We start from the raw sequence: 72,089 nt of genomic DNA on the forward strand, positions 1-72,089 counted from the left end.
AAACTGGTTCAGCTGACTGCCTGGGAATTGTGAGAAATGAAACACCAAATGCAGGCTGACTCACAGCTAGATCTTAGTATCTCCAAAAAGTGGACAGGGTCATCATCTCCTGGGATTAGTGAAAATATCATGCAGTGGATACCTGAATGAAAGCAATGAAGCTTGCACTTGGCTGACTTTATTCATCCAGGCAAGACTTTGATGGTCATCCGCTTTGCTCCAGCTTTCCATAGGACCCCAAGCTACCGTGAATGTGGAGGAGTGCGAAAGGTGGCCAAGTACCGGTTTGTTTGGGATCAGAGAGGAAAGGAGCAATGGAATGAAACCCGAATCGCTGGCCTGTCCCGTGGGGTTCCTTTATAAGGGTGTCCAGAACAAAGGTTCTCTGTCTAGTGACAGAAGTGCCTGGCACAAACTAGGGCATCAGTAAACATCTGGGGAGTCCATGAACATTAAGTCCTTCTCATCTGTGTCGTCCCAAAGCTTCCTCATATAACTTGATGCATTCCATGCTGTGACAGGGGCACCATCAACCCCACTGCATGACCACGTCTTAAGCACGCTCGCCCACATGCACCCCCTCCCGCGCTCCACGCCAAGTTGGAGACAGGGTACAACCGCGGCCTCCTGCTCCGTCCAGGCCCCAACTCGACACAACTACTGCCCGCTCCAGGCCCGGGACGATGAGGTGCAGCCTCTGCACCCCGTGCCGCCGCTACCCCTCGCTCCTGACCTTCTTGTCCCAGATCTGCAGAGGTTTGCTGCCGATGCTGTAGAGGATGGAGAGGAAGCCGCTCTGGAACGTGTTTTTGAACATTTCGCCGGCGGCCTGCTCCGCAGCCGACCCGGAGCCGGCCTAGGCCCGGGAGATGTGAGTAAGTGGCGAAAGCAAAGCAGGGGCCAGCCCAGGACAAGACAGGGACGCTGAATTTCGATCTCCGGACCTGCAGCCACCGATGGCCCAATTCGGACGCGGGACTCTAGATCTGCTAGTGTCAGCTCCCAGAAGGCCACCTGGAGCCAGAAACCACAGCAACTGCCGCCCGCCGCCTCTTTCCCAGCCTTAAATGGAGGCGGAGGGCCGCCCTCAGCTTGGAATGGATCCCTCCGCCCACTTGAGCCCGCCCCCCGGGAGCTCAAGGCCCAGTCCCGCCACGGAGAAAGCAACTTCCGGTTCCTTTCACTCGTAAGCCCCGCCCCGGTTCCGCCCCTCGTGAGAAGAACTCTGTTGCTAAGGAACTATTTTCCCCATCGAAGTCCCGGATTTGCTACCAGGTAGCGGAAGGAGACAGACGATTACGGCACGTGTTGTTAGTACGTACGTGGTGTCAAGGGAACAAGGCGGGAGTGAAGCGAGGGGGCGTGACGGCCAGGCTCCGCCCCCTAGAGAGTAAGGTGGAGTGACAGGGACCAAAGGAAAGGAGCGAGGCTAAAAGGTTTTCTAACCATACTGATCCGTGTCCTATGAGTGCCAAATAAATGCTTGTTGGCGAGTTCAGGATAAAGTTAAAGCGAGCTACCTGACATGAACGCTAGCTGTCATAGGCGCTTTATACACATTATGGCCTTAAATTATGAACAGGGTCACTCTGAATGGGATGTAGTCAAAGCAATACTCTGAGGAAAATGTATTGCCTTAAAATGCATTGATTAAAACCCCCAAAGGCCTGAACGTTAAGATAGCAGCAGATATTAATAAAATTAATCAAAATAAAGTTGAATTGATTAAGTAGAATCTACTGCTGATTTTTTTTAAAGCCTCAATGTCTAGAACATAAAATAAGTTATGATAGTTCACGGTGTGGAAGGAAATTCCAAATGTTTGAGACAACAATCAGTCACTGAGAATCTACTAAATGTCATATTGTATGCTTAGGCCTGTACTGGGTATTATGGCTGACAGATGTTAGCAAAAAGATTTTAATTGCTAAAAAGATTTTAGCAATTTTTTATTGTTATAGCAGTAAATTGAGCATTTACTATATGTTAGGCACTTTTTAAATGCACTGACTTGTACTAACCCATTTAATCCTCACATCAATCCCTTGAATAACTCAGCCAGAATTTTTAGACACAAGGGGGAAAATATGAATTTTTTTGTATGGGGATTGAACCCAGGAGTGCTTTATCACTGAGCCACACCTCCAGCCCCTTTTATTTTTTATTGTGAGGCAGGGTCTCACTAAGTTGCTTAGAGCCTTGATAAATTTCTGAGGTTGGCCTCAAGTTTGTAATTCTCCTGACTCAGCCTCCTGAATGACTGGGATTAGAGGCATGCATCACTGTGCCCAGATAAAGTATGAATCTTTTGGGGGGCAGGGGGATGGGTACTGGGATTTAACTCAGGGACACTCAACCTCTGAGCCACATCCCAAACCCTATTTTTGTATTTTATCTTGAGACAGGGTCTCACTGAGTTGCTGAACATCTCACTGTTACTGAGGCTGGCTTCGAACCCCTGATTGTCCTGTCTCAGCCTCCCCAGCCGCTGGGATTATAGGCATGCACCATGGGGGCTGCTGAAGTATAAATCTTATTACAGTATAATGGTAAAACTTTTAATATTGAAGCTATTATTTTTCAATAATTTCTGGAGCCTGTATACTTTAGGGTACTGGGATTTAACTTGATTGTTTTTTAAGAAGTTATTGAAAATGCATGTTATTGTAAAGTTATTCATGAAAATGAATTGATGGCAAGTCTGTCCCCCTTGAATAACTCAGGGTTATTTCACAGAGTCCCATGTCAGAATAAACCATGGCCCCAAACCATTGCCTGGTTTCTGCCCATAGGTTGCTGGCACCAAAGTGGGTTATACAATGCAGGGGGCGGGGAGTTGGAGGGGAGTTTTTCAAAATTCCTTCAGGGGAAAATCCAATTAAGAAACATTAAGAAATAGAAAGAAGTATAGATGAGTGTTGATGTGATGGTGATGGTGATTCAAATACTGCATACAACTTGACCTCTTTGAAAATCTATATGCAATAAATTATTTTTTTCCAGCACTGGGAATTGAACCCAGGGCCTCACATATGCTAACCAAGTGTCTATCACTGAGCTGCATCCTCAGTTATTTTTATTTTACTTTGAAACAGGGTCTCTCTGGCCTTGAATTTGGGCTTTTCTTGCTTTGGTTTCCCAAATATTTGGGTTTACAGGAATGCACCTGGTGAAATAAATTACTTTCTAGGAAAAATTACTAGTACTAGGTCTAGAAGTAGAAAACCAAATAGCCAATAATCATAGAAGAAAATTAAGGTAGTCATTGTACTTCAGAAGTTTCTGAATCTGATTATTTTATGTGAGTTTATTTTTTTCTGATTAAAAAAGGTGATATGGGTTTATTGAGGAACTATGAAAAATAACTTTACAATAACTCGGTATCTCACCATTCAGAAAAAAATGTACGCATCTGTATGTGGTCCATTCATGTCTTCCTGCTCTGCCTTCTCTACCTGTCCCCTTAAATGAATCAATTCTCTTTCCTTACCTAATCATGTATAAATATATACAGATACCCATAAGACTTTTGTCTTCAAAAAGACCCTTAAAACACATTATTCAGCACTACAGTTTTTAAGATCCATCCATTGGACCAGTGCATATCAAATCTACTGCTTAATTGCTCTAAAGTCCAAATGCATCTACCATGTTTTATCTGTCCACTCCTTCACTAATGGACATACTTATACATGTCCCCTTAAGGACCTATGTCAGAATTTCTGTTGCACACACATCCAGTACCAGAACCTCCAGGTCATAATATGTGCATGCATTTAAGATGACTAAGTGCTAAATGGCTTTCTAAATCAGCATAGCTACTTACACTCTCATCGACAATGCAAGAGGGTCTCTGTAGTCACACCCACATCCCGTCACTCAGCATTATTCTACTTTTTAAATTTTGTAAGTTCAAAATACATATAAAATGACTTTTAGTTATCATTTTTCTGACTACTAATACGCTGGCTCATCTTTTCATAGGAATTTAAGTTTATTTACTTTTTTTTTTTTTTTTTGCACTGGGGATTGGGCTTAGGGGCACTCATCCACTGAGCCACATCCCCAGCCCTATTTTGTATTTTATTTAGTGACAGGGTCTCACTGAGTTGCTTAGCGCTTCGCCATTGATGAGGCTGGTTTTGAACTCGCCATCCTCCTGTCTCAGCCTCCTGAGCGGCTGAGATTACAGGAGTGTGCCACTGCGCCTTTCTATAACTGACTTACTTTAAAGAGAAAAATAAAACAAATTCCCTACCTAACACCATTTATCAGGAGGAGTGAAGCACAGATATGGGGCTGGAGTTGTGGCTCAGTGTTAGAGCACTCGCCTGGCACGTGTGAGGCCCTGGGTTCTATCCTCAGCACCACATAAAAAAATAAATAAATAAAGGTTTAAAAAAGGCATGGATATGAGATAAATCTGTAGTTAATAAAAATATAGGGATGACTTAGGGATGGTTAATGAAAGTTCTAAGCACAAGCCATATAGCAAAGAGATAATTTATCTGTGTCTGCCACTGCACCTGGTGCTACTCCATTTCTTAGACGGTGGAGTAGTGGCCGGGAGGCCTGATGGGCATCCTGAGCTTAATATTTCCAAAATAGGATTTACATCTCTCTGCCCCACCATCCCTTACCCAAACCTGCTCCACCCCTCGTTTTGCCTATTTCAGTAAATGCCAACTTGATCCTTGGAGTCAGCCAGAGCTCTTTTTCTCGGTGGATCCTGTAGCTCTACCTTCTAAGTACCTTCTGGTCTGGTCATGGCACTACCTGTGGCAAGGCCCTGGTCAGCCACCAGCTGCTCTTGCCTGTGCTCCTACGGCAGCCACCTCCGTTCTCTCACTTACACCTTTGCCACCTCACAGTCCAGTCCACTGGTGGCAGCCAGTGGGATCCTCTTAGTGGCTCTTTGTTCCAATGGCCACCCATTTGTTAGATTCAAACCCAAATCCTTGCTATTTCCTCCTTCATCTTTTTCCTGAAGCCCACACTTTCCTCATGTTCCCCCTGTGCTGGTGTCACCCCACTTGCCTTTGCTTTTGCCTGAGCTGGTCCTGCCTGGCTGGCTGGCTCCTTTCCGAGTTCAGTTCGGATGCCACTTGCATTACTACTGTCCTGGGGCTGCCATAACAGATTCTCACACCTGCATGACTCAAGACGGCAGTAATTTCTTCTCTTACGGTCCTTGATGCTGATGTCCACAGAGTGTCAGCAGGGCCACGCTCCCTCTGAAGATGCTAGAGAAGAATCCTTTCTGGCTTCTTCTAGCTGCTGGTGGCCCCAGTCATTCCTTGGCTTGCGGCAACATCACTCCAAACTCCGCCTCCATCTCCATGTGGCTGTTTTCTCTCCGTGTCCTCTCTTCTTCCTAGAAGGATGTCAGTCACTGGACTTAGGGCCCACCCCACATTCAGTGTATTTTTGAGGTCTTTTCGCTACTTGCTTTTGCAAAAATCCTTTCCAAATAAGGTTGCATTAGAGGTTCTAGGTGAACATGAATTTTTTTGGGAGGAGCATAACTCAACCCACTACACTACCTTATAGAGGGCTTTTCTGACAACTTAATCTGAACCAGCACCCCCCCTCAACACATGCTACCTACTCTTCTCCCCCTAGTCCGCTTTATGATTTTTAAAATAGCACTCATCACCACTTCACAGTCTAATTATTTGCTTATTGTCCATCTCCCCCTACTGCTCAGTTGTGAGTTTCTAGGAGAAAAAATTTGGTCTGTGTTGCTCAGAGATATATCTTGGTGCCCAAACCAAATGCTTGCATTTTTTTTTTTAAGAGAGAGACAGAGAGAGAGAAATTTTAATATTTATCTCTTAGTTATCGGCGGACACAGCATCTTTGTTTGTATGTGGTGCTGAGGATTGAACCCGGGCCGCACGCATGCCAGGCGAGCACGCTACCGCTTGAGCCACATCCCCAGCCCCAAATGCTTGCATTTGTAAGTGGGTATGCAGTATGTGTTGATTCTATGAATCAGAGTCATGGACTTGGGGCTCCTGGCTCTGTCTCTCCTGGTCTCCAGGTCCAAGCCCACCCAGCTGAAAGAGATGCTCTTCTGCTCAGAATCAGGGCAGCTATATCCCAGTCATTGACCAACAAAAGCTCTGTGAAGTCTCTTATTGTACTTGTTTGTTCTCATGATGCTCTCTCATTAATTGTTCCTCTTAAAATGAAAACCTGACCCTGACCCTAAATAAACACACTGACCAAGGAAATGAAAGTAAGGAAGTAGCTTGCTTCTCCCGGCTACTCATCAGCATAAACTGTGTTCCATTCTCCCTCATGTCAAAGTTTGAGGTGTATTGTGATCACAACCTTGGTCACAGTAAAGATTATTCCATCAGGGCTGGGGATGTGGCTCAAGCGGTAGCGCGCTCGCCTGGAATGCGTGTGGCCCAGGTTCGATCCTCAGCACCACATACAAACAAAGATGTTGTGCCTGCCGATAACTAAAAAAAATAAATAAATATTAAAATTCTCTCTCTCTACCTCTCTCTTTTTTTTAAAAAAAAGATTATTCCATCAAAGGTAGGGAAAACATAAATTAACGGGTCTGCTCCTCTGGCTTAGTTTGTGCATGCTCCCTCCAGATGTGGACTGTGTCTTTCTCTGTGCATTGTATCCTAGGACTTAGCACACTACCCACCATCATGATAGGCAGTCAATGAATAAATGGATGGAGAGCAAAAGTTCATCTCAGACATCAGTGTTCATTTCAAAGGTCATGTAGACCAAATTAACCTAAAATCATGTCTCCCACAGACATATGCATCAAACACTACAGTTCTTGTGTTTTGCATCTTCAACACAAAGATATATAAGAACAAAATATGAGAAACCATGCTAATAAGTGGCTGTGGTCAGATTTTTTAAAAAGGTAATCAGTTAAAAGGAGGAAGATTTCAAGGAGGCAGTAGAGGAACTGCAGTGGGTACACAAGTTCAATTCGTGCAAATCAGGCAATTAAAACTTGTACAAAAGGGCTGGTGATGTGGCTCAGCTGTAGAGCACTTGCCATCCCGTTATGGATGGGGGACGGGGAATCTGACCACGAATATAGTGAAGTTCTAGGCTGAGGCATAGTATGTTCCCCTTGGTGGGGTGTCAAAAAATACAGATATGCCAGGCACAGTGGTGCACTCCTGTAATCCCAGTGGCTCGGGAGGCTGAGGCAGGAAGATCACGAGTTCAAAGCCAGACTCAGCAAAAAGCGATGTGCAAAGCAACTCAGTGAGACCCTGTTCCTAAATAAAATACAAAATAGGGCTGGGATGTGGCTCAGTAGTTGAGTGCCCAAGTTCAATCCCTGATACCCCCCAAAAAAATAAAAACAAAAACAAACAAAAACCTCCACACAGACATTATGGCAAGTAAACTAAACCATGATCTCAATAATCTGTATCAAATTGGGTAATAAGTTTCCGATTGTGGTGATCATATTTTTAGATATTTGAAATATTAAAGAGGACCTAATGTATTAAGAGGATCTGATGTTTTGAACTTAAATCAAAATTCTTAAAGGAATTTAAAATTAGATATGATTTTAATTTTATCATGTCCAAGAAAATTTAATGTTTACAACATTTCATTTAAGAAATTTCAATTTATTAAATTTATAAGTTTAGACTTAGACTTATTAGTTTTCAAGTGCTTAGGAAGGTTTCATCAGATTTTAGATTTTTCATATTCGCAAATCAAACAGATCGAGAATGTGATTGAGTCTGAACTGTTTAAGGTAACTAGATTAAGCATGTAAACAACATTTACTGTTAACCCATTAAGTTCGGAATTAGTTGACCATCAACCAAAAGTTAAGCAAGTATTCACATTTATATACAAAATCAATTAGTTTGCAGCCATGAATACAAGATTTGTAAATTGATCTTTAAGACACAAATGAGATTTTTAAATGTACAATTTTAATAATGAAGACATTATTTGAAACATAAGTAGTTATAAGCATTCCTTTCAGTGCATAAAAACCCTGGTCAGATGCTAACACCCAGGGGACAGCAACCCTTCCTGTCAGTCCAAGTCTAGAAACACAGAGAACCTTCCCTTGGGACACACAAGGGACAGACATGCCATGCACTGTAAGGCAGAACTTATTTTTCACCTCTCCCCGCTGATATGGGGGTAGGAGGGAGAGGCATAGCAACGAGGTGGAGTTTGTCCCTCAGCCCAGAGCAAAGACGGAAGCGTGCCCTGAATGCCTGGAGTCTTCAGCTGGCCAAGGGCAAATGAAGCGGGTCCCAGCAGTTCTATCCAAGGAAGACCATCAGTCCTGACTATCAGGAAAAGTCAGAGGCGGGCAGACGAGGTTCCTGCTAATCTGAGCCTGAAGTCCAAAGGGACGCTGTTAGGCACCCCCTGCACATTATTGTTATTTTTTAAAATGAATTTTTAAGTTTACAAACAATAAAATGTACTTTTTTTTTGGTGTACAGTTTTGACAAAGGCACCAAGTCATACAACCATCACATTTAGGCCACAGAATGATTGCAGCACCCCCCAAAATGACCTCATACTAACCCTCTGTAGCCATCGTTAATCCTAGGCAACCGCAGACCTGCTCTCATCCCTGGTTTGCCTTTTCCAGAATGTCCCATAAATGGAATCACTCAGTGTGCAGCTTTTTGAGTCTGGCTTCTTCACCTAGCACAATCATTTGAGAGGCACATTATTTCAACAGCCTGAAGAATAATATTCTGGAAATGTTGCTCATCCATTCCACCTGGCCCCCTCTAGCCAGGGCTATTTTAAAACATTTGCTGGCTCTCTGCACGCTTACTTTTGAAGGTTTTTCCATAGCATTCCAAATACATTAAAATGAAACTATTTTTCATATTTAAGATAATTTCTTCCTGTAATTAAAAAAAATCTTTAGAATTTGCTTGTGGAATCATTGGATTTTATGATGGTAACTCACTGGAATGAGAAAAGTATGTTTTAAAGTAAATATTGACTTTAACAACAATAAATCTCACAGGATTATCCATTTTAAAACATTTAATTCCACTTAATTTTTATTTTCAACTTTCTTAATGTAGAGTAATCACTTGTTTTTCAGATTTGAACATTTCTGTAGGTCCCCAGAAAGCTCACAGGCACTGGGCACCAGGCCCCAAGTGCCTAAACCCCCCAAGAACCCCATGACTAAAGTCATGGCAGGTCTAATCTGTACTAGTGTGGAAGGGGCAGAACACTGCTTTCTCAGAATCATAACATTTTTTTAAAAATCATATGGCATAGTAACTCTTTAAGATTTTATTTACATATAACCAATTCAAAAAAACTTATGTGCAGACTTGCCCACTGCGGCAATACTGAAAATAGAAACAACCCAGAGTCTATCAAGAAGGAATTGTTTCAGTTGTGATATATCACACAATGGAATACCATGCCACCATGATAAAGGGGTGAGGTAGATCTACACACATACACAATAAGATTTTCAGTTAAGTGAAAATGCCAAGTTTCTGGAAAATAACAGAGTTCAATTACATTTCTATTACATTCCTATTACCATGAGAATCAATGTTAGTAAATGCATAGGAAAAAATGGGAGCATACACACCAATTTTAACAGTGGTTACCTCCAACGGAAGAAAGGGCGTGCATGTGTGCACCTGCGTGCATAGTGGTGGGGCTTCATCAACTTTTCTGTTGATAAAGATAAAATTCATTTGCATTTATTTCCCACAAGCATGGATTATTTCAATCTTCAGGCAAATGCAATAAATATTAATCCACCAAAATACAAACAGGACTGTTGGAAGATGTGATTCTGAAACTCCAAGTCTGCTGTGGATGAACTACAGATGATCCTTGGGTCAGCAGGCTCCCTTCTCTCAAAATCAAAACCACCTAAGCAAAAACTTCTCCTTCTGCTTCCTTCTACAACCACTCTCCTCCCCAACCATAACCATCCACAAAACCCGAACTTATTTAATATCCTTCAGAAGTTTCTGGAAATCGAGACTTCCATACTGGAAAGTTAAGGAGAGCCAGGGTTGAAGACAGGAGGAGAAATTGAGGGCAAAGCGAACATTCCAAGCCCCAAGCCCACCACTTGTGGACCTCCACATCTGGAAAGGGCCTTAAACACCAGCAGGTCCACATGGGGATAACACATACATGCTGTGTAGGTAAAACACACACATTCAAATGAGGTATTTTGATGCCATCCCAGAGATTTGGAAGACCAATAAGAATTTGTAGAGCCTTGAGGCAAAAAGGGCCCCACAAAAGATTCAGCTTAAACAAATTAGGTCAGTGATGGGGCCAGGAAGTACCAAGTCTGTTTATGTCCCACTGGCCTGACAAAGTCCTCTGCTGGTGGCCTGTGGGTTTTCACTCGCTGGTATCCAGGGGCAGGTAATTTCAAGCTCTCAGGCCTGAGGAACTGTTTGAAAATGGCAGAAGCTGGTCCAAAGGACACTGTGGCGTGGTGGTGGCAGCCCTGACAGGGACCTCTTTGCCTTTTTCTATAATTGCTCCACATGCCCTGAGTGTCCACACTTGGATTCACACAGCTGTTCAGAACAAGCAGCAGAGGAGTGTTGTGTGGAACAAATGGCCTCTGTGGAGACCAGGCTGGCACCCCAACCTGGGTGTCCGCTTCTGCTTATTCTTCTGCCCTCTACAGGCAGTGGGAGGACACAGGCCCAGCCATCAGAGGCAAGGCTGGGTGGCCACCAGGCTGTGGCCACTGTTCTCACTGCCCACCCCCGGCACAGCTGTTCTGGGAGGTAAGACCCAGGTCTGAGGGAGCCAGCAAAGCCCTTTGTAAAACTGGTTTTGTTTTCACTAAACAGATACAACTGTTGCTTCCACTCCAGCCTCTTTGCCATTTGGGAGGACCAGTTCACTTCTCGTTCATGGAGCGTCAGAACGTGACCAGGAGCAGGAGCAGCCCCCAGCTTATCCCTCTCCTGCCTCTGGACAGTAGGCTCCACCAGCCTCTGGGACGAGGTGTTTTTTCGGCGGGGGGGCGGGGGGGGCGGGCAGGATTAGGACATGGAATGAAATATTCAGACATAAGCCAAGGGACAGCAAAAAAAGGGCTAAGGCATCTTTTTGAGTTCAGTGGAGGCAATATTTACCTACTTCAAATGCTGGGCCACTCACCCAATTCAGACTGGGGCCCGGGGTGGCCACTGGCCAGCTCTCCCAGCCCATTGGGTGCTTCCTTTCTCTGGTTGCCCCACTCCTAGGATGGTTCACTCCACACCTCTGAACACTCCCTTTTCTCTGCATTGCTCTTTATAACTGGCCCTCCTCACCTTGGGACTTCCCCCACTTTCCTCTGGTTGGAACCTGGCACACAAGATCTTCTGTCACTCAGTCCTCCATGGTCATAGGTCTTTTTAAGTGGTCCTTTCCATACTGAAAACTCTCCATACATTTCTTTTAAAACCTTTTATTCAATAATATATACTTTTAAAATAATATGTAACTGCCCGTCATGCCATATATTGCCCCCATTCCCCCACTGTGGTGTCTGTGGTCAGCTAATTAACGTGGTTTGCTGGAAAAACAGGCGGCCACAGGACACGTCAAGGGGCGTGGAGAGCAACAGTAACCAACAACCATTTTGCATACCCTTCACATTTCCCATGCTTTCTGGGTCGGGAGGAAGTCAACAGGAAGTCAAGGCATGTGAACCTTTTACATTCGGAAGTGAGGTTTGATATACAGTGGTAGGCTGCCCTTCAGTTCGTGCTCGCCAAACCTGCCACCGTTTTGTGTCTGCTCACGGAACGTGATCTCGCTACACACGTTAAGACGTTTGATTTGGTTCTTGTTCTGCTTATGGAAAAGTGGGAGGTACCGCAACAGACCTGGGGAGAGATGGGAGGAGGGGAAAGACGGCATTAATCAATCTGACCCAGAGTGGGGCAGGCCTCTACTTGTGTGGGGCTTCCTTCTCTTGAAGAGGGCTGGGGGTAGAATACAAGCTTGACCTCCCCAAGCCACTTCCAGGAACATGCAGTGAGAACCCGCTGCATGACTCCAGGTTTCAGAGTACCCTCTTCCTGCCCTTTTGACTGCAAAAGGCAGTCTTCTGGAGAGGAAGGGGAGAGCTCTGGACACACCCATGCCATAATCGACTCTCCAACCCTGGAGTCCAGGACGCTGGTGTCAAGCCCCATAATCACTCCATGCAAGTCAAGCAGTCCAACACCAGATCACCCTTAACCTGACCCAATTTATTAAGGACATCTTGGGACCAAGAATGAGATGACTTGGCGTGTACTCAGAGAAAAGGGCCGAATCCACCAATAAGGGAACAAGTGACAGTGAGTATTTTCAATTCTGCGCTAGAAGCAAACAGCTGCCTGGCATGGCCTGAAAACCCACTCCTCCTTTCCCATCTGGCACAGCAAGTGGATGGTGAGATGCCAGCACAGGAGTGTCTCCCAGGGCCGTTTAGCAATACTGAGGGAAGGCACTTTGCCCTTGGGAAACTGTCAGTTATTTGATGAAAACTTCCTTTGGGTAAAGGTTCCATTGATTAATATTTGAGAATGCCTGCCGAAGCACATTAAGAAATTACCGTATTTGCCTTTAAGTACAGATTTCCAAGAGTCCAATTCCACAGTGATCAGTGAGGAAAAAAAAAAAAAGCACACTAATAAAAAAGATACCACCATCGCTCAACAGTTGCACGTGCTCACATGTGCCTGCATGTGTTGTGAGGACTGGCACAGGGGAGACTTTCACAAGTGCAGAACAATGGGCTACAAAGTTAAAGTTACCAACAAGTCAATCCCAAGAAGCAGGTGTCTGAGTGGTGCAACTCAGAAACAAAACAATCCCACAACATCTTTAATTCAACTTCACGCCACGGTGATGATCTGCAACCACCATACACATCCTTGCAGTTCAAGGTTTATCCCTCCCTCCCCCAAGAGACAGGAAATACAAGTTAAGGTCCTCATAGCAATGGCTTGTCTCCCACTCGGGAAGGCTGGGTATTGTCAACATTTTTATTTAGGAAAACAGGATTTAACATGGCATTTTTCTTCCCTCTAAGGGCAGTAGCACATGAATCTCACATCAGTCATCCAGAGATACACAGAGGTGGCCAACTGTGTCTGAAGTAGTCACTTGCAATGGATCAAACCCAGGCAGTGTTGCTTTTCTGCAAAAAGAAGGCTCCACGGTTCTTGAAGAGTATCCAAGCTTTCCACTGGATGTCAAGATTTGTCACAAACGCTTAGTCAACCATTTACAGCAAGAAGAGCCAGCAAGTGAAAAACTGTTAATTTATTGATTCAAAGTTTTTTTTTTTTGTTGTTGTTTTTTAAACAATCCCCAATACATGCAGTTCAGGGTTAAGAATCACATTTGTAGCACATTGTTGAGTATTGACACAAAAGTATGCATCACTGTATACCCCATCACATCTCTTCCCAGCCTCTACAATCCCTGGTTGGGGGTGTTTTCATTAAAACATTCATAAAGCTCAGAAGCATGTTATTACTGGTTTCCTTGCAACCTCCCCTCCCCAATATCCCCATTCTGGACTTAAGATTTTAAAAGGCAGGATATTCTTCAGTTTTAATTTATTAAGCCCACTGACAAACCTGAGCTTGTGTCTCATGAGGACCCAGAGTTTGCTTTCAGAGGGTTTCTACTTAAGTGAATGTGACTCTCACCAGTTATTATCCACTCATTTATTGCAGGAGGGAGGTCTGCTCTTCCCTGTGGGTGCTCACACAGTAACACAGGTTTCTAACAAATCGGTCTGAACTGGCACTGAGGAGACCATTAACCGGGGCTCTCTTAGATTTCAATGCACATCTCAAAATTCTTCTGACTGGTTTGTGTTCCAAAGTAGCTTTGCTTCCATCTGCATCAATGCAGCACCTGGGAGAACTTAAGCCATTTCCCTGAGTGTGCAGAGACAAGACCCTTGGCACCAGCTCTCTGGGACTCAGCACCTAAATCAAGATACCACCTCTCAAAGGCCCAGTGGACCCAAGCCAGAGGGCAGCGTCCTCCTCCAGGGCACACGTCAGAACTTGGTGTCCCCTGATTTCAGCCTTTCAAGGATATTCCCTCAAGACCTACAGTTAGGTCATTTTTCTTATGGATTCCTTTTACCTGCCCCTCCCCCGAGTCACTCTCTTCACATTCCCAGGATTCTGAGCTCTTCTGTCTCCTTGAGTCAATCGGCCTGAGAGCACCTTCCTCTCTATGGGAATACATGTGCTCTAAGCCTGGTGAGCACTGATGCATTGGAACACCCGTGACAAGACCTGGCAGAATGCTTGGTGCCCGAGGGCATCACTGAATTGGCACAGGCACTGCTCTGATTGGTAAGAAGCCCCAGCAATACCTAGCAGAATACTGCCGCACTATGCACGCAACAGCATCTCCTATCCAGCCGCCTGCCACAGGACAGGATGGGAACCAGTCAGCTGACAAGAACCTGGAGAGAGTACACTGCCACACAGTCACCATTGAGAATGTTGGTTAGCCCTGCATCAGTTCTACCTGCACCCTGAAATTCCTTGGCTGAAGCACCCTTGCAGTTAAGCTCACTCGTGGCCACCAACCGTGAGACCCTGACCTGGATTCAGCACAGGCACCTTCTGTCCTCACTCTACAGGTCTCTGTTCCTGAACACAGGCAGTACCTGAGATGACGGTGCAACACTACCCTGTTCCCCATGTTTTTTGCTTTTCTTTAGGAAAGAATTAAGTCCTTGTCATAGGCACTTTTAACTTGTTATAAGGTAATGAAGCAAACAAATGAAAATTACTGAGTTTAAAAAAGAATATGCTGACTTAAAAGATACTGGATGGGTAAACTTTTCTAGTTGTCTAAATGTAAGACTAGACTCCCACTGCTACACACACTCTCACTCACACAGACACACCCACCCACCCTCCTTGAGGACTCTCCAAGACCATCTCCTAACCCAGGCAAACACTCTAATATCTCAGGGGAGCTTGGGCCATCTGGACACAAAATGGACTTGGAGACCAGTGAAAGAGAGGACTAGGACTAGACGAGACTCATTTCAGTTTTGGAAAGAACAGCTTAGGTGTCAAGTCCAGATCCAGAAGGGAGTGAGCATTTCAAAGCCAGGAATGCTCCAAGTCTAAGGCATGAAGAAAGGTAAGAACAGGTGCTGTGGAAACAAACCACACGCTCAAAAGGATAACTGCTGTGCCAAAGCTGCAGTACCGACCCAGGACAGGCAGGTCAGTTGTGCTGTGCCACCTGAAGCATGGCCAAAGGAAGAAGGGGCAGAAGCCTATCACATGACCCTTCTCCAGATGCTTTCATTGCCTCTGGAGGACCTAAGGGAAAGGAGCAGATTTATGGCTCTACAAAACCCCTCCAGCAGGGTACTCTTGCCTGATCAAGGCAGCTGGAATAGAAAAGAAAAGGAGAAAGAGAAAAGCAAGGTAAGGGAGAGGCATGGGTGATGGAGGAGGAAATGGGGCAGGGAGCAGGAAAGACACAGTGGCACTCTCCCTGATAACCAATGGTTCAGGCTGCCCATAAGGGCGGGTCAGAGGCCTTTGATAATTCAAAACACTGAGTTTCGCTGCCTGACTTATTGAAATAGGTTCATTTGAGAGCTCACTAATGTCTTGTTTTTAATTTTCAGGTAAAACAAATGTATACATCAATATGCAGACTGTGCAATGCAGGCAGGCGTTATTGGTATGAGAACCTTAAGTGAATGTATTTTCTGGCTTCAGAATCTTATTTTTTAATCTATAAACTCAACTCTATGAGTTTCATTTGCAATTTAAGTTTCCACAGACCAAACGACAAAAATAGAATCTGCATTTAGAGATAGGACCTGCTACCAATACCAATATGATTTTATTGGGATATGGAATGTAAACAGATGTTTCAAACAAACAATCTAACCTTATAAAAATGTACGGCATTATTAAATAGTTAATAAAGAAGTCCTAAGTGTGATGTGGTGGTAGACACCTCTAGCTCTATTCTAGACATGCTAGGTCCCCAGAGCTGAGGCATGAGTCTGCAGCCGGGGGCCAGGGAACAGCCAACAAACCTTGTTGGTTACAAGTCCCCGAAATTAAATCAGCCCTATTTTTTTTTTTTTAACAAAAATGTAGCTTTCTTTGTTAACATGGACTTTAGCACAGTGGATCCCAAAACTTTAACACTGGCTCCAGGAGCTCCACTTCATCCCCACCCCCCTGCACATTGCTCTCCTCTCAGTTACAGGATGGTCTTGCCCACATGTTGTCAGTACCTGCATGACAGATTTATCTTTGCCATCACATTCACATTATCAGAGCTTAAAATGCATATTACCCTGATTATAGCTGGTATTGTCATGGGGATAAAAAGAGGGAAAAAAGATGAGGATACATTTTTTTTCCAATAAGTATTTCCTGAATAAATCCTAATAGGACATTTTCTCCCTTCTTGACCTGCCTGAAAACTGACTTTCCAGCTTTAGTTATGGTTATTAAAAAAAAAAAAAAAAAAAAAAAAAAGAATGAACAATAAAAAAGTATTTTTTTTCAGAGAGGCGCATTAAAATAGATGCACACACAGGGATGCGCTGGGAAATGGTGAAATTCTCCTTACAGGGCTACAAAAGGAGGTGAGGGGCAAAGTAAACAAAATCAGCAATGGGATTCTGTGGTTAGGCAAATCAACAAAGGTTACCGTGAGAGCTCAAAGGTTACCGTCAGCCACTTAGCATGGAACTTCTGATGAAACGACGGACCTGCTGATGGCATCTCAAGATTTAAAGTGATGTCTCCTGACATCATAGGATTCTGAAATTGACTGCAGTTTGCTCCCAAATGCATACACTTAAGAGGAAAACTGCAAGGATGAGGGACTTTTCCTGGAGAGCTCATGTCATAAAAAAATACATAAAACATGAATTTGTAAAAGAGCTTAAAAAAAAATACTGTCACTGTTTTAATATCTCTTTTTCATAAATGAGGCTGGTGTGTCAGTATAGACTGCTGACATTTGCTAAAACTTGAGCCTGAATTCTCACAAAAGGAAACCAGACCACAATGGAATAGATAGGAAGTCAGATATTCAGAGCTTGTTGACCCAACGGGTTAATTCAATAGTGGTGTCCTGTTAAGTGAAGGTAAATGTACAACAACTCCGAGTTTCTCATCTCCCATGCATTCCAAAGGGAGAGTCCCTCAGATCCTGAACTATGTGCATCATCACGCTGCCACAATGGCAGCTCCCTGTAGACTAGTACTGGGGAGTGTCTTTTTGACAGACTTTTAGGTCTTTACTCTTCTTTGCCTTTAGAAGGAATGGTTAAAATTTCTCTTTTATCACACTGTAGTTTCCTTCAAGGTTTGTGTTTGGTGCTTGGTTTTATTGGCAAGCATCAAGGCCGCATTACCCGTCGCTCTCCAGTCTTCACCGGGCTGCCGTGAGACCACTGGAAAGCACAGCGTTCTCTGCACAAGGCTGGGACTGCTCTTTCACCACGGGGTCTGCAAGAAAGCAGGACACAATGCAACCAAGTCAGGATTCAAGTGCAGGAGGGGAAGTCACAACAGACCGGCCCCTTTCACAGTGAGACATGGACACATACAGACCCTGGGCAAGCCAGTGTCAGGAGGTCCAGAGAGGGAGACAGAAATCACAGAACTTAGGTCCCACAAAACCACACACAAAGAATCAGGGGAACTGTTCTTACAGTCAATTTTTCTATTTCCTCAGAGGACAGACTCAATTGCTGAGAGGCATAAAAACCCTAATTTCCTACTGTTCAAAATTCCCACTAATTTATGTGTTATTTTCTTTGAATACCAACATAATATTCAACCCCTAATTTCTTTAAAGCATGTGCAATAATAAGCACATCAGGGGAAAAGATGAATAGAAGCCTATCAATTTTAAGCAATAGTGGCTTAAAATTTTTTTTAAATTGAAGTATACTTTGTATTTAGAAAAATAGCTAGATCATGAATTATGTATAATATCAATTTTCTTAATTTGACCCACCTTGAAGGGTTAGAACACCTTTCTGTGTCAGAAATTGTAAAGAGGACATCTGAATTCCATTGTCTGGGGTCCAGAATGCTGAAGGGTTAAGACCTTTTAACTCTGCTGTCTCCTGGTATTTACTTCCCTAGGTCTAAGACCACAGCAGTGTAACCTTCAGGCTGAGAATAATGGGGTGGTGATAGGGTTCTGGGTGGGGGCAGGAAGGAGAGGGAGAGATAGCATGCTGGTCTAACAACAGACAAAAACTTCAAGGAATAAGAGTTTTCATCTTGATTCAGAGGGTGAACTGCAGTAAGTCACTAAACTTCCTTATTCTCCATTTTCCTCTCTAACTGGATGAAATCTCACATTGCTAATAACACAGGGAAAGTATATCTGAAACACTTTGTCAGTGGGAAAAACCATGTGCCCGCAGCACCTCAACCACACATGGTTACACAGGTAAGCAATCCAGTTAGATCCTAGTGAGGTCTTCCTTCAAATCTCTTTTATCTACTGCTTTCTTTAAAAATTCATTATGGTTATCTTACTACTTTTAGCCAATTACTTGTGTTTTGAGGGGAGAAATCTTTAATTAGGTTTCCCCACAAATATAACATTTGAAAACAAATTTTAGATACTTAGAATGTCTTTCTCAGGGTGACAGGAGTGGCCAAAAAGACTGGACTCAAGGGAACTACAGCTGGTGAATGAGCACATGCCTTTGGGGATCAAAAATCTGGTCTTGAAAGTTGTTTCAATGACTACAATGAATGAGGACTAGTTCCAAGAATGATCCATGCCAAACACCTAGATTTTCCTTAACAGGCCGCAAAGATGTGAAAGATTTTTTTTTCCCTTTAATAAATTAGACCCCCTAAAAAGTCCCTGGAAACTTACAGAAGTATGGGTGCTCCATGGCTTCTTTGGCAGTCAGTCTCTGTTGATGGTCATATCGCAGAAGTTTGTCCAGAAGGTCTAGGGCCTCAGGGCTAACAAGGTGTCTGTTCTCACTGTGGATGAAGTTTTCCCAGCGTTTCCGTGAATGTCTGAAAATAAAATATTGAAACATTAGGATTGAGACTAAACTCAACAAGAATCCTCCTCTACTATGGCTAAAGCCAGCACAATCTTAGAATTCTACAATGATTACAACTTGTTAAATCTCATTTTTCCTGGTACCCACTCTACCCACCAGTCACATCACAATATACTGACAGAAAACAGTGTTCTGTAATTAGATAAGCAGAATTAGTTAGAACGTGGACATCTGATTTAGAATTTGTAGAGTTTTCTCCACTTTTTTTAATACCTCAGGTTCTTCATTCATTCTGGGTCAGGCATGGTGGAAACTGAGTAATTTGTGCTAATCAGAAGACATATTTAAAGTACTGGCCACAGAAACATGGTAGCTCCAAATATAAAAGAATGTTTGAAAACTGTCAATCAAGCATTTCCTTTAAAACTACTGCACTGTACCAAAAACCTCAATGCTATAAAACTTGTTACCTTATAGAAAATCTATTATAGAAAACAAGAAACTATCAGTTTCTTATTCAAAGAAGAAACACAGCTTTCCAAGATTTGTCATTAAAATTAATGCATATGCTGTACCAGAAAGCTTTTTTCTGTAACATTATGATTTTGCCCTCCATTTTCTATTGATACAGATTATCTCATAAAGAAATAAAAGAACTAGAAGACAAATATAAACTATGTCCAAATACTTCAAAATAATTTAAAGAAAACACACATAGCAACGAGATATGGTGGTGCACACCTGTAATCCCAGAAATTTAGGAGGCTGAGATAAGAGGATCAAATTTGAGGTAAGCCTGTATGACTCAGTGAGACCCTGTCTCAAAATAAAAAGAACTGGGCTGGGGTTGTGGCTCAGTGATAGAGCACTCACCTAGCACATGCAAGGCCCTGGGTTCGATCCTCAGCACCACATATAAATAAATAAAATGAAGGTATTGTGTCCAACTATAGCTAAAAAATAAATATTAAAATAAATAAATAAATAAAAAGAACCGGGCAGATAGCTCAGTGGTACAGTGCTTGTGTAGCATGTCTGAGAGGTCCTCGGTTCAGTCTCAGTACAGCAAACAAAACAAATTAAAAAAAAAAAAAAAAAAAAAGATACTTCAATTTGATGTAGCTAGAAAGGGAAAGAATGATTTTGGCTAACCTTCCCACTTTTGAAACTGGGTAAGGCAAAACCCTTTTTCTTTCTCTCTCTCTTACTTACTGTCCCAGGATATCGTTGAAATGTGGATCTAGGTCTATATGATACTTCTTCAGATACCCATACAGCTCGTCTGTACCCAGAACCTTGGCAATGCGAACAAGCTGAAACACAAAACAAACTACCAAATCACTGAGCACAGAACTCACTGTGAGCCTGTGAGGATGCTGGGCCAGGGAACTGGAAGATTCCATACCACTTGATCTCCAGGGACCAGGCAGAGATCTGAGTCTAGGACTGGCCAAAAGACTCAAGGACATGAGGCTCACATGAATGCAAATTTCCAAACTGCCTTTAAAGGGAGAACATAACTTATGACAGTAGTCTTCTAGAAACTAACAATTATGGGGTTTATCACAATCTAATAACTAGAATCTAGTTTTATTAGATAAAGGAGGTACCTGACTTTTTCATAAGAAAGAGAGCATTATCTGTATTGTTGGGACCTCATAACCTCAGACAAAAGTCTAAGAAATTCTAAACTTTAAAAAGAGGGTTATATGTACACACTGAGTGACATGCAGTGGCTCAAGGAGAATATTCTAAGTACACTATTTTCTTGACATTCATCCCCAAACATGTAAGAGCCAGATGGCTTTCTGCTCACCTGATCATAGTTGTCCTGTCCATGGAAGAAGGGTTCCTTTCGAAAGATCATGCTTGCTAACATACAGCCCAAACTCCACATGTCCAAGCTATAGTCATACATCTGAGGAAATAAAGACAACCAGTCAGACAAGGATGTTAGAAACCCACTTTTCTGATCTAAGTTTCTAGTCTTTATGTGAACTTTGCAGACAGTTGAGAATTAAAAACTACTTCTTCCTCCTAAAAAAAAAAAAAAAAAAAAAAAAAAGCTGTTGAGAAAAATCTGCAACTAGCATTCTAGGGTGGAATAATGACTGAGAATTGAATAATTGAATATATGCAACTTACTAAATAAATAACAAAGCAGAAAAAGCCCTCAGTAAGTACCAAAACAACCCAGAGCAGCCTTGCTACCAAGTTCACCTGATAGTCCACAAGAAGCTCTGGTCCCTTGAAGTACCTCGAAGCTACACGAACATTGTACTCCTGAGCAGGGTGATAGAACTCCGCCAGGCCCCAGTCTATCAGTCGCAGCTACAAACATGACAGAATAAAACATGTGAAAAGAGTGTTTCTAGATTCCTATGCCTAGGGCAAGACCACATCACATTTCTAATAACAACTATTTAGCCACACAAAAAATGTGAGCAGGTGTACTGTTAAACAATTACATTTTCAGCAAAAGTAAAGAGGTCATTTCTGGAGCAGAGCACTCAGAATGCTTTTTAAAAATCATTCTAAATCAATAGAGCTCAACCTTTTTTTCTGCTTCCATTCTACTTACATGTGTATCACACTGCCCCATCACTCAGAGATTTCATCATAAGCTCCAGGAATAACTAGAAGGGTTGGGAACACATGGCCCACCCCAGGACTGAAGCACGGCTCTAGCTTGTCTAATACTAGCTGATCCATTTACTCACCAATCAGGGACAACCAGAGTTGGATATCAAAATTAGGAGGGCCCCAAGTGTACTTTTAAGGCCAGGCAGATTGGTCTGAGGGTCATTAAGAAGTGAAGCAGAAACCACCAGCTGTAGTTTCTTTTTCTGAGGCCCTTTGGAAAACTAAGACCAAAATAAAACAAGTGACTACAGTCAGGTCATCTGTCCATTTTCCCAGTAGAAAACAACGCTAGAGACTGGACAAACGACAGTGACACAAGTTGGTCATAGGAAATAGCATGGCTACAAAAACCATCTTGGTAGGGGCAGCTTTAGGTTGGCCCTAAGCCTTCTAATGAAGGCTTGTTGCTGCCTGGCTGTAATGGTACCTTTTTTTGTTGGTGATCTATCATGACATTGTGAGGTTTCACATCCCTGTGCATGATTCCCTTGCTGTGGCAGTAATCCAGAGCCTATTAGGTAAGAAAGCACAGAGAAAAGTAAGCAAACCCTCTACCACCCCCCCAATGCAAGTACATTCTTTTTTGTTTTTGACACTTTGATGTGAATATGGTCTCTCAAGGGGCAGTTTACTGTCTATAAGGAAAGGGAAAAACATGCTTTTGGAGAATGCTCCTTACTCTCTATGAATACAACAATGGGAAGCTGATAGAAAGGGAGCTACAGAGGGCCATGCTGAAGGTTTCTTTAAAAGGGGGGATGAAACCAGTTCTGGGAACCCAGCTAGAGCCACCTCTCATAGTGGCTCAAAGGAGATTCCAGAATCCATGTGGACATGAACATGGCTGGTCTTTGTGGGTCTTCTAGATTAAAAAACATTAATATTTTTCTTAAATAGTAGTTAAAGCCAGCTGGTCTTTAACAGCTATCAATATTATTGCTCAAAGGGAACAGTTATTTCTTATAATTGATAAAAAGATTTTAAAGTATACAAGTCAATGATTTTTAGTAAATTTAGAGAGCTGTGCAACCCTCACCATAATCTAGTTTTAGAATCCCCCTCTATCAAATTTCCCTTGAACTTGTTTGCAGTCAATCCCCATTCCCAAATATGCCCCACCTGTTATCTGCTACCTCTGAACATTAATAAAATGACATGATTAAAGTGCAGTATTCTACTTTCTTTCATTTCATAATCCCTTTTTGTTTACTGAGGATTTCCTGTGTGTGTGTGTGTTACCCAAGGCCTCATGAATGCTAGGCAAGTGCTCCAACACTGAGCTAGATTTCTACTCACTATGTTGTCCAGGCTGGTCTTGAACTTGTGATCCTTCTGAGCCAATGAGATTACAGGCACGAGCCACCATACCTGGCCCAGTATAATACTTTTGAGATTCACTCATACTGCTATTTTCTTGCAGTTCATTTTATAAATATTCTAGCTGGTGAACATTTGGATTGTTTCTACTTTTTTAGCTGTTAAGAATGAAGATGCTATGAACATTCATGCAGTCTTTGAAAGACAAATGCTTTCATTTCTCCTGGGTAGATTCCTAGTGACAGAAGTGTTAGGTTGTATGGTAAATTTACACCTAACTTTGAAGGAATTGCCTAATTATCTTTCATAGTGGCTGCACCACTTTGTATTCCCACCAGCAATAAATAAGGATTTCAGCATCTCTATATTCTTACCAGTACTTGTCGTTGTTCATTTTTTAAAAAATTATAGCTATTACAATAGGTACAAAGTAATATTTCATTGTAGTTTTGATTTCTCTTTTCCTATGAATGAATGAAGTTGAATGTCTTTTCATGTGCTTACTGGATATTCTATACTGCCTTTGGAGAAATATTTATTCAAATCTTTGTTCAAATTTGGTACAGTATCTGACCACTACCATGAAAGACATTTTTAAAAGTTTTTGATTCTGCTATTTTGCATAGTTGTTGCCAAAGGAATAAACTAATGAGATGTGGAAAACTTTTTTTTTTTTAAACATAAAAATCTGTTAGATTTCTCTTCCTAACACAATTAATTATTTCCATAAATTTCAAAGATAGGATCCTTGGCTTGTATTAAAAGCACTTAAAGGTCGCACGAGGTCAATGATATATATATATATATTCTTTAAGTAATGTGACAGCAGCCCATAATCATATGAAAACTACCATGTGCATACCAGTGAGTGCTCTTTGTGAAAATTTTCATGTGGAATTTTTCACAACTTCAGCATTGTCAACATTTTGGATCAGGTAATTTATTGTGGGGTGCTACCTGGTATATTAGAGAATGTTAAGCAGAATTACTGGGCTCTACTTGCTGGATGCCAATATCCACCTCTGCTTCCATTAAAACCAAACCAAACCAAACCAAACTTTTGTTATTTACTTATTTATTTTTATGTGGTGCTGAGGATCAAACCCAGGGCCTCACGTGCGCAAGGCAAGCGCTGTACCACTGAACCACAACCCCAGCCCTGCTTCCAGTTTTAACAACACAAATGGTTCCAGATACTGCCAACTACTGCCCTGTGGGGGACAAACTCAACCTGATTAGGAAACTCTGAACAGACCAAGACAGACACTGTACTAAAGAATACATAATCCAGAGAATGACCCCAGGATCAGCACTCCAGAACAAGCTGGTCTTGACTTTGCCTTCCCTACACACAAGGCTGTGCAATGTATAATGCTTTTTATTTGATCAAAAGATCAAAACCAAGTAATATTAAACTGTGATGGTAGAGGTAAGAACAATATCTCCAGAGGAGGAAATATGAAAAGGAAGGTGGACAAGAGAATCTTCCAGGATGTTTATAATATTTCTACAGCCCTGGTCCAACAGAACTTTCTGGAACAATGTCTTTGTATGCACTGAACAATACAGTAACCACAGGTCACATGAAATGAGCACCTGAAATGTGACTACTAAGACTACAAACTGAAATCTTTTTTTCCCCCAGGTGTTGGGGATCGAACCCAGAGCCTTGTATATGCAAAGCAAGCTACATCCTTAGCCTGGAACTGAATTCTTCATTTTACTTAACTGAAACAGCTACTTATGAGTAGCAGCTACCATATTGCATAGTATGGTCCTACATACATTTGCATGAAGGTTTTACTTACGTAAAATGTAAAATTCTGTACACTTAAGACTTATTCACTTCACTTGCATTCTATTTCAATTTAATATTTTTCTTTGCTTTACAATAGTTGTAGCAAGATTCTAAAGTGCCTTTGAGACAGTGCCTTAGGAAATCAAGGGTCAAGAGGGCTGATCTCCCTCAAATTGAATCAGATCAGACTCTGTTGCAAAGCCTCAGGGAACTGCTGAGTCACATGGAGCCCTCAGCCTCAATTTCTTTTATATTTTCAATGAAGTTAAATATTACCTCTACCCAACTCCTGTATTTTTCCCCAAAGAGAAAATTTAGCAATGTTGATTCTGTTGTTTTGCTTAGTGTGCCAACAGAAATAAACTAATAAGAACCACAATACCTAGATGTAAAAGATACCTGATGAAAGCAAAGGCTGAACAAATACAGTGAGGTAATTAATTTTCTTGCCAAGTTCACCAGTCAGACTCCCTGTGGAGTTACTGACATGCTTTTAAATTCCTTGGGGAATTATTTCAGTTTTAAAATCTGGTACAGTTTCTGACCATTAAGCATGAAAGATGTTTTTCAAGTTTCACTTGGAATCTATGCTTTATTAGCAGAAAGAAACATGCCCTATTCCAGTCTCCAGAAAGCAGGACTTAGGTGAGCACTGAATGACATCTGCATGGCTATCCTGTAAAAACCTATATTACAGGGGTGCCTTCCTTTGCCTGACCTAAGGACCAATGTGCTAGGTTATAAATCGTTATTTTGCTGGTGCTAGCTAAAAACTGCAAAATCTCAATACTGGATTTAATAATAACCACCTGTGAGATTTGGACTATAGCTCCCATGGGAAAAGTGCATGGAATTTTCTGGGAAGACCTTCAGGGAAGGGCTAGCCTGACAGTTCATAGGACATAGCAATACAAACCTCTTCCACACTAAAGCTTCAATTCTAGTCTAGAAAGGATGAGAAACATGGGGTCAATCAAGTGCTACCTCCTTCATCTTTCTACTCACACAAAGGAAACCCAGTAGACATGAATGAACCCCCAAATACACCACTGTGGTTCTCTCTAATGTCATGTGGTCTGTGCAAGTAGTTAGAAAACATCCATTTCTTCTTTTTTTTTTTTTTGGTAACTGGGATTGAACTCTTGAGCACTCGACCACTGAGTCACATCTCCAGCCCTGTTTTGTACTTTATTTAGAAGCAGGGTCTCACCGAGTTGCTGAGTGCCTCGATTTTGCTGAGGCTGGCTTTGAATACTCGATCCTCCTGCCTCAGCTTCCCAAGCTGCTGGGATTACAGGTGCATGCCAAGGACTAGTACGTTGATTCACACTCTTCACAATCCCATCAAAACCCCACCTTGGCAATTTTCTTCAATTATGACCTTTGTCATCTCTATCTTCTTTCAGAGGTTCTTGAGATCTATATCCCCCTAAAGTTTTAGGCAATACTGTATATTTATAGATGTACTTCGACAGGAGGGTTCACAGCTTTCATCAGGTTCTTAATGATCCAGGACCCTAAGAAGTTAGGACCCACTGGTTTATAGCATTTTAGAATTCTTAGCTTAAGTGTTTACCTTGACAAACTAAAAATGATCACTCCTCCATCAACCAGTTATGCTTCAAAATTTCAAAGTGTTTGGGATTAGTAAGTCACTTAGAAGATCCACCCACCACTTTTCCCTATATTAACCTAGAGACTACCATGGGACTCTAGGTGGACCTGAACTAACTCCTGGAGGATGAGACCTCAACTATCCCAATTGCCTGAGTTGAGGTCCCAGATGTAAATGGGGACATCCTGACCCAGTCAAGTTGACCCAGACCTAAAAAATCACATAGCTAACTCATGAAATTATGAGGAATGATAAATGATTTTTAAAAGTCATTACGTCTGGGATTATCTGTTATACAGAGAAAACAAATAGTAAGTATTAAGTGGCAAAGAGAAAATCCAAGGGCAAACTGCCCCCCCCCCAAAAAAACCAAACAAACAAAAACCAAACAACTATGAGATTCTAATATTTGGTATAATGACCCTTGTACCCTTTGACTTGCCCATCTTTCCCAGTTCCAATGGAAAATTTCTTCCTTCTTTTTTTTTTCCCCAGTTGTTGATGGATCTTTATTTCATTTATTTGTTTGTATGTGGTGCTGAGACTCAAATCCAGTGCCTTACACATGCTAGGCAAGCGCTCTACCACTGAGCTACTACCCCAGCCTTCCAACAGAAATTTCTATGTGAGATTCCATGATGGAGGCCACAAAAGTTAAACCTCAAGAAATATTCTGCTTGAGGTCTCTCTGTCCTTTCAAAAGCTTCTTTAATAGATGAACTTGAAAAACTTCACTGTTTATGAATGTTACTTACTTTTAGTAGTTCATACATATAAAACCGGATATCAAAGTCTGTCAGGATCTGGTAGAGTTGCTGAAACAGATTTCAGAAAACAAAGTTAGTTTAGTCTCATTGGGACTTGTCATCCCAAGTGTCAGTCATTCTCTGCAAACTTAGTGCTTAAGATACTAAGGAACCCCACAGACATTTTACTACCCGATTTGGAATAAATGGTAAAGATGAGGAATGACATTAGAAATATTTCAATCTTCAAAAGAGACCAGAAAAACAAAACAAAAAACAAAACAAAACAAAAAAATGCAAAAGAAATTTCACGGGAGGAAAACAGTTAAGTCAACTTGGATTTTTGGTTATTTTATGCTCTGTGATTTTAATAAGCACAGTTACTTTATTGTGAAGTCTACATTGTCCAATTGTCCTCATATTCTTTTTTTTTAGTTGTAGTTGGACACAATACCTTTATTTTATTTATTTATATGTGGTGCTGAGGATTGAACCCAGGGCCTCGTATGTGCTAGATGAGCACTCTATCGCTAAGCCACAACCCCAGCCCATGTCCTCGTATTCTTATTGCAATTAATCAAACCAACCGCCCTGCAGCACCACAGTGTACTCTGAAGAACTCAGTTCTGAAGAACTTCATCAGCTGATGAAGTTTGTGGCATAACAGTTGTTAATATTGAACTGTTTGTGAAAGAAACTTGAGGACAATGAGTTGCTCTTCCATTCAGAGATGGCAAAAGATTACAAACATCCATTCCTGCCCCCCAAATCAATTCCAGGCTGGAAAAGAATGTTTCACAAGCAAAAACTGATGTCTTGTGGGTAAGAAAAAAGGAGTGGAGTGAGGCATTAAAAAGAAAAAGATGGAGTGCCAAAAATTATCACAGGCCAAACAACAAACAGATGAAAACTTTTATTACTGATAATCCAAAGACCCACGCATTGAAGTTCTAAAAACATTTCTCTTCTAAGAGAGTACAAGATTCATTAAAAGCATCATAGATTCTGGTCAAAAACTATACTATTACCTTTGATATCTAATCAATTCCAAATAAATCTCTTTTCCCATCAATCTAGGCAGCAATTTGTATAAAAATTAACCAAATGCCTTTATGAAGCTTCTCTTGTTCCTCTACTAGAAGAAAGACTCAAGCAGTGTAGGGAATCTCTCCAAGGAACACAGAACAACATACACAATGTATCTATGTAAAGGGAAAGATAAGACCATATATCTGTAGAATGATACAGGAGTTATTTCATGAGTATGTATAGAGAAGAATAGGCCACACTTCCACTTTTATTCCCCTTTTAGGTAAGGGTAACTCTCCCAGCTTAGTGAGAATATATGACTTCATCAACCTCAGACAGCTGCTAGCTCAGGGCATGGCAGGGAATTAAAAGGCATAGACCAGTACATTGGCAGTGTCCTGAAGCTGCTCCAGAGCTGATGGCCGACCCTGGTTGGGGTTGAACTGCATTGGAGCTAAGTGACACAAATAAGCCACTATTTTTACTCAGGAGAGCTTCAGCTCCATAACAACCATATCTCAGGTTTTTTGTTCTTGCTGCTCTGTTCTGCAAGGGAGGCTTCTTAGCTAGCACTCGGCCACAACCGACAGCTGGAATGTGCAGGCGCAGGCTTAAGATACCATCTTGGGTGTTAAGGAAGATCACTCAGAGAGACTGTTCTAAACTGAACATCAAGTCAATAAATAGCCTGTGAAAGAGAAAAGATCAGATTCTCTAAGACTTGGAGAACTAGAATATTTTACTTCCAGAAAACCAATATGAACTATTTTGTTTGGACTTCCTCTCATATTATGTGGTATGTATACCAAGCGTCTGTGTAATTGGCATAAAGCATAAAAACTAATGTCCTTGGACTACTGACATAATATCTCTAGTTATTCTAGTCAGTATCAATTTTACTTTATACAAAAGATATCAGCTATGCAATAGTGCTTAGACCTAATATATCACAAAATACTGGACAACTGTACTTCATCCTTCCTTCTCAGGAGCTCTAGGAGGAAGGACACAGAACATTATCTGTAACTTTTAACTTCCTGGGTCTAAAAAATTTGGGCCTCTCCAGGGTCCACTCTTGCTTCCTCTAACTTTTGTAGCTCTGATCTCCATTCCATCTCCCAGGAGTCCCCGTCTTTGACCACACAACCTGAGCTGGCTACCTTTACTCTTCCCTCTCCCTGCTTTTAACATGCAACATCAAACCCATCCCATCTGATTTTTACAGAATGACAGTGGTCTCACCCTTCTCTGAACTCCCAGGCCATTTGTTCTCAATTTGTGGTGGTCAAAGGACACTAACATAACTAGTGTCCCCGGGGTTAACATTCTTCACTTGGGTGACCAAGAAATGGCAGTAACCCAAAGTTCTCAAGGTAAATTTTCACTGTTGTAAACATGAGCCTGCTTCACTTCAACAGCCTCATGCCAGCACTCCCTGGGTATCATGCCACACATACATGATGAGGGGAAATGGATACTGCAGCAGCTGATGGTCACAAGTTTGGTGATTCAAGACCTCTGAACTCTCCCTACCCTCCCAGTATGTTGAGGGTCCACTCTATATCTGGGTACCACACACATTTTCTCCACACTCCTCAACCGTCTTCTAATCCTCATATAGAATAGCATATACTTTATCTACTCCACACTAAGTATGGTGGTTCTCTGCACATGTTTTTATAATGATCACTAATCAACGGAACAAAACAGAAGCTCTTTTTCAAGAAATAGAAGAGGTTGGAGATACAGCTCAGTTGGTAGAGCTCTTGCCTCACATGCATAAGGCCCTGGGTTCAAACCCTAACACACACACACACACACACACAAAAACAAAACAAAACAAAACCAAAAAAAAACCCCAAAAACCAAAAAAAACAAAAACCAAAAAACAACAACAACAAGAAAAAAACCTAGAAGAGTCCATAACAGATTCAAAAGGGAAACTCCAAAAGAACCATACTTTCCCTCTAGCTATGTGTAGAATATTATTAAACAACAAACTGTAAATATTGGCAGGAATATAGCTTTGCTCACATAATCATAGAATGACTTATCAGAAACAAAACACTGGGGTTGTGGCTCAGTGGTAGAGTGCTTTCCTATCGCGTGTGAGGCCCTGGGTTCAATCCTCAGCACCACATAAAAATAAATAAAACAAAGGTATTGTGTCCAACTACAACTAAAAAATAAATATTAAAAAAAAAAAAACCCAAAAACCAAAAAACAAAAAAACAGCCAAAGCTTCCAGAAAGATTATGACGGTACCAATGAAGAAACTATTCACTGGTCCTGGTTTGGCTGCAAATTCTCAAATACACTGATATTTCTCTAGAAATCAGTTCCACTACAGGACTGCTCTAAAGGGCTCAAGGTGACTGGGTGTGGTGGTGTATACCTGTAATCCTAGCAACTCAGGAGGCCAAAGCAAGAAGATTCCAAATTTAAGGCCAGCCTCAGCAACTTAGCAAGACCCTGTCTCAAAACAAAAAATAAAAAGGGGTGGGGATATAGCTCAGTGGTAGAGTGCCTCTGGGTTCAATCCCCAATACCACCACACAAAGGAGGGAGAGGGAGCAGATAGGAAGAAAATGGCAGATGCTGCAACTTGATCGTCTGGCTCAGGGCCTCCTGGGTCTCAAGCCACAGACATCATAGGATGGCCACCAGTGGATCTCTCTCATTCCTGCTGCATGTACAGGCAGCTCTTCAGATGCAGCTGTGTCTTAAGGAGATCAAGGCCAGATCAAGGCCCATGCCCAACTGTCATTTGGGAGGCCTTCGTGCTTTATGAACTTTTAGCCAGCAGAGTGTAGGCATTCCCTCACATAGCCCTATGTCCATAATTTCCAGGGCTGGCCACATGGGGGGGGGGAGATTTAAAGTGAAAGTGAAAGAGGTGTTTAACATCACAGTTATCAGTTTAGCTGTTGTTAACCTGTAACTTCCAAAATGTAGAATAAAACCAAGGCCAACATTTCTAGAAATTTAGGGAACTAGAACAAATCTGTAATGGAACAAATAAATAAACTGAAAACATCACTTATTTTCTTGAAGTCTTACAAGAAAATGACAAAACAATGTTAATGACCTATGATTACAGTTCATTTCTTCCCCTGATTTAACATATAAGAGAAAAGTCAAGGCTAACAACTGAACTAACAAGTATGGCATAAAAAATGACCATGCACTAAAGTCACAAAGCAAAGATCACAGATTTCAAATAATCAACACTATATAGGCTGAAGTTCCCTTAATCTGATATCCTTGGGGCCAGAAATGTTTCAGTTTTCAGATTTTGTAATATTTGCGTAGGTATTAAGAAAACACCTTGGGGATATTCAAATCTAACCATGAAATTCATTCGTATCACATACACCTTACACAGAGACTGTATAAAAATGTAATTTTATACAATACTTTATATAATCTTATGTATGAAACTCTATTTCATGGTGATTTCAATTTTCCACCTATGGCATCACATAAGTACTTATAAAAGTTCTGAACTGTGGAGTATTTTAGATTAAGGATGTTCACCTGTATAGATCATGTTCTCTGGACACAGTGCCATCAAATTAGGAATCAACAATAAAATAATAATTTTCTAAAAAAAAAAAAAAAAAAAAAACAGTTGGATTCTGTCCTACAAACTCACAAGCATATAGGAAGAAAGGATATTACTGGGATAATTATGGTGAAATTTTGAATATGGATTTTATACTAGATGGCATTATCATAAATATTAAATTTCTTGGGTATATGAATGGCATTGTGGTTATGCAGGAAATGATCTGATGCCAGTGCTGACATCTTCAGGAGTGGAGGAATATCATGATGATACTTTTTCATCTGAAGCTTCAAGATGACTCAGCAAAAAGACAAAGAGATAGAAAGGGGAGGAAGAAAAATAACTGCAAATATGGCAAAATAAAATTTCTAATGGAAAAAGTCTAGAAGGTAAAATCCAAATCCTCAAGTTTGGAATTTGCATTTATAATTTGAACAACTATCTAGAAATAGAGTTCAACAACCATGGAATACAACTAAAATGGTACTTGAGGTTATATAATCTTAAGCACATGTATTATGAATCAAGGAAAGTTGAAACAAATCAAATGAACTTACTCCAACTCAAGCAGTCAGGGAAAAACCAGTGGAGGCCCAAGAAAATTGAAGGAAGAAAAACAAAATTAAGACAGGAGAAGAAAGAGAATGAAATGCAAAAAATAACAAGAATAACAGGTGAACAATAAATCCAAAAGCTGGTTCTTTGAAAGGGTAGGAGATCTAGATCTAGCAAGGTTTACCTAAAAAATTTTTTAAAAGGGAACAAAGGCATGGATAATGTTTAAAATTTAAAGGAAAGCCTAACTACAGATAGAGTTTTTAAGTCTTAAAGAGAATTTAATCAATAACTTCATGACAATAAAGTTTAAAGTGAATAACTTTAGAAATATTATCCAAACAGACTGTGAAGAGAAAACCTTGAAAGACTTGAACCTATTTTTTTTTTTAGTTATAGGTGGAAACAATGTCTTTATATTTATGTGGTGCTGAGGATCGAACCCAGTGCCTCACGCATGCTAGGCGAATGCTCTATCTCTGAGCCACAATCCCAGTCCCCTATAGTATATTTTTAAAAGGAATGTACAGTCCAAAGTTTTCCTCCCACCTCTAACAGACACCTACCTGGATTTACCTCTCTTATATGTACTTTCAGAGATTAAAACAAGAAAATGCCACTCAATTTGTAAGTTAGTATAACCTTGATACAAAATCAGAGGACTCTAACAATAAAAGGAAATTAATTATTAATTGTGCCAATAAAAAGTACTAAAAAGAATGGGCTGCAGCTGTAGTATCCCGCCCACTCCACACTGGGGACTGAACCCAGGACCTTATATATACATGCTAGGCAAACACTCTACCACTGAGCTGCATCCCCAGCTGCCACCACTGTTGATTTATCCTGTTCTTACGCCAGTGACAAACTCTCTGGGTGACACCTTAAAAGCAATTATCAATATCCTTTATGTTAAAACAAACAAACAAACAAAAAAAGTAGAAACAGACTTTTCTAGTAAGATAGACACATAAGCCTGAAGGACATTAAACCAACAGACTATGCCTATCATACTATCTGATGAAAAGAAGTAACTCTCCTGCCATTATTTTGCTCTTCAAAATACACACCTACTACCTGATATTTAATAATCTTGTAAGTGAACTAAAATATCATGACTTGAACATTCAAGGGGACCTCCAGTTAAACATGACAGATCAAACACCTCTGCTTCTTTCTAAAGCTCCTCTAAAATAACAATCAAAGGAGTGGGGAAATAACAGTAAAAGGAGAGAGAACTCTCAAGAACTCAGGGAGGAAGAGACAACACTCCAAAGCTAGAAATGTCCAGCTAATTCTACAGACCAAAAAAAAGCTAAAAATTCTGCCAATAGTGAATTAGGCCCAGAATATAAAACTACAAACTGAAGAACTACAGAAAGGCTCAGGATGAAAGAGAGTAAACAGAGTGAGTTGAAAACAGAAAACGGGTTTAAAGACCACACTGGAAACGAGGAATTAAGTGTAAGTCTCTTAAGACCCCCCCATAGATCTCATCAACTTGAGACTAAGATGCCAGCAGATACAGGGCTAAGCTGTGTCCTTGAGATAGAAGTGACTGCTTTTCAGAGCATTACTCCAAAATATGAACCATAATATTTCAAACAATTATCATAGAGACAAATAATAATCACAAAGCAATTGGAAGAAAAATAGAGAAAAGGTATGAAGAAAATAAAGCTATTACATAAAACATAAAAGAAAAAGACTATTTTTAAGAGTTCAAAAATTGAAATGGACTTCTAAGATATGAAGTCTAACATTTGAATGAGTTTTAGAAAGTGAGAACAAAGAAGAAAGGGGAGAAAAATCAAAGAACATTAAAAATATTTTCCCAGAATGAAGAACATGAATTTTTAGAAAAAACCCAGCAAGCATCCAGAACAAAAGATAAAAGGAACCCACAGGAAGGCACATCATTGTGAAATTTCAGAAGACTGGGAATGAAGAGAAAATCCTAAAATCTTCAAGGGAAAAAAAAGATCACGTCAGATACAACTGGAATGGCTTTACTGGTAATACTGGAACAATCTTTTCAAAACGGAGGAAATTCTGAATTTCAATCTAGAATTCTTTACAAATCAAAAGGATAAATTACAGATATATTCAGAGATGTATGCATCAAAAAACACTGATCCCAATGACCTTTTAAAGAAGGAGAATGTGTCTTCTTCAAAACACCCCAGGCTTCAAGTCCCACCCAGAGTAATACAATTTCCCAGGGAATGAGAATTCCTGCTAACTGATCTCCATGTTGTTAACATCAACCAGGAAGACAGATGTCACTTTTAAGAAACACAAAATGCTGCTGTGAAATTTTACACATGTGACCAGACAGCTGGTAAAAACTCATTAATAAAGCACAGGTATTTTAATCGAAGGGATCTACACTATGATGCTGCATTGTGAGCAGTTTTTAAATTTCAGCATTAGGAAAATGGTTTTATCAAAGTCTGGCACTCTAGGTCAGGAATACACATTCCCACTCATGTACATCTTGACAGACCTGGGTGATTCACAGGATTGGCTACATGGCACAGTACTCTACCAGCTAAATCCTCTGCTACGGGATAGAAGAGATTCACAATCCCTCCCTGGCCTTTTTTTTTTTTTTGGGGGGGGGGGCGGGGGTGACAGGGTCTCACTATGTTGTCCAGTTGGCCTCAAACTAGGGATTCTTCTTCCAAGTCTCCTGAGTAGCTGGGAATACAGGAGTGGTGCATTACAATACCCAGCTTACATCCCACTTTTTAGAGTTCATTGAAGATTTCATCTGTAGTGACTCACATTAACAGGAATATCAGTTACCCATGGAAAATGCTATGTGGTATATAAAACTTGCTACTTATTGCTTTATAACTGAAAATTTTTCTTCTTTCTTTTGCTTATTTTCCACTAACTTTACTTTAGAATAGTTACCTAAGAAAAATTAAACGGAGGATTAAGTTCCTTATATTTTCACTCAAAGCACCACTCCCAATAGTAGGACCTTTACTGGTGGATTTGGTTGTCTTCAGCTTCTATAGCAAAAAAATCATGTCTCTGATTCAGTGCCAGAGTTATGATCACCTAAAGTCCTTTATATCCTGCTGAAAATCAACACCAATATTTTGTTATTTATATTTTCAAATTATGCACTAAAAATGGGTTTCTACCAGTATGTCTAACCCCAAAGTCTTATCAGAAGTTAAAAGTTTGTTTTGGGGGCTGGGGATATAGCTCAGTTGGTCCAGTGCTTGCCTCAAATGCATAAGGACCTGGGTTCAATCCCTAGCCTCTATCTCACTCTCTCTCTCTCTCTCTCTCTCTCTCTCTCTCTCTCACACACACACACACACACACACACACACACCAAAAAAAAAAAAAAATTGTTTTTGAACAATAATAAGAAGAAATTCATCAAAAAAGTTCAAAACCATGCTCTTAAAAGAACATTTCAAAATCTAAATCAATATACATTATAAGAAAATATAAATATCCCATGACAGGGCTCCTCTAAAGCAGTGACTCCTAATAACTAGGTTTCAGTACGATTTGCTTGCTTGGTGTATATGAACACACAGTCATCATTTCACATCTCCAATTCAATATACCGCCTTTCCCCCCAAGGGCCCTAAATCACTTTATCCCTCCCATCAGCAATGTAAGATTTCTTATGAAAATCAAAGTTAACATCCACATAAAACTATTGTCTAAAACAGGAAGCATTAGGTTAGACCCAGATGGGTAGTTACTCTCAGAGTAAGCCAGACAAAGGGTGATAACTTCACCAAGTGCAAGAATCCAATACTTTATGCACCCTGTATTCCTGTGTAAAGAATCCAATCTGTTATTCCTACTCTCACAAGGACATCCCTGGCACCTCTGTGTCCTAGAGTTCCAGCTGTACTCATCACCAGCTCTCTACCCTCCCACAACCCTATATCAGAAAGAAAATGTACACGTACCTTAAAATCTGTATTATTGATATATTCAAATACCAAAGCTGGTGTCTTTGACTGTAAGAGAAAATATTAATGCTTTTTAGGTATTCAGACAGTAATGAATGTAATTTGTTTTTGCCATACTGGTCCATTTATAAATTTCATTTAAGATGAAAAGGGACTCAATCATTAAGGATGGTCTGTTAAAAAATATTTTCTTAAATTTTTATGATGTCTGAAATTTGCTTCAAAATAAAGCTATGGTGGGATGGGGGGAAGTGAGTACAGATGAAACAAGGTTGGTGATATGTGCAGGAGGGTCATGTTATTCACTTTACTTCTGTAAATGAAAATTTTACTTAATAAAAAGTTGTTTTTTTTTAAAGGAAGATATTTTTTGAGCAACCCACACTGACCTTAACCAATCTGTCAATGATTTTATGAAGATTTCCACTCTGCAATATTTCAATTTGCCAACTACAAAAGGAGTGACACATGTCATCTAGGTTTAGCAAGCAAGATGCACTTGACAGAATTTTCATAGGTCTTGGGAATCTATTACAAATCTTTTCAAGGCCCCCAAAAGAAAATGTAACTATCTGTGAAACTATCAATAAGTTACCTCGTGAAATTACTGCCCCAGTTAGAATATCTCACTTTAGAAGACAATGTTCCCCCAAAAAATCATACTTAATCAAATTTTTAAAAGCACCATAGTATTTAAAGCAATAAGTATAAAATGTTTAATACTTCCTATGGAAGTACAGATTTTCAAAATGTCAGAAGTAAAATAATGCTAATTGGCAGTAATAAGGTTTCAAAATCGGGAGAAAAGCAGAGGCTTGGGTTATAGAAACAACACCAACAAAAAGCCATCTTGGAAATCTTCACTGCTGACAACATTTGCTTCAGGACTAGGTGAAAATTACCTAGGAAATAGGGCACAATGCATGCACGCAGGTCTTTGCCAGCACAAGGCACAGCTCAAGCAGCAGCTGCGAACAAATGATTTTTCACCTGTCCCAAATTTTAAAGGTTTCATCAAGACCATCAGAATGCTCTATGGACTCAGGACTAAGTTTGATCCTTTCAAACGTAGGGGATGAGGATTCCCTGATGCTTTTCATCTACTCTAATTTGTTCTACGAAGTAGTAAAACAAACACTTTAACAAATTACAAATATACTAAGTAATACTGAATTCTGTTAATTTTTTTAAAAAATGAAGATGCTCCTGGTGAGCTGGGTGCAATGGCACATGCCTACAATCCTAGCAGCTGGGGAGGCTAAGGCAGAAGGATCACAGGTTCAAAGCCAGCCTCAGCAATTTAGCGAGGCAAGGGTAGGGATGTGGCTCAGTAGTTAAGCACCCCTAGGTTCAATACTTGGTGCCAAAAAAAAAAAAAAAAAAAAAAAAAAGATACTCCTAGTATACTATGTTATGGCACTGGCTCACATTTTAAAAATTCTTCTGAAAACACATATTTTCATGTATGTATTCTTTTTTTAAAAATGGGCAACACTCATTTTTAATGTAGGCCATTTTCAAACATTAGACAGCCCTGGGCTAGTCATTATTAAATCAGTCTGAACTTAGCAGGCTGGATGTATATGTACAAATATATATATTTTTTTTTTTTTTTTTTTTTTTTTGTGATACTAGGGATCAAGTCCAGGGTCTCACACACACTAGCCAAGTGTTCAACTACTGAGCTACATCCCCAGTCCTTTAAAAAAACAATTTTTTTTTTTTTTTTTTTTTTTGAGACCAGGTGTAAGTTGCCTGGGCAGGCCTCAAATTTGAGACTCTTCTGCTTCAGCCTTCCAAGTCACTGGGATTACAGACGTGCAACACCATGCAGAATGGACTATATTTTGAATGACAATCAGATACATTTTGGCATACAACCATCCCTTTTTGGTCTTTCCAGGGTCCACAGGAAAAAACCTTTTCTTTCTTTCTTTCTTCCTTTTTTTTAAGAGGAGTTATTTTATTTTTTAGCTTCAGGTGGACACAATATCTTTGTTTTATTTTTATGTGGTACTGAGGATCAAACCCAGTGCCTCACGCATGCCAGGCGAGCGTGCTACTACTTGAGCCACAACCCCAGCCCGGAAAAAAACCTTTTCTTACTCAACAATACTGTGTAACCTTGGGCAAATTACTTCTGCAGACTTTTGTTTTTATCACTACAATGTGGAAAATGACAGCAGCCACCCCTCTGGATTGTTTGAGGCTTTTTAAAATGATGCAATATAGTTAAATCCTCTGAAAAGTGCCTGGCCTGCAATAAGCACTCAATACATATTAGCTACTACACCACATGCACTATAGCAGACAGAAACAAAGACCTACTTCTTAAATAAACAGAAAACAGTCATGGAAATATTTGGGGTACAGAAGGCAGAGTTCAGAAATGGGATAGAAAGTGGTATAAAAGTACATGTGTATATATAAGTGTGTGGGTGTCCTAACTTAAGGCTAAGTTACTCCCCAGGGAGAGAAAACAAAATTAAACAGCACATCTAAAATGGCTAAAAATTAAGCATTTTCACAAAACTATTTTGATTGGTAAAACTTTTAGTAGCATCTACTCTGGAATTAAAGACTAGTTATGAGATACAGCAGGATTCTTGACCTCAAGGGGTTAGTGGGCTGTGACTTGCTCAGCTCTACATGCCAGGTGTCCACACAGAGATACTCCAGTATTTCCTTGGGTAAATACAGGTTTTCAAATGTCAAGTTTACTAAGTGAGGTAAGGTAATGCAAACTGGCAGTAATAAGCTTTCAAAAAAAAGGACAAAAGCAGAGGCTCACGGGAGCTACACAGCAAACATTTGTGGGCTAAATCAAAATAATGATAACACAGGACAAGGGTTTTTCTGAATATCCTTTTATATTCTTATAAAAATAGTGGTGGCTACCTTATCACTGGGCCATCTCGATTTTTGTCTGGTGTTCAAAACTATTCACCAGTAAACACACTGTGCACCTTGAGGCTCTGTATATTCAACAACCACCCCCCGCCTCCGGTCCATTAGCACACTTCTCAGCCATCAGCCACTTACCACAGGATCCTTTACAGTATCAATCAGCTTAATGATATTTGTTCCACCACGAAGGTTCTCCAAAATCTTAACCTCACGTTTTATCTTCTTTTTCTTCACTGGCTTAAATACACAAGAGTAATCAGAAGTAAGACTCCTTTTGAAGTTAATATAATAAATACAACCTGAAAACAATGTAAGCCAATCACATGGTTCATATGCTACCTTATGGACTGGGATGTATTAAAAGAGCATGCCTGAATCAGAAGAGAAAAACTGAGACAAAATGGGCTTGCCCACAAGAACTTTTAAAGTTAAATCATTTACAGACTTGTATAATCTATGTGTCAAGATGATTAAGTAGTTATATCTAAGGCACTTAAAATTTTTGAACACCCATGTCACACTTCAAAAAATAAAATGTTTACTAGATAACTGCCAAATGGAAAGTATTCAAGCTCTGAACAGCTGCATATCAAGGATGTACAAATGGAAAAACTGAAACAAAATGGGGTGCTCTTCCAATGAGTTACAAGTAATTTTGACTTCCAGGAATGAAGACCAGTTCACTGACATCAAGTTACAAACTTGTTTCCCAGCTGCTGCCTCCCATTTCCTGTTGCCACTCCCATTTCCTTAATATCTAGAATCTGAAATCAGCACAGAGCCTGTAAAATTTCCCAACAGATTCTATTCCTAAAGAAAGATGTTGGATCAGCAAAGGAGAAAACTGATTGGATAAGTAGTGATTGAAAACCTCTGCTATCTGCTAAGCTATCAAACAGCTAGATAGAAAAATCAAAGACATTAATTAGAAATACTCTCATTACACATACCATTTCCTGTCTTACATGGGCCAAAGAATTTGAAGACTAAAAGCAGCTCTGAAAAAATAAGGGTATCTCAATCAAGTAAGCTTTACAAGGCACTTAGAACAGTGATTGGCATATAGTAAGCACTGTTACCACCATTATTTTCAAATTATTAGGCAGTAGTAAATATAATCCTCATAAAACCTCTATGCAGTAGAGTCAGCAGAGTGGAGGTCACAGCTAACAGTAGAGGGGGGTCAGGAATCAAATCTGGGGATCTGATTCTGTATGCCACAGTATTCCATGCTGTGTTTTTGTTCTCCAGCGTGGCTGAGAGGGAAAAAAAACCTAAGGGGAAAAGGAGTTTTGTGTCGCTGAAACACTGTTACAATAGCATAGGTAACTAGAGGCCAGTGGGGTCTGGTATGAAATGTTAAAACAAGAACTCAAAAGCCTATTGCAGGGGTTCAGGGAACAGTAACACAACCATATACCAGAGATCATCATTTTTTTTTTTTTTAACCAGACTTGAACCCAGGGGCGTTAGTTCATTGAGCCATATTCCCAGTCCTTTTTAAAGTTTTTTATTTTAAGATAGGGCCTTGCTATGTTGCTGAGAAGACCATTACCTTTTGATGGTCCCTGACACACACCTCTCAACAATTAAAAGAGGAAAGGAGAAGACTGTGAAACAGAGCACCTGCACTCTAGCTGCATCCTTGCAAGTCAGCTGTGAAAGACAATGTCACTGTCTACTTTGCCAGGGTTCCCAGTACAGCAGGTCTGGCTGCTGTGTCCCTGGCCCCATCTCCACTTAGGAACTTTACTCCTTAGTCTCCTTTTCATAATTATGAACTTCATTGTTTTCAGAAAATGAAGTACTACACAATTTGATTTAAAACAAAAACAAAGCCAGCCAGGGAAGGACATATTATATAACAACTAGCCTATAAGCTTCAAAAATGCCAATGTCATGATATGGACTGAGCAACAGCTTCCAGATATGAAAGATATGACAACTGAATGTAACACATGATCTGAGATTTTCTTTGTTATAAAGAACATTAAAGGCACAACTGCAAATGTGAACGAAGGCTATAGATTAGCTATAAGCACTGAATTAATGTTAACTTCCGATTTCTGAGCATGGAAACATGGGTAAGAAATTGTCTTTGTCTTTAAGGAAACACATGCCGAAGTAGTTAGGATGGCTATAATTTACTCTCAAGCACTTCAGAAAAACTAAATGTGTCTGTATGTACATACACATGCAAATACATGGTATTTATATGAAAACAAAGAAGGATAAAGCATTAACATTTGAGGAACTAAGTGAAAGGTATATGGAAATACTTGCAACTTTTCTAAAAGTCTAAAATTATGTCATGAAATTAAAGGAAAAATAAAGGTTGGCTATCATGTATGTATAAAATCAGCCAATGCTACCATTGTATTAAATAACTTTCAATGTGAGAAAATTCTAGAGTTGTCATCCACAACTCTAGGGGGAAAAAGACCCACAGCCAGAAGCCTGTTTACGATAAGCAACCTCTTCTTCTACTAAGAGCATCCTTAACTCCTCACTAAATAAGTTATCTTTATGATGCTGCCCACATAAAGCCCTCCACTCTCTCCTGTTACTCAGCAACAGGTCAGGCAGGTGCATAGTTCCTGGACAACCAGGTTAAGATCAAGCTATCCTTCAACATATCTAAAGGCAACTCAGAGCAACTGAAGCATATTTTGTTGCCAAATGTCCCTTGTCCAAAAACTATCCAAATTAGAGATTGAGAATAGCAGGGCAATTCTAAAGTGGCATAATTGAGTACAGCAGTTAAGAGTCCTCATATGCTGACAAAAGATCAAAGAGTTACAAAAAGGAAAGTGACCTGCAGCCCAGGACATTCCCTCCAACCCATCAAGAACAAGCTCCAGACAGCTCTCTTTAGCCTCAGTTTATTTCCAAACCTGAGAAAGTCAGATGGAGTGAAAGAGACCATTTTAATTCTACAAATGGAATCAGAGAGAAAAAGTCAGAATTTATGAGAGGCTCATTAACATCTCCCCAAAAAGATAAATTCTAAGCTTCACAGAAATAAAGATGCTTTGACTCTCCTATCTAGAGTTTACACCCATTCATTACCAGTTACACAAAATGCAGAAACCACATGATTTCCACAAAGATCTCATGATTTCATCTTGTATGCTACACAAAAAGTCTCTCATTTAGGGTTCATTTACTTCAGTTCAGAGAATACCTGTTGAAAATATTCAAACTGAATTAGCTTAGCTATTTTCCAAATCCCTCTATTTTTTTTTATTAAACCCAAAATCCAGATAGATGTACTGGCGCATGCCTGTAATCCCATGCACAGAAAATGCTAAGGCAGGAAGATCTCAAGTTCAAAGCCAGCCTCAACTTAGCAAGGCCCTGTCTCAAAACAAACAAATAAACAAATAAATAAGGGCTAGAGATGTGGTTCAGTGGTTAAGCATTCCTGGGTTCAATCCCTGGTACTATAAAATAAACAAACAAAACCACCCCACCCCCCGAAAAAAAAATCTCGAAGTCCATTAAAGCAGCAAAAAGTTTAAAGAGAGAAGGGCTGGGGCTATGGCTCAGTGGTAGAGTGCTTGCCTCGCACATGTGAGGCACTGGGTTCAATCCTCAGCACCACATAAAAATAAATAAATAAAAATATTTTTAAAAAGTTAAAAAAGAAATTAAAGTAGCAAATCAAGTTTTCAGAAATAAATAAATTTTGGCATTTATAGGAAATTTAAAGGGAAAGAAACATTTAAAATTTTCTGTGCATGCGCTCTGAAAATGAAAAAAGGAAGGAAGGAAGAAGAGGAAAAAGAGAAAGGAAAGAAGGAAGGAGTCTTCCAGAAGGTTTTTACCAATGTGATGATCAGCTCTTGCTATTTGGGAGAACTTTTTCCTTTCTGATATCCAAAAACGTTGAAACAAAATATAAATTTAGTGCCAGTCTGCTTAGAAAGATAAGAGTTGGCAAAATCCATAATCTGCCCTGTTTATTTACCTAGTTCTTTTTTCCCTTTTCTTCTTCTTCTTCTTTTTTTTTTTTTTTTTTTTTGGTACAAGAGAGTGAACATTTAACCAATGAGCCACATCCTCAGCCTTTTTTAAAAATTTGAGACAAGTCCTCACTAAGTTGCTAGGGCCTTGTTAAGTTGCTGAAGCTGACTCTGAACCTGTGATCCTCTGCTGCAGCTTCCTGAGTAGCTGGGATTACAGGCAGGAACCACTGCTCCTGGCTCTTTTTCTTTCTTTTCTTTTTTTTTGCACTTAACCACTGAGTCACACCCCCAGCCCTTTTTCATATTTTATTTTGAGACAGGGTTTAAGTTGCTGAGGCTGGTTCGGAACTTGTAATCCTCTTGCCTCAGTCTCTTGAGGAGTTGCTGGAATCATAGGCATGCGCCACCACAACCGGCTTTTCTTTTTCTCTTAAAGGCAGATTTGAGAAAGATTTCAATTACTAGCATTTAATTACAAATTAACTTGCAAACTTACATTTGAAAGGTATAAGAATTGTGACCTCAATAAATTCCAAATATTAACAGGCAAAATACCACTTAAACTTATTTCTTGGATTGATAAATTCAAGACAGGAAAAATAACCTATAACTTCCAAAACTGGGTTACTTATTCTAGATCAAACCAAAGAAGACCCTACTAGATATTAAGTTTATCACCTGCATCAAACAATTACCATTGATAATGGTTGCTAAGAATGAAGAAGGATGAAGTAAGGAACAAAGTTCAGCCTGGATGATGGCACTTGTTTTATTATCTTGGTAGCATCTCTGAAACCCACTGCACTTGACCTAAATATAAATATCATTCGAGCAATAGTATTTATTCACAGCAATTTCTTCACTATTTTTTCAAGTGTCATCATTATCATTACATTATTAATTGCTTGAGGGTAACTATTTATTTTTAGGATTAAAAAATATTTCTTGTTAATTTAAAAAGGAAAGGCATAAAATCAAAATGACAATGAGATACCATCTCACACCATTAGGATGGCTATTATAAAAACCAGAAAGTAACAAGTGTTGGTGAGCATGTGGAGAAGAGGAGCCTCTGTACACTGCTATTGGGAAGGAATAGCCACCGCGGAAAATTCCTCAAAAAATTAAAAATAGAATTACCTTCTGATCCAGCAATTCCAAAAGCGGTACTCATACACCCATGTTCAAAGCAGTGTTATTCAAAATAGCTAAAATGTGGAAGTAACCCAAGTGTCTGTTGACGGTCAAACAGATAAATGTGATATATACATACAATGGGATATTATTCAGGCTTAAAAAGGAAAGACCTTCTGACATGTGCTACAACATGGATGAACTTGGGGGAAATCACGCTAAGTGAAATAAGTCAGCCACAAAAAGACCCTTAATGATTCTACTTATATGAAGTACTCAGGACGCTCAATATCATAGAGACCAAAAGTAGAATGGTCATTGCACTAACTGGGAAGAGGGAGGACTGGACAGTTCTGTTGAATGAGCAATTTTAATTTTATAAGATGAAAAGTTACATAGACGGGTGGTGGTAATGGTTACACAACATTATGAATGCATTCTGACTTAAAATGGGTAAAATGGCACATTCTATATGCATGTTACCCCAATTAAAAAATTAGAGGCGGGGGGAAGGCAGCTTAATCTCATCAAGTGAATGTTACAACCCTTTCTACTATTGTTTCTGCCTCTTAAACCGTTCACTTGGTCCAACTGTAATGCTGTTATTACAAACCATACTATACTGCTCTCAATGCGTCACTGTCTTCAGCAAATCCAAACCTCTGGCAAGAGTACTATTTAACATAGTTTTTTCAAAGGACACTGAGGCACAAAGAATTTAAATTGTTCAACATCAGAGTTTCTAAGTATTTGAGATGACATCTGAGTTCGGGCAATCAACTTCCTGGGCCAGATTCTCTCAGGAAAGAAAAATATTTTGTGGATTATTAAAACACTATCATCTACCTACACATTTATCTATATTTCATGATTTGCCTTTCTTACAGATGAGAAAACAGCCAAAGAGTATGAAGAAACTAGTTCTAGAATCCAAGTCTTCTACCTTCCTTGTATAACATGTCTTATACTATACCACCCAGATTATGAGATGGCAGATCCTAAAATTAGGCTCTAAAAATTATCTAGAGGCCTGCTCCACATATAGGAATGAATACTCTCTATCAAGATATTCTTTTGCTGGGTGTGGTAGCCTGTAAATCCGGTGGCTCAGGAGGCTTGAGATAGGAGGATTACAAGTTCAAAGCCAGCCTCAGCAACAGCAAGGTGCTAAGCAACTCAGGGAGATGCCAGTCTCTAAAATACAAAATAGGGCTGGGGATATGACTCAGTGGTTGAGTGCCCGAGTTCAATCCTTGGTATTCCCCCCACCCCCCAAAAAAGATTTTCTTTTCACACGTATTCACTTTCAAATAAGCTCTAATATATTAAAAGGATAAAACTGTAACCCCCCAAAAATTTGACAAGTGATAATGAGACATGGAGAAACCGAATGGGTTAAAAAGCATAAAAATAATGCTCACTGAGGCTTCAAATGAAGAAAGTAAAATAGTATTTCCCTTACATATTAAACTTGTTGCTGGGGATGCTAATCATAGAGACCCTCTGCCTACAACTTTCTGGGTTCGCATCTATTTGTCACTTCAACTAGCAACCCACCAAAGTCAAATACTTAGAAGAATAACTTCAAAAATTAATTAGAGATAATTTCATTTGATTTTAGTGAGTATTCTCCAATCCTTCCAGTACACTTCAATTCATCAAGAAATCAAATATTCAGCAAATGTTCTGTATTCCTCAGATCTACCAAGACTAAATGACAGGTATGCAGAGTTCTACACCTAGTGCCTCTACCCACTAATATGCAACTTTGATCACGTCACATCCTTTCTTTAGGTCCTAGTTTACCTATAAAAGACAGACTAGGGTTCTAATGGCTTATAAGCTCCTATACCCTGTGATTCTGTTTGACAAAGGATAACTACACTTTCCATCTGAAACCCATTTTAACCCCAATGTTAGAAACAGCACTGACTAGTCCACACACAATTTTTAATGTTACTATATTTTAATAATACTGTTTTAACTCTTGATACCATGAGACATTTGTGAAAACTAGACTTCACAAAGAATGTAAATACCACTAATGTGTTGCTTTAGGAAGATACATGTACACATACCCAAAAATAGGGTAAAAACCCTACCTCTGAAAAAAAGCAGAAATAAAGAAGGAAGCAATATATCAGTATGTAGAAAACATCCTTTGGATATAACATAAAGACTGCCAGGGCCATAAAGTTACCAAGGATCTGTATCAATGCTACCTCCTGACAACACAAAATTTTTAAGAATTTGTAAATACAGCAAATATGTTTAAAAAACATTTTAATCCCACCATTCTCTGTTTTAACTTCAAGAATTAATTTCTGTGGAAAAAACGGATAGCCCAGCTGTTATAAAATAATACTAGTAAGAGGAAACATTATATGGGAATTTCCATGTCATTGTAGCACTGGCTCAAAAAGCTATACAATGGTGTCGTTCTTGACTATTATTCACCAAATAGCAGTTTAATTTGAAAGATCCCAAAGACCCCAAGAAGCGCGAAAATCCATACATACAGGTAGTACCCACAAAATGCTAAAATTTATCTAAAATGGTTAAATGTTTTCATTTCTGTGGATAGCTTTTTTTTTTTTTTTTTTTTGGTGCCAGGGAATTAACTCGGGGCACTAGACCACTGAGCCACATTCCCAGCCCCCTATTTTGTATTTTACTTAGAGACAGGGTCTCATGAGTTGCTTAATGCCTTGCCATTGCTGAGGCTGGATTTGAACTCACAACCCTCCTGTCTCAGCCTCCAAAGCCCTGGGATCACAGGCGTGCGCCATCGCGCACACAGCCTGTGTATAGCTTTCTAAGTGGTATTACAGAGGAACTGAGGAATAGATTTTTCAGAATTAAAATATGAAACTTTTGACACTGAAGTAGCTTTCTGCTCTACTCTATAGATCCTTACCATTCCCAAAACAAACTCTTGTCAGAAAAATATATAGCCTTTTTACTGATTAGGAAGTTTTAAGATTTTAGCCTGTGAATATACCACTTGAGGATAGCCTGTAAAATTTTCCTCACCAGTTCCTAAATTCACAAAATCTCTTAATAGCTCAAATACATTTTGATCAATAAAATACTTAGAAATCTCAGATGCAAATTAAATGAAATAAAATTTCTCGGTGATCACTCAGAATCCAATCATTCTCATAAATGGAAAGACTGTTATAAAATGGTATTTACTGAAAAAGACATCCTGTCCTTGAAGGAATATACCTTTGTCTTGGTTACTCCATGAACTTTAATACACTAAGTTCCTTCTGCAGCTGAAAAACAACCAGGGTATATGAAGTGGAAGCCTTTTCTATATTCCAAACTGAGGAGCTGATACTTTGCTAAGGACTTAATTTCCTATAACCAAACACCACAATGGTAGATATTAGTCATAACTTGAACTTATTTGAGTAAGGGAATATAACCTCAGATAAAGACCATGTTCTTTTAGTCAAGTGCAGTGGTACATGAATGCAGGAGGCTGAGGTAGGAGGATCACAAGTCTGAGGCCAGCTTAGTGAGGCCCTAAGAAATTTAAATGAGACCCTATCTCAAAATAAAAAATAAAAAGGATGTTTGGCTTGGTGGCGCACACTTGTAATCTCAGCGGCCCGGGAGGCTGAAGCAGGAGGATCCCGAGTTCTAAGCCAGCCTCAATAATGGTGAGGCGCTGAGACCCTGTCTCTAAATAAAATACAAAAAAGGGCTGGGGAAGTGGCTCAGTGGTTGAGTGTTCCTGAGTTCAATTCCCAGCATCCCCTCAAAAATGAAAAATAAAATAAATAAAAAGGGCTGGAGATGTAGCACAGTGATAAAGCACACTGGGTTCAATTCCCAGTACCAGTACCCAAAATATAATACTACTTTGAACCTATTTTAGTAACAAAACCACAATAATACCATTAGTGGTTTCTTACCCTATCCTTCAAATAGGAATAGAACCTGGATAGAAATGCCACAGGGCTTTGAAAAACATAAAGAAGTCTAGTTTTCACCAGTGGAAATGTGGTGATTCAGGTTGTATCAAGGAAAGAAACAAAAAACATTTCACTAACCATATCATCAAAGGCAACTTCTAAGACTCATTTTAGGACAGTGGAACTTATAAGATCTGCTGAGTACAGTGGCATACACCTGTAATATCAGCTACTCAGGAGGCAGGACATTGCAAATTCAAGGCCAGCTTGGGCAACTTAGTGAGACCTTGTCTCAAAAAAAAAAAAAAAAAAAAGCCAGGCACGGTGGCACAAGTTGATAATGCCGCAGCTCAGGAGGCTGAGGTAGGAGGATCACAGGTTTGAAATCAGCCTCAGCAACTTAGAGACCCCGTCTCAAAATTTAAAAAAAGGGGGTCTGGGGTTGTGGCTCTGAGGTAGAACGCTCCCCTAGCACAGGTGAGACCCTGGGTTCAATCCTCAGTACCACATAAAAGTAAATAAGTAAAATAAGATATTGTGTCCAACTACAACTAAAAAATAAATATTTTAAAAAGCGGGGGGGTAGGGGCCACTATGAATGTAGTTCAGTGGTAGAGTATTTGCCCAGCATATGGAAGGCCCTGATTTCAATCCCTAGCACTGAAAAAGAGAAAGAAAAAGATCCTACAATTCAATGTTGAAATGAGCAGTAAGAGACATGAAGAAATAGGCAAGAAGAGTTCTAGTCAAGGGTCATTTCAATGTAATGATGTCAGGGCAGTTTCTTACAAGAATGACTGAAGAGAAATGTGATGCTTTCCTAAATGAACACACTGGCATTTAAACATGTGCCTGAATGCTGTTCTTTTCAACAAAGTCCACAAGAAACTGCACACTTACATTTAAAATGTTGCCACTGCACAAAAGTTTATGCATTTTTCTAGAATTGTTTTATTCATTCTTCTGAATGTACAGCAGTGGGATGTGGATTGTGTCCTAACTTCAATTTATGTTTGCTCATGATTGGAAGCAGCTTATATTAAAAACATTTATGCTTATATACATAAAAGAATCATGGCTTCCTTGGACAATGTGACTAAAGGAAACATTTAAATATTTTTGTTTTAAACATGCATGCACATACGTGTGCACACACACACAAAAACACATATACATATATACACCTTATAGGTACAACTCATACTCGGGGAAGAGGGGACTCAAACTGCATATCTTAAACATCATTTGCCCACTTTTCATCCCCAATGTTTCTGACAGCACAGGTAACTTCAATTATGGCTCTGTATTGTTCCTTCATCACTAGAAGTGGATGGGCTTAGTGATGGCCCTAGAGATTGACAGAGTGCATAAACTTGACCCCTCTTATTATACAGCTGCCCCAACACACAAGAGCAACTTTTCAATCCCATATTCTTACTCCACAGAACCTCTCAAAAGGCGTCACAATGGAAATCAAGTACATGTAAGAGTACCCTTCGGTCTTCTTGATCTTTCACTAAATGACATGTACATACATTAAATAATATGGCAAAAATGAGTACCCATCAGAGTCTAAGTATTACTTTTTAGTATACCCTATAAAACATTATCAAACCTCACAATCAGTTACCTGAAGGAAAATTTACCTATTTCTTGATGCTTACTAAGATCATGCTTAATCTGAGAGATAACAAAAGACATATCATCAAACTGCTAAACCGGACATTAGGACAGTTTTTGTTCCAATTCTCATTTTAGTGATTAGAACTGTAGTCTTCTGTTGCTCCAAATTTTACTTTTACTAGCTGATAATAAACAAGGGCTAACTGGCTTCCTAATAAGATTCCCCCCCACCTAATGGCTAACTATCCATTCCACCTGAAACTTTATTACCAAAGAAGAAGAAATAAGTGATAATTCACTGAAGGAGTCACCTTTTATTTGGACTTCAAAGTTATCTCTGAAGCCACTCTAGTTTTTAACAACTTTTTTTTTTCTGGAATAACTCAGAACCAAAAGTAACAAACACAAAAATCACAGAGCCTTTGGATTGATGGAAATCTCCCATTAAAAGACTTTCTTTCCTTTGAATACCTATTTATTTTGGGACAAATGGAACCATTTTGGAATTAGTTTTGGGAATCCCTAATTTATACTTCAGAACAAGGATGTTCCTGAGCTAACATGCTCAGATTTGAGATTAGTCTGCATATTTTCTCAAAAGTTCACAGGAAAATGGGGTGGGAGGAGGAAAGGAGTGACATCCGACAAAAGATACATAAAATAGTTTGCACTGCTCATTCTAGAAGGTGGCAAGAGCAGCTTATGTCCTTTTGACCTGTGGGAAAAAAAAATATTTGCAATGCCACTCGTAAGACACTCACCTTGAGAATTTTTACAACCACTCTTTCATTGTTGGTGATGTTGATGGCCTCAAATACTTCACTATACTTCCCACGACCAAGTTTTCGAACAAGTTGGTAATCATCTTGATTACTGTGGAAGGCAAGAGACACAAATGAATGTCAGGATTTGGGATTAACTAACCCTATGCCCACTGTACACCCAGTCTAAACGTTTCCACTAATCAAACATTTGGAAGTGTCCATATATCATGCCACAATTCATTCCTTAAATGAAAGCCACGGCATAAACCTGGCTCCCTTCATTCTGCAGAGCTCCCAACCTAACTGACCCTCCCAAGGAGGAGATGGGAGCAGGAAGACAGCACTGAGCCAATCTAGGGGGTCAAGTAAAGCATCCACCTGGAGGCCCAGAGGGTGCCCGCTCTTCCCGTGGCTCCACCAGCACCTGCCTATTCCACATCCTTAAGGCAGACAGTGAATCTGGACGTCTTTAAAAATTTTCCTCCCACCCAGCCTCATTTCAGAAAACTAAAAAGGCAGCGAATTTTAATAGCTCAAGGGGACAGCTGTTGACTTCCCACCCCAATGGAAACCCAAAAGTGTGAGGAGGAGGAAGAACTGCTCCCTCACTCCCAGGGTCTGCTCCCTGGACCCTACACTTCTCCTCGACCCCCGCACCCCCACAAAGCAAAAAAAAGCAGCAGCAGCAGCATTCTCTGGGGACGAGCGGTGTGCAAAGCCGGGATACAGGGGTGGGGAGGTGGACAGGGAAGAGGAAGAGGACATGTGCGAGAGGGGGGCCTGTGCCTCCCACCCCAGACCCGAGGCGGCGCCGGCCCACCGAGGAGCCGGCGGAGAGGCGGATCCCCCGGGTTCGAGTGCGGTTTGCGCTGGGGGGCGGCGGCTTTACCCCCAGCTCGGGACGTGAGCTTCGTAGTCCCAGTACTCGCGGCTCCTCAGGCTGTTCACCTCGGCGTAGACCCGGGCCCTACTGCCCGCGGCCGGGCCGGGCATGGCGGGCGGGACCGGGGGGCGCCGCGGGGCGCAGAGGGCGGCGGCGCGGCGGGGGGCGCGGGGCGGCGGGCGCAAGGGGCGGCGGGCCGCGGGGTGCCGGAGGAGGAGGAGGAGGAGCGCGGCGGCGGGCGGCCGCGCCAGGCCGGGCCCGCGGGGGCGGGCGGGCAGGGGGCGCGGGGGGCGCCGGCCGAGCCGGCCCGGCCCTGGAGCTGCCGGCGGGGCGGCGGGGCGGGCGGCGCTCGCGCTCCGCGGCGGCCTCCGCTCGGCTCGCGGCCCCAGGAGGCGGCGGCGGTGGCACCGGCAGCGGCAGCCACCGGCCGGGAAAGGGGCAGCGGTGGCGGCGGCGGCAGAGAAGAAGGAGGAGGAGGAGGAGGAGGCGGAGGAAACCCGGAAAAGGGGCCGCGCTCACTAGGAGCGGCCGCCGCCCAGCCCCGGGCCGCCCGGGCTCACAGCGCCCCCTGCAGCGTGGGGGGACCCGCAGGGTGGCGCCGGCCCCGCCCCCGGCCCGCCCGGGCCCCCAGAGCCCCAGCGGAGCCCCAGCCCCAGTCCCAGCCCCAGCCACTGGGTCCGACCCACCGCTCGCCCCGGGGACCCCCCACCCGCAGACCGCGTCCCTGGAGCCATCCCCCTCGAGTCGCGGCCCTCTCAGGAGCTCCCGGAGACGCCCACCCCCACCCTGTCCTTCTGGTCACCCAGGTTCATATCTGCAAGACCTCCCATCCCCACCCTGTTCTGACCCGCCTGTCACCCAGCTGGCCTCATCAAATCCCTCCCCATGTCTCGCTCATAAGTCAGAAACTCCCCCACTTGCAGATTTCTCCTTCCTCTTCCTTACCCTCTGGACCCTGCCCTGTCTCCCACAGACCCCCTCAACCCCAGGACCTCCCATTCTCTCTTCATCCAGAGCCTGCTTTTCCCTACGTCTTCCCGAGCTTCCCTCAAATCCCTTTTCAGAGCCTTCCCTGAGAACCCTCTGAATGTCCTCTTGGGTCATTTCGTTAAACTGGAATGGGTCAGGTTGCTCTAATATTAAGTTACTATTTTTCCCTTTGTAACTAAGAAGTAATTTGTAGGGAGATACTTTGAGACTCTGTAAAAATCCTTTTTTATTTTCCTTTTTGTTTTTGTTTGGGAGAAGGGAGAGTATGGGAATGGCCAGTCCAGCCTGAAGGGACAGACTAGGGGTTAGTGATAGCTGAGGGTGGGGTGGCCACCCCAACTGTCCCGTGTGATGGTGTTGCCTTCTAGCTCTGAACACTCTCTTATTTCTTCTACTGGGCCTTGCTTTTGTTTTGCTTGCCCACCCTGGGTCTTTTAGAATAGAACCTCCTCTCCCAGCCCTGGTGCTCCTACTCCAATCCTTGTTCATTCTGTTGTTTTAGATGAGATCTTGCTCCCTCCCCCTTCATGTAGTTCAGAGCAAGGACTTACAAATGTGTGACCTTGTGCTGCAGATTTTATAGCATAAAGAAGCCAGTAATGGCGTCTACTTCACAGGGCTGTGTGAAGAATTAAAAAGGTAAACCACAGCGAAACAAAACAGTGTTTGGTGTTAAGATTACTAAGTGTTATGCTGTTATTATTGGACAGGGTGTTTCTCCTAACACTTTTGCTTCCCCAAGACCATCACAGGCACACACCCCTTTCAGTTCCTTTCACCTTCAAAGCTTGGCTGGGGACACCTCCACCTTCCCAAGGCCTACTCTTTTTCCTTTTCAAGTTTCACCTTAAAGGTAAAAACAGCATGAGGACCGGATGCTCAGCACTGGCTCATCTGTCACTGGCCACAACCAGAGGCCTTCAGTGGTTACCATGCTATCCCAAAGATGACTTGGGGGTTACATAGGGGAACTTAGAAGTTCCCTAACTACTGATCATACTTATCATCAGTAAGGAACCAACTGACCCTCTGATGTGCTGCGGTGAGAAGAGCTACATCACCCTTGTGGTATTCTGCCCCAAATCTTTAACCTGAATCTAATCGGTAGGACACAAGCAGACAAATCCAAATTGGGGGACATTTGACAAAACCAGCATCCTGGACTCTTTAAAATAATCAGTATCACAATAGAAACCAAACCAAACCCCATTAAAGGAGACTAAGAGACTAAGTGAAGCGCATGATTCTGGATTCAATTCTGGATTTTAAAAGGTGGGAAGAGACAGGGAGGGGGAGAAAGAATACAGCAAACAGAAGGACACTATTGAGGGAATTTGAATATAGGTCATATATTACATAATAGTCTTACATCGATGTTAAATTTTGTCGGTGTGGTCATTGCACTGTGGCTATGCAGGAGAACCCCTTGATTTTAGGAGTTATATGCCAAGTGCTTAGGAATGAAGTATCATAATATCCGTAATTTATTCTCATATGGTCTCCAGGAAAATTTGAGTTCCTGAGAGCATAAGCACACAGGGGGAGGTGGGGCTATTGGGGGGAAAAGTTGACAGTGAATGTAATTAATTGTAATTAAAGGGTCTGTGAAATTGCAACTTTTTGGTAGTTTTGAAATTTTTCAAAATAAATACTGGAAGAAAACAAAGCACACTAGAGGACACAAACATTCTCAAAATCTTAATGCTACTTTAGGATTTTTACCCGAAAGTTCCTATCAACTAGTCCAGATCAGAGATTCTTAATCTCAACCCTTGAACAAGCTTTCCGGGTTCCAGGAACCCCTGAAACTGTGAGCAAAATTTGTGGGTCAGTGTCTGTGTGCGTGTGTTCTTTCTTCATGATATATCAGATTCTTAAAGGAGGCCATGACCCAAAAACGATTCTAAACCATTGATCTGACTACTAAATCCAAACCCTGCCAGGGCCCCATTCTTTACCTCCACCCTTGCCCACCCCTGACTCCACCCACCCTCCATGCTTCTTCTTGTCACTTCCTCACCTAACCCACACCCATCTCACGTAACCTGCTCCCACACCTGTGGGATGCCTGAGGATTCACCCACACACCACTCTGGTGCAACACACTCCAGATGTGGCTGACATTTCACTAACTCAGCCCTGAAACCTGCAGTCAGTCCTCCCACAGCCAAATGGAATATGTTTTTATGGTTCGTTATGGAATATGTTTTTATGGTTCGTTGGTATATAGGTTGGGCACCCCACAAAATTGGCATGTAGCTCCTGCCATGTACTGGCGTGGTGTGAATTAACATGGGCAATTGGAAATGGCACCAATGCAGCCTAAACTGAAGGAGTTTCACTTGGATATATGAAGAGTCAAGTGGGTGGCTCTGCAGGGTGGTTGACAGGCCAGGAAACCAGTATTGACCTCCCCAGTTACTCCATGTGTGCCATTTGGGGGTGAGTGTAATTCAGAGTTCTATAGGGAAAATAAGAGAGGCCATCTTGGATCAAACAGCCCAACAACTTCCTATTAATTCCTTCTATGTTTGCTGAGAGCCATAGCCAAGTAGGAATGACGCATGGCATTTTTGGCTGAAAGGTGACGCCAGCAAGCCATTGAGACGATTATGTTAAGATGTGCATTCAATTGGAGATTAGACCCCTGCTGTCCGCCTCAGCCTGCTACTTTGGAGCTCTCCCGTGACTCCCATTGGTTGGGGAAGTGCGGTAGGAGGGAATTCCAGAGGAGGGATTTCCTGTTGGTGTAGTGTGTCCCGGGAGAAGGCCGAGTGCGTGCGTGGCATTCCCAGGAGTTTTGGAAATAAAGTTTGTTCCTGCTTGAGTGGCTTGTGATTTTGTGCCCAGCCAGACTGTGGCATATGTTCCCAAATTCTGTCCAACACTAAAATTCCTTCCAAAACAAATACATTTTGGAGAACTCAGAAGACTCCCATATATCTTGACAAGGTCTATTTCCAAAGCATTTGATAGGCATACAGGCTTTTAGCTTGTATTGCTGCTTCTTAAAACCTAGCCTTAGGGCTGGGGATAAAGCTCAGTTGGTAGAGTGCTTGCCTCCCATGCACAGCACCACAAAAACAAAAACCCTATCCTTGGAGGTAGATGTGGTAGTGTGCACCTGTGGTTCCAGCTCCTCAGGAGGCTGAGGCAGGAGGATCACTTAAGCCCATGAGTTTGGCCATCATAGTGAGAACTGTTCTAAAAAAGCAAACACAATTCATATGTTCTGTGTAATTGAATTCTGCAAAAACCTCATAAAGCTAAAACCACTGAACGTACACTTTAAATAGGTGGATTGTATGATGAAGCTAAGATAACATCTGTAGGTTTGGAGCTGCTGTAAGAACCCCCTTTTATTGAAGATGAAGAAACTGAGACTCCAATGTCAAGGATAACTTGAGATAGAGTTTGCATTTAAACTCACAAAGTCCATTTTCTTCACCCCTTCCTGATTTAGGTTTCCCCAAAGGGTCCAAAGATGTATATAATGAAAATAACTATCATGGCAATGTAAAATAACCTAATGTAAAATAACCAAATAAGGGGACCAGTAAAATAGATTGTAATTATGAGAAATTGTTAATAATGAGAAAAATTTATGATATAAGATTTGTTTTGGGGGTGGACACTGGGGGTTGAATCCAGGGGTGCTTTACCACTGAGTTACATTCCCCAGCCATTTTTATTTTTTAAGACAGGTGCTCAGTAAGTTGCTGAGGGTCTCGCTAAGTTGTTGAGACTGGACTTGAACTTGTGATCCTTCTGCCTCAGCCTCCTGGGGCTCTGGGGTTACAGGTAGGCACCACTACACCTGGATATGATATAAAATTTTTAATAAGTTTTTTTAAGTTGCACAGAATGATGATTCCCACCCCTATCCCAAAGATACCTACTTCCTATTTGCCAGATCCTGTAAATATGTTACCTTCCATGGAAAAAGAGACTTTGCAGATGTAATTAAGAATTTTGAGATAGATAGATTATTCTGGGCCAACCAATGTAATCATAAGGGTCCTTATAAGTGAAAGAGGGAGGTAAGACAGTCAGAGAGGTAGATATATTGATGGAAGCAGTGATCATAATGATGTGATTGCTGGCACCAAAGATGGAAAGGGACCATGAGCCAAACAACATGGGGCAGCCTCTCCAAGTTGGAAAAGCCAAGGAAACAGATTTTCCTCTAAAGCCTCCAGGAGAAACACACCCCTGATGACATCTTCATTTGTCCAAAGAGACCATTTCAATACAATCTGTGTGGTTTCAAACCACTAACTTTGTGATCATTTGTTATAGCAGCAATAATAAACTCATACATAGTTAATGATAAAGACTCTCTTCTTTGACCAGAATTTTAATCAATCAGCCTCCTGAGTCCTTTTTGTCCAGCCTGATCTTGAGCTCTCCTCTCTGACCTTGCTGAATCCAGTTTGAGCAACTATCCAGGTCAGGCTAAATTGAGCATAAATTCTCCACCTTTGGTATTTGACTACCTTGGCATCACCTCACCTGTCTTCAGCAAGAACTCTGTCAAGTCTGTTTGGCCAGAAGCCCCTTATTCTTGATAGCTAGCCCCTTGGTTATACATCCTCACGTGTCCTTGTTGTAGTCGAAGTTGAGCCCAATCTCTCTCCCCCACAGCCAGACCCCAAAGCAGTGATCCCTGTACCTATCCCATAGCCCACTTTGAGTGAAGTCTGCCTTACCATCTTTAATGAGTATTGAGAATATTTCTTTCTTTTAATATTAATAAACAAATTTTCAAAGAATTCAGAGAAAAAGAAAACTTGCTCCTAATTGCCTTTCATATTCCCACAGTTTGATATATATCTTTCCAAGCCTTTTTCTATACAATAAGAATATATGGGGGCTGGGGATGTAGCTTTCCTTGCATGCACAAGGTCCTTGGTTCAGTTCCCAGCACCGCAAAAAAAAAAAAAAAATATATATATATATATATATATATATGTATGTATATATATATATATATATATATATGATACAAGCTATGGTCTTCTGCTTTGTGTTGCTAAGCAAAATACCAAATGTATATCAAAATGTTTGATTGCAGGCATGTAACAAATGCATGACATGAACTGGAAGGAAATGCATTAAATGCTTTTTGGTCTTGGAATATTAAGATTTTACTTTTACAAGGGACAGGGGAACCTCAAGGTTTACAGCTGTCAACAGAGTCTAGCCCTTCCCCTAACAACTTGTGGGTTAATGAGGGCTCTCCAAAGCTGGAAGTAGGTACAGGACAAGGTAAAGTCTCTCTGTAATCCGGGGCATGTGAAGAAAACGTGTTAACTGGAGCCCAGCAGACCTGCACTCCACCTGGGTAGATTGCACACACACTCCTTAGGAATATCAGTACTGGATTCTTTTATGCCCTCATCATCCTTACAGTGTGACCCACTGTGTCCTCCATCCAGAGAGTGCCTGAGGAGGCTGGAGGAGAAGTGACACATCCTGGCCAGGCAAAAAAGCCATTGAACTGAAATTTTCCGCTAGTGCACCAGTGGGGACCCCTTTCATTCAGTCCGTCTGACTGGGCTAGGGGGCACATTTTTAGCATCTTCCCAATACCCATCTATTCCCCAAAGCTCATGAACTTGAATTCTTCTAATATGACCAGGGAAATATGGATAAAGTCATTTGGACTGATATGTAAGTACAGGTTGAACATCCCTAATTAAAAAAAAAAAATTAGAAGCCTGGCATGGTGGTCCATGGAGGCAGGAGGATTGCAAGTTCAAAGCCAGCCTCAGCAATGAGTGGTGAGGTGCTAAGCAACTCAGTGAGACCCTGCCTCTAAATAAAATAAAAAATAGGTCTGAGGATGTGGTTAAGTGCCCCTGGATTCACTCCCCAGTACTAAATATATATAATTTTTTTTCCTGAATTCTCCAAAATCCCAAACTTTTTGAGGGCCAACATGATGCCATGAGGGGAAAATCCCACATCTGACTTCATGTTTTGGGTCACAGTTTAAACACAGGCTCACTAAATATATTGTATGAAATTACCTTCAGACTACACAAATGCTATGGTATGCATGAAACGTATGATTTTTGTGTTTAGACTTGAGTGCTATCTCTAAGAGGTTTCATTATATATATATATAATGAAATAATTAATGAATAATTTCATATATATATATATGAAAATATTCCCAAATCTAACAACATCCAAAATATTTCAGTCCCAAACATTTTGGACAAGGGATGCTCAGCCTATAAAAGTGATCTCAAAGGGATTTACATTTTAAACAGTGTCAGGACTAGGATATCTAGGAGATATATCTTTGATCCTGGAATTTCAAGGGATAAAAAGGAGAAGGGAGTGTTTTGCAGGATAGTACTTCCCTAGGGGACACCCACTCCACTTGGTAGGAATGAGCATTTGGGGGAGTGGGCTGAACTCTGCAGTAGCAGACACTCACACCCCCTGGCAAAGCCAGGGTACCTCTTCCTGCCAAACTGCTCTTCCATAGGTTCTCATAACCCAACCAAACTGCCCAGAATCACCATCAACTCCCACATTCCATCCATCACCAAGTCCAACTGGCTTTCACTCCAGATGGCTTCTCGCTTCCACCCTCTTGTCTGTGCCCACAGACATTGCCCCAATTTAAGCCCATATCGTCTCTGCTCGTGAGCTTTCTCTGGGGCCCTTTCTGCAATTATCTCTGCTCTTTCGACCTGCCACATGCTAGCCCGGGGTCCTTAAACTGGGTGGATGGCCAGAACTTTGTAGGTTATAAATTTGTACAAAATGTTTACATCATTATTCACTAACCTCTAAGTAAAATTGAGCATTTCCTCTCATTCTAAAATGTAGTGAAAAACTCAAAACAAAACACAGCAGTAATAGCAGTACCTGTGGCTCCGTGACTGTAGACATAGAAGGTGTTCACTTGTCACATTACAATTGGCATTATTTTGAAGGAAGAAAAGTTTGTTCTCTGGAAAGATCAGCTGGAACATGGAGGACCCCTGCTGAGGTTGGACTTTCTCCTGGATTCCAGACCCTAACCCAGCTTAGGGTGTTCCTTCAGAGGAAGCTTAGCCTGAGATTTGATGCTTTTTATTTCCCCCCATATATACTAGCTGCTCCACCCAAAGAAAACTTAAACTAAAAGATGGTGAAAACACAAGTTGGGCTTTTTGCTTTTGACAGTGTGCCATTCTGAATGTTTGCAGAAATCTTCACAATCAACTGGAAGATGATAGAAGAGCCCAGATATTAGCAATGGGCCCTATGGTTCTGGGGACCTGTCTCCTCTGCTGCCTACAAGAGCAGAGAGGGTAACAGAAGTTTCCAGAGGTGATCTGTCAACTCCAGAGAGTCCAAGCCCGAAAAGAGAATCAAAACTCTACCTGCCTAAGGAGGTGGCCAATCCATCTATTGAGAAAGCAGGGAGAGATGGTAGGGAGAAGATGGCACCCATGGCAACCAACCAACCACACAAGACCTGGAACCATTGCTGAGTGGAAGAGGGTCCCACCTTAATTCTCTCACAACACTTACACGCCATGACTGTGTCATCCTAAGACTCCATTCTAACATTGTCACTTGCCCCAATCATGTCTTTAGAGCAAAGAGACCATTCTAGAACCATGTGTTCTTAGCATCTTTTGGAAGATTATAGATTATTTTGGGTAGAATGTAACTCAATTTGAGGTTATCTGATGTTTCTTAATAATTTAATTCAGCTTATGTATCTTTGGCTGAAACACAAAAATAAAAATCGTGTTCTTCTCATAGCCTCCTACCAGGTGGCACACAATGTTCTTTGTCCCATTACTGGAGATAGGAACTTCAATTAGTTAATTCTCAATGTGGTGACTGCCAGATTTCTCCACTGTAAAGTTTCTGTTTTTACCTTTTCAATGAATACATATTTGGGATAGAGGTATTTTCTTTTTTATTTTGTTTTTTAAATACATGATAACGAAATACATCACAATTCTTATCACATATATAGAACACAATTTTTCATATCTCTGTATATAAAGTATGTTCACACCAATTCATGTCTTCATATATGTACTTTGGATAATGATGTCCATCACATTCCACCATCATTGCTAACCCCCCCCCAGCCCCCTCCCTTCCCCTCCCACCCCTCTGCCCTATCTAGAGTTCATCTACTCCTCCCATGCTCCCCCTCCCTACCCCACTATGAGTCAGTCACCTTATGTCAGAGAAAACATTCGCCATTCGTTTTTTTTGGGATTGGCTAACTTCACTTAGCATTATATTCTCCAACTATATCCATTTACCTGCAAATGCCATGATTTTATTATCTTTTATTGCTGAGTAATATTCCATTGTGTAAATATGCCACATTTTTAAAATCCATTCAAAATCCATTGCTGAGTGGAAGAGGGTCCCACCTGAAGGGTATCTAGGTTAGTTCCACAGTTTAGTTATTGTGAATTGTGCTGCTCCACACATTCATATGGCTGTGTCCGGGATGGAGGTATTTTCAAAACTATATAATTATCCTGGACCTTGTCAAACTTTCTATTGATTTATTATATTATGGAATCATAGATTCCTATTTTATTCAATGAGTTATGATCGAATATTATCCTGAGTTACTTTAATGCTCAAAATGTCCCTTATTTTGCTAGTAAGAACCTTTCCAAGTAGCTCCTGAATCCTTTTGACAAGTCCCATCATCCTCTGAGTCCTTTTTTTTTTCTTTTTTCCTTTTTTTTTAAGTACAAAAGATACTCCAGGCTCATTTTGTATGTTCCCTGCTCCAACTCTGGAATCAACCATTGTTTCATGGGGTTCTGATTCCCTTTCACGGGGAAGAGCATTTAGAAGTCAAATCAGAATATGAAGTGGTTCATTGTTACTGACCTATTGTTGTTCCTAGGCCTTCTCAAGTAGCCAGAGAAACACACACATTTACATCTTTATTTATTTCTACATTTATCTATCTATCTATTTATCTGTCTGTCTATATATCTGAAGCTATGAGTTCATTCTATATCTCCAGTTCCAACCTAACACAGGAGAATTCATTCTAGCTTTATCCCTTTCTATATTTGTAACCCTCCTTTCCGACAGTGAGCAATCTGGCAATGAAGGGCTCTTAAGTGGAGGAGGAAGTGTTAGTGAAGTCCCGTATGAGGAGGCATTTAAAGCTGAGATTTGCAGGCAGTGAGAGCATCTACCATGCAGACTCTGGGACCAGAGTATTCTAGGCAGATCACGGCCATCATTGCCAGGGCCCCACACTGGAGTGGAGAGGAACAGCAGGAGTCCTGCGGCCAAGCAGCAGGCAGAGGACAGAGGCCAGGTAAGAAGGGATAATGGAGGCAGCACTTCATAGACCATTGTGAGGACTTTGGTTTGTAGAGTGCCACCAGAGAATTCTGAACTCAGGATTGCTCTGACTGCCAATTTGAGAGCCGGAAACCTTCAGTAAACCAGGTAAAGGAGAAGAGTGTTTGGGGAGGGGGTGAGAAATGCTCACATCCATGCATCAGTTTTTAGGGCTATCCAACAGGACGTGGTCCTCAAAATGTAAGAAACAGGTGGTGGCACAGTGTGCTTTGTAAATGTTTGTAAAAATAAGCAAACAAATAAAGACAGTAGGAATGCAAAGCCTAACATGTATGCAAAGCCCCCAGCACCATGTGTGGCCTATAATAAACTACATTCACTACCGATGTCTGTCCCTTGGTGAATGAAGGTGAAAACTTTCCCTATTCCCTTGTCCCCATTCATCTTCTGTGTCCTGGAACTTTTACCCCCTTTCAACTCTGGCTCCTTCCTTTCCCTCCCCCACCCTTCCCAATGAGTCAAAACTCCCACTTCCTCTGAGTTGGGTCAGGCAGGGTGTGGATTGGCATCTGATAAGCTAATTAACAATAAAGTATTGACTTGCAAATGTCTACTCCTCCCAGTAGGATTCACATTTTTAAAAAGGCCACCAGGTATTTACTTACTTCCCTGAATGTGGTGGAATCTCTCACACTATGGCAGGGTGGTTAAGGAGGTCATTTTGTTCTGGGCAGCCCTCAAATGACACCTTAGAGATATCTGGGCCCTCCTGGAAGGGGCCCAGCCCAGGGCCAGGCCGCATTTCTCCCTCCCTGCCTTGAACAACAATCCTGGGTATTTAGTTCTCTATTTCCCATGGGAACTGGATCCCTATGTGGTAGGAAGATCAAGAGCAGGACCTGGTGTAACTCCCTTCCCCTTCGTGAGCTCCCATCTCTGAGGTAGTGACTCCACACACTAATGGACTTACGGCCATGGCTCTGGGTGCTCAAAATCTTGCACAAAAGTGGGATCTATGCAAGACTGTTTTGAGAAATAAGGTCATAAAATTACCATGAGGTGTCACTTCATGTCTGCTAGTCAAAAAGACCAACAATGACAAGTGTTGATAAGGATGTAGAGAATTTGAACACACATACTGGTGGAATTGTAACATGGCACAGTCCCTTTGGAAAGCAGATTGACAGCTCCTGAAAGGTCAAACACAGAGTTCATGGCCTAGAAAACCCCTTCCTGTGGCTCTACAACCACAAAAAATTAACATATGCTCCCCCCTAAAAAAACTGTAACAAATGTTTATGGCAGCATTTTCCATTATACACAACAGGTGGAAACAGTGTATGTTTATGACAGGATTAAAGGATAAGTCAAATGTAGTTTCTCTCCACTGAAATATTATTTGGCATAAAATAGGAATGAACTAGGGGCTGGATATATAGCTCAGTTGGTGGAGTGCTTCCCTCGAATGCACAAGGGCCTGGGTTCAATCCCCAGCCACACACACACACACACACACACACACACACACAGAATGAACTACTGATATGTGTTTCAACATGGATGAAACTTGAAAACACTACTCTAAGTGAAAGAAGCCAAACACAAAAGACCCACATATGGTATGATTCCATTTATAGAAATATGCAGAAAAGGTAACTCCAGATTACTGGTGCTAAGGGATGGGAGGAAATGGGGAGTGGTTGCTAATGAGGATATGGAAGGTTTCTTTCTTTCTTTTTTTTTTTTTTTTCAGTACCAGGAATTGAACTCCGGGGCACTCAACCACTGAGCCACACCCCCAGCCCTACATATTTTTTTTAAAATTTTTTTTAGTTGTTGATAAATTTTATTTTTATTTATTTATACATGGTGCTGAGAATCAAACCCAGTGTCTCACACATGCCAGGCAAGTGCGCTACTGCTGAGCCACAGCCACAGCCACATACCCCCACCCCCCACCCCCAGTCCTATTTTGTATTTGATTTAGAGATAGTGTCTCACCGAGTTGCTTAACAAGCCTCACTTTTTCTGAGGCTGGCTTTGAACTCTCAATCCTCCTGCCTCATACTCCTTAGCCACTGGGAATATAGGGGTGGGCTACCACCCCTGGCTGAGGATAAGGTTTCTTTTAGGGTGGTAACAGTGCTATAAAACTGATTTGCACAACTCTGAGAATATAATAAAACCCACTTAACTGCAAACTTTTAGTGGATATATGGTATATGAATTGTATCTGAATAAAACAGAACATAGAGAAAATAAAATAGAATATATATGTATTTTATTTATTTACTTTTTCAGTACTGGGAATCAAACCCAGGGGTGTTCCAATACTAATCAACATTCCCAGCCCTTTTTGGTTTTTATTTTGAAACAGGTCTCACTAAATTGACTAGGATGGCTTTGAACTTGTGATCCTCCTGCTTTAGCTTCTTGAGCACCTAGGGTTTCAGTCATGCACTACTGTACCTGGCTAAAATAATTATTTATTAATCATTGTTATTATTTCTAATATGACTATCATTGTTATTTGCAGCACTGGGGATCAATCCCAGGACCTCATGCATGCTTAGCAAACACTCTGCCACTGAGTTATACCCACAAACCTGAAACAGTTATATATTTTTTTAAATGAAAGCAGATAAGTTAGGAAGAAGGAAGGGAGGGAGGGAGGGAGGGAGGGAGAGAGGAAAGTTAGGGCATATGGAAGAGGAAACCTGTCCAGGTACAGTGATTAAATGGAATTACCCTGGTCCCTGTGAACTGGTCGTATCTTCCTAGAGTGTGGGTAGAGGGGAGGAAAGTGAGAGGTGACAAAGGATCACAGAAACCTTGTCCACTTTCTCTTAGGGAAATACTGTGCAAAATTCACGTGGGGTACCAAGGGAAAGAATCCCACACTTGGAAACAAGGCAAAAAGAAGACCACATGTCCCGACAGTGCTTGCTGCAGCATCATCTAATAGACTGCTGGGCTGTTTCATTTTCGAGGGATTTTTGACTTGATCTTGACAGGTCCCAGATTCTGTAAAGTTATGCACTAGCTTGTAGAATTTGTTCAGTAGTGATACAAATGGTTTTGTCTTGTAACAGAGACAACCTGGAACAGGTTATAATTTTATTGTCCTGTGAGATGTTCATCAGTCCTGTCCCCAACCTAGGAAACTGGTTTGGGTCTGTGCTTCCTGAAGGACCACCTAATCCCTTTTTTACCATCCCGATGGTTCCCCTATTAACAAGTTGCCTATACCTTGGGTGCATACAGAGTTTAACTGTTCTTGGCAGGAAATAGGAGTCATTTGCTGTATTTAAAAAAAATAATAATGTTAAAAGGTGTTAGCCTTAACCAGATAGGTATCAGCACTTGAGTCATAAAGAAGACCCCACAAACACACACAAGTTGGATGCACAACTCTGGTGTGCTTAAAGCAAGGGGGAGATATTGCAGTGCTACCACATGAGAAAGGGTTTTGCTTAACAATTGATGCACACATACAGAGGAAATAGGAAGACAACAAAACAAAACAAAAAAAACCAAAGTGCTGGGCTGGGGTTGTGGCTCAGGGATAGAGCGCTCACCTAGCATGAGTGAGGCACTGGGTTCCATCCTCAGCACCACATTAAAAAAATAAAAAAAGGTATTGTGTCCACCAACAACTAAAAAATATTTTTTTTTTAAAAAAGTGCTTTTTCTTATTCTCCACTCTCACTCAAAACTTCTGACACTAGAATGGTGGGGTTTTGTTCCCACACACCAAGCAATTCTCCAGAAATTTCTCTACCAGCTGGCTTTTCCCTTATTTTGTCGAATCCTGGGCATCTCCTCACTTATTGCTATCAACCTGGAGAAAACATCAGCTCCCACAGGTTAGAGCTCAGTCCCACAAGACTGTCCCCTCTTCAGATGCCAGTTGCGGCACAGGATGCAGCCTGTGCTTCTGACCCACCGGCTCCGGCTCCGTAGATCAAGGTTCCCACAACCCCTCCTTGGGGCTGACCAATTTGCTAGAGCAGCTCTGGGAACTTAAGGAAGCACTTTACTTACATTTACCTATTTATTATAAAGGATGTAACAAAGGATACAGATAACAGCCAGAGGCAAGAGATGCAAAGGACCAAAGTGTAAGAGGGTAAAGGGGCAGGGGGTTCTCACACCCCTCTGGGTGTACCACTGTCGGGGGACCTCCCTGTGTTCAACCATCCAGAGCTCTCAGAACTCAGTCCTTTCAGGGCTTTATGGAACCTTCCTTAGGTAGGCAGAGCTGATTAAATCACTGGCCAATCAGTTCACTAGCATCTTTAGTTCCCCTCCTGTCCCTATTAACACTCCAGAGATTCCACAATTTTAGGAGCTCTATGTCAGAAAATGGGAATGAATACCAAACGTGTGTGTGTGTGTGTGTGTGTGTTCGTGTGTGTGTTCAGTGGTTTGAATGTCCTCACTATTAAATTAAATTAAATTACAATTAAAATTAATTTCCCCCAATGTCAACAGTGCCAAAATTGGGAACTTCTGGTATATAGTAAAAAAACAGAATATGAGGAGGTCATACCATGATTACTGTTGTGTATAAAGATAGGGTCAAGGATAGGCTGGGAACTATGTATCACCCCATCCTCCCACACCACGCCTGTTCCCCAACCTTATGTAACCCCTTCACCTGGGGCTTAAGGAGTGATAAAGCAGTAATTTTTAAAGAATATTCTCTCCTCGAAAAATTGAAGGCATTCCCTCTAAAATCTGGAACAAGACAGGGATGCCCTCTATCACCACTTCTATTCAATATAGTTCTCGAAACACTGGCCAGAGCAATTAGACAGACGAAAGAAATTAAAGGCATAAAAATAGGAAAAGAAGAACTTAAATTATCACTGTTTGCGGATGACATGATTCTATACCTAGAAGACCCAAAAGGGTCTACAAAAAAACTACTAGAACTAATAAATGAATTCAGCAAAGTGGCAGGATATAAAATCAACACACATAAATCAAAGGCATTTCTGTATATCAGCGACAAAACTTCTGAAACGGAAATGAGGAAAAACACTCCATTCACAATATCCTCAAAAAAAACAAAATACTTGGGAATCAACCTAACAAAAGAGGTGAAAGACCTATACAATGAAAACTACAGAACCCTAAAGAGAGAAATAGAAGAAGATCTTAGAAGATGGAAAAATATACCTTGTTCATGGATAGGCAGAACTAACATCATCAAAATGGCAATATTACCAAAAGTTCTCTATAGGTTTAATGCAATGCCAATCAAAATCCCAATGGCATTTCTTGTAGAAATAGATAAAGCAATCGTGAAATTCATATGGAAAAATAAAAGACCCAGAATAGCAAAAACAATTCTAAGCAGGAAGTGTGAATCAGGTGGTATAGTGATACCAGATTTCAAACTATATTACAGAGCAATAGTAATAAAAACAGCATGGTACTGGTACCAGAACAGGCGGGTGGACCAATGGTACAGAATAGAGGACACAGAGACTAATCCACAAAGCTACAACTATCTTATATTTGATAAAGGAGCTAAAAACATGCAATGGAGAAAGGATAGCATCTTCAACAAATGGTGTTGGGAAAACTGGAAATCCATATGCAACAAAATGAAACTGAATCCCCTCCTCTCGCCATGCACAAAAGTCAACTCAAAGTGGATCAAGGAGCTAGATATCAAACCAGAGACTCTACGTCTGATAGAAGAAAAAGTTGGCTCCGATCTACAGATTGTGGGGTCGGGCTCCAAATTCCTTAATAGGACACCCATAGCACAAGAGTTAATAACAAGAATCAACAAATGGGACTTTCTTAAACTAAAAAGTTTTTTCTCAGCAAGAGAAACAATAAGAGAGGTAAATAGGGAGCCTACATCCTGGGAACAAATTTTTACTCTTCACACTTCAGATAGAGCCCTAATATCCAGAGTATACAAAGAACTCAAAAAAAATTAGACAATAAGAAAACAAATAACCCAACCAACAAATGGGCCAAGGACATGAACAAACACTTCACAGAGGAGGACATACAATCAATCAACAAGTACATGAAAAAATGCTCACCATCTCTAGCAGTCAAGGAAATGCAAATCAAAACCACCCTAAGATACCACCTCACCCCAGTAAGATTGGCAGCCATGATGAAGTCAAACAACAATGAGTGCTGGCGAGGATGTGGGGAAAAGGGTACTCTTGTACACTGCTGGTGGGACTGCAAACGGGTGCGGCCAATTTGGAAAGCAGTATGGAGATTCCTGGGAAAGCTGAGAATGGAACCACCATTTGACCCAGCTATTGCCCTTCTTGGACTATTTCCTGAAGACCTTAAAAGAGCACACTACAGGGATACTGCCACATCGATGTTCATAGCAGCACAATTCACAATTGCTAGACTGTGGAATCAACCCAGATGCCCTTCAATAGATGAATGGATAAAAAAATGTGGCATTTATACACCATGGAGTATTACGCAGCACTAAAAAATGACAAAATCACGGAATTTGCAGGGAAATGGATGGCACTTAGTGAAGCTAGCCAATCCCTAAAAAACAAATACCAAATGTCTTCTTTGATATAATGAGAGCAACTAAGAACAGAACAGGGAGGAAGAGCAGGAAGAAAAGATTAACATTAAACAGAGACATGAGGTGGGAGGGAAAGGGAGAAAAAAAAAGGGAAATCACATGGAAATGGAGGGAGACCCTCATTGTTATACAAAATTACATATAAGAGGTTATGAGGGGAATGGGATAACAAACATGGAGGGAAATGAATTACAGTAGATGGGGTAGAGAGAGAAGATGGGAGGGGAGGGGAGGGGGGATAGTAGGGGATAGGAAAGGTAGCAGAATACAACAGTCACTAATATGGCAGTATGTAAAAATGTGATGTGTAACCGATGTGATTCTGCAATCTGTATTTGGGGTAAAAATGGGAGTTCATAACTCACTTGATTCTAATGTATGAAATATGATATGTCAAGAGCTTTGTAATGTTGTGAAAAACCAATAAAAAAAAAAGAATATTCTCTCCTCTGGAATAGAATTCCTGCTTCTACTCTGGCACATTACACAGCTACAAGAATGAATGGAGGAGATCTGTCTATACTGACACTGAGAGGTGTCTAAGAATACGTTAAGTGCAAACAACAAATTGCTCTTTAATAAGCATGACATGATCCATTTTTGCAAAAGTAAAAGTACGCAGAGGAATATTAATATTTGCTCAGCGGCATAAGGGGACATCACCTCGGCAATCACATCAGGGAGAACATGGAAAACCTGGCATTTTCTGTTAAAATAATAAATCGATTGAGGAAAATCATCTGTCTTGTCCCAAAGTCCAGCCCAAATTCAAGTAAACAAACCAAAACCATAAAAACCCACAAAAGAACCAACAAGAACCAGAAAAGAGACAATAGCAGATGAGGGATCTTAACAGATTTTTGGAAGAGAAAGAGCAAGGGCTAAAAATGCCTCAGAGATGCCAAGGAGCAGCTCCCTGTGGTCTTCTGAGTGAAGAGAGCATGGCTTCCCTTCCTCTCGGTACGTGACTTCCACGGGTGGGAAGCTGGCGTACTGTGGCATCCAGTTCCCTCTGCTTACTGACATCTGCTGGGAAGGTGTGGATGTTTACAAGACAAATGCAATTCCCAAGACACATTTTCATGGTGTACTGTCCAGCCTGCATACCTATACACAGGGACCTTCCAAGAAGCAGAAGATTCATGGCTTATAACTCCAAAATGCCAGGAATAGAGCTCAAATGGTGTGCTAGAGGAGGCTAGGGCTGCAAACAGAAGTATGGCTAGGAGTCCTACTGTAGGGGTGGTGTTTACTCAATATGGTTGCTACCATTTCTCTTATTTCACATGTTATTCTACAATGTGACTGTGACCATCATCCAATTGAAAGATGGTGTCTGCGTCCCTTTTCCTTGAACTGAGGTAGGTTCAACTCAAATGATTCACTTGTAGCTAGAGAATGTGGTGGAAGTGATGCCACATAATGTCCAAGGCTGTTCAACACCATGCTGTGAGGAAGTTCAAAACAGCCTACACAGAGAAATCACATGAAGAAGCCCAGAGAGAGAGAGAGAGAGAGAGAGAGATTGATTCCTGCCAGTTACTGTCCAGTTGCAAGAGTCCTTCTTCAATTCTTCCACAACAGAAGTCATGAGAGAAACTTGGTTTTTGTTGTTTTTTGAAATGGAGGGGGAAAAAAAGGTTTATTGCTTTGTTAGTAAAAAAGAAATACAGGGGACTCCTGTCCCCAAAGATGTGATTCTGCCCATCAGGAGGAACAGGGGGCTTTTCAAGAGGTGATTCAAAGGCTACCTTCTGTGTGTTCTCTGTTGGAGTTGCAATTCACTTGTTAATCTGGGGGATGGTCATTTCTGAGATCCTCTGGTACCATCCCCGAAGTCTGGATTACTTTGTTCCTATAAACCTAAGAAAGGTAATCCTATTTCCCCTGAGATTAGGAAGGGGGAGAGATTAGGGAGGAACAGAGAGAGGAAGAGAAAGAAACGTGTCCATTTAAAAAAATGAGTTGCAGTTGTAGAGCAGCAAGGGCTATATTCAAAGCATAAAGTAGACCACGCTATATTTCCCCACTCTCAATTTCTATGTTCCATTTCTATGGAAAAATGGGCAACAACATCTCTAAGCTGCTTCCTTCTTAAAAAGGGAAAAATTTGGAAAAGTAACCAAAGTCCTTGTTCTCTGTCTGGTGGGATGTGGACAGCTAAGGACGTTCAGTATCAGAGCAGTCCAGAGGTCCACAGGGGCAGAAGGCAGGTGACTGGACAAGGCATACATAGGACAGGGATCATGCTAAGACACCAATAAACAAGACAGCGAAGCATTACTTTTTTTGTAAACAATTAGCTCAAAAGCAATTAGTATTTCAGCCAGTCTCTGAAAATGATGAAGACAGTAACTCATAATCATACCAGTGAAAAATAGATCAAATATATTGATATAGAAAATTAGGAAGATTTGTACGTCAATGAGATCAGGCTCAAATTAACTCAGGACAAACTAGTAATTATAGAGTCCTTTGTGATCATTATTATTAGGCACTCCCACACAAGAACTCTTCCTTTATAACCTCCAGATTTACTTACTTTTGGTAGGGTTGGCCAAAGTGTATTTTAAGTTACATCAAAAAAAAAAAAATCATTGCTTTTCCTTTTAAGTGTCCATGTAGAACTGTGTTTAGGCTATACTCTCCTGCCGGGTGCTTAAGACCAAGTTGGTCACAACTGATTTGTTCCTATCTACTCTTTTTTTAAAAAAGATACACATTTTTATACCTTTATTTTATCTATTTGTTGTTTTTTTTTAATGTGGTGCTGAGGATCAAACCCAGGGCCTCAAATGTGCTAGGTGAGTGCTCTACTGCTGAGCCCTACCCCAGTCCTCTATCTACTCTTAAGAGTCAGCTGAGATTCCTCAGAGATCACTCTTGGGGACATGTGTGAAGCCTCTTGGATCCTTTAACTTTCCTCTATCAGTGGTGCATCTGTCAAGATGGGTCATAGTGGCTTCTCTTGGAAGGATCAAGGACATTTCCGTCTCCAGTGATCCTCCTCTTTGCAGAATGTGCCCATTCTCTAGGGTCTTCTTTATCTCCCCAATTGGTAGATTGGGTGACTCATCAGAGTTGCAGGGGTCCCTTAGAGGGCAAAGGCCAAAATGTTGGCTGCTTTTTCCTTGGCTCTTTTACTTGTTTGACTTTGGTCTCCAAGTTTTTGGTTTTAAACACCCAGAAGGCCAGTTTCACCAGTCTTTTTTTTTTTTAATATTTATTTTTTAGTTTTCGGCAGACACAACATCTTTGTTGGTATGTGGTGCTGAGGATCGAACCCGGGCCGCACGCATGCCAGGCGAGCGCGCTACCGCTTGAGCCACATCCCCAGCCCCTTCACCAGTCTTAAAGTGGGTGTAACAGGTTATAACTTCGATATCTCTAATTTTTACATGTTACTTAAATATCTCTAATTTTTACAGTTACCCGTTTCATTTAATTGGGGTTAGTATTAGTACTGGAAGTCAGCATTATATACTGTCTATCCTACAGGTGACGGCTTATTTTGTCAAATTAACTCAAGTTGTTTTATTAGAAGCAGTATCTCTGCAAAACACTAACAGGAAACAGTTATAAACTTTACAGAGAAAATATAAAATGAAATTAACAGAGCAAAAAAAATCAATTTGTATAATAGCTATGAACCAAGAAAAATGATTTTTATAATCTTAAACATTTACTTAGTTAAATATTATATCCCTTATTTTTTGAGATCACAGTAATCTTTACAACA

At 41.0% G+C, this 72,089-nt stretch overlaps 2 protein-coding genes across 2 annotated transcripts in view; both read right to left on the reverse strand.

The window, feature by feature from the left end:
• The window catches only part of CFAP20 (cilia and flagella associated protein 20), a 12,020-nt gene extending 10,943 nt beyond the window's left edge, over positions 1–1,077 (reverse strand). The window contains exon 1 of the mRNA XM_081273369.1: positions 734–1,077. Within this exon, the coding sequence (XP_081129495.1) occupies positions 734–817 (84 nt within the window). The 5' untranslated portion in view covers positions 818–1,077. The remainder of the gene's footprint in view (positions 1–733) is intronic.
• Positions 1,078–7,652: 6,575 nt separating this feature from the next.
• Positions 7,653–51,673, reverse strand: CSNK2A2 (casein kinase 2 alpha 2). Its single transcript, XM_081274616.1, has 12 exons — positions 51,469–51,673; positions 50,577–50,688; positions 39,303–39,404; positions 36,258–36,308; positions 27,168–27,227; positions 22,110–22,193; positions 21,260–21,370; positions 20,856–20,957; positions 20,252–20,352; positions 18,901–19,049; positions 17,411–17,504; positions 7,653–11,864 (listed from the first exon to the last, which is right to left on the reverse strand). Exons 1-11 carry the CDS (start codon positions 51,570–51,572, stop codon positions 17,428–17,430), a joined length of 1,053 nt encoding a protein of 350 aa, XP_081130742.1. The 5' UTR covers positions 51,573–51,673; the 3' UTR covers positions 7,653–11,864; positions 17,411–17,427.
• Positions 51,674–72,089: the final 20,416 nt, after the last annotated feature.

This window comes from Spermophilus citellus (genome assembly GCF_964194105.1).
Source record: "Spermophilus citellus genome assembly, chromosome: 18".
Lineage (NCBI taxonomy): Eukaryota > Metazoa > Chordata > Mammalia > Rodentia > Sciuridae > Spermophilus > Spermophilus citellus.

Coding starts and splice junctions, on each gene's coding strand:
- CSNK2A2 (XM_081274616.1), bottom strand. CDS start 51,572: ATGCCCGGCCCGGCCGCGGGCAGTAGGGCCCGGGTCTACGCCGAGGTG. Junction 39,405..50,576: donor TGGTTGTAAAAATTCTCAAG/GTGAGTGTCTTA, acceptor TGTGTATTTAAG/CCAGTGAAGAAAAAGAAGAT. Junction 27,228..36,257: donor TCAATAATACAGATTTTAAG/GTACGTGTACAT, acceptor AATCTGTTTCAG/CAACTCTACCAGATCCTGAC.